Source organism: Eubalaena glacialis, chromosome 16, assembly GCF_028564815.1.
Source record: "Eubalaena glacialis isolate mEubGla1 chromosome 16, mEubGla1.1.hap2.+ XY, whole genome shotgun sequence".
NCBI classification, from domain to species: Eukaryota; Metazoa; Chordata; class Mammalia; order Artiodactyla; family Balaenidae; genus Eubalaena; species Eubalaena glacialis.
Window position 1 is genome coordinate 30200996 of NC_083731.1, and position 72089 is coordinate 30273084.

Consider the following 72089-nt stretch of genomic DNA (forward strand, 5'->3'; position numbering starts at 1 on the left):
ACAGAGACTATCGTAGGCCCGTGATTGAAAGTGTATCACAGAAAAGGATGGGCATGGAAAGACCCCAACTGCAGACATATAGGTGCTGAAACTATTGACTGTTCCTGAAGAGAGAACGCTGTACAATCTTAGGTGAAAAGTACGGAGACCAGGGATATATTAAGAAGGTCTTTGCTTTGAAACGAGAGGATGCACCCCATAATTAGGCAAGGAAGAGATTTTAAAGCTAGGAATTGGGATACTAGAGCAGGCTTGGGAGATCTGAAGGAGGGGTGGGAGTGGGCATGAGACAGGGTCCAGAAAGTGGAGACAAAAACTACTCTAACTAGGTGACCACACCTCAGAGACTCAGTGACTCTGGGGAGGAAGAAGGAATGGCAGGAGATTGTGTTGGTGTTTCACCCGATACTTCTCTCTGCCTTTAAGCAAGAGTGGCTGCTCACCCTCATTGAACAAGCGCTGCCCGAGCTTGTCGCTCTTAAGGGAAGCCGTGGCTATATCTGAGGTTGAGCAATCTGGGTTGGGTGGGGTGGGTGTGGTCAGTGATGCTGGGAGAAAGGAGAGTGTCTAGAGAAACAAGTAGTGATTCTCTACTGGAAAGATGTGAGCACTTCACTAGGATTTGGGTTCAACCTACATGCTCTCGGGTAGCTTACTGCTCCGAAGAAACAGAGTCCAGTTTTTAACTCTGTCCCACCTTCTGGGAAGGGCAGGTTGTGTGGGGTGCACTCAGAGGCCAGCAACCGTCACTTGTAGGAATGCAAAGCTAGTAAAGCTAGTCAAGGGGAGAATTGAAGCAGGATGACACACATGCACACAATTACCAGCGAAGAAAAACAGATGAAGAGCCCTCAGCAGATTGGAGTAGGGTGGCCAGCAGTGGTGGGTGGCACAAGAGGAGTATGCATGGACCATGATATGTGAGGAGGTCATGCAATGAGAGGAAAAGATTCGGAGGGACCACACGAGGAAGAGCAGAGGAGCCTTGAGACTCTGCTGGCTCCTGCCATGTGACCAGTATTGGGGCATGGCGGTCCATCAGTGCCCATGCATTCCCATCCATGTGGCCTGTGCCTGCACTTTATGCAGAGGAGCTACAGCAGCTGTCCTTCTAGTGGATATTTGGTGAGAACTGATGTGATGGGAGAAACTGATGCCCGTTCAGCTCCATCTGAAACCCTCAGTATGGATCTCCCCCTTGTAGTGACCCAGAACACTTACAGGTTAGAATGTCACTCCCAAGCCCCTCCACAGAATACACACAAACCCAGAAATTTAGGCCCTTGACAAACAGGGGGATGTGGGACATGGGAGAGAAAACCCTACTGCCTTTACTTGGTGTGACGGAAGAGAGACAACTTGAGATCCTTTCCCAGAGCTGGGACACGTGGAAACATGGCCGTGTGTACCACCTCTGCTATGTGAGCCACAAAACCACACTTTCTGAAGCCATCTCCCCACCCCATAACTCACATTGCTATTTTTTAAAAATCCCAGTTAATATTCCACTTCAATTTTGATTTCTAAAGAAGACCCAAAATATGGGTGTCACCCAGACTTTTATCATTTGCATGTCTCCTTGACATTATAGCACGCACCATCTCTATAATCTCAATATCAGCAAATGTTATCTAGAAGTGTATAGGTGGTGCTGAAACCATAGCTTTCCGCTCCCATACCCTGGCTTGAACTAGGGTGAGTAAGTAATCTCTAAAAGATCAGATACACTGTTTCTTGAGAGAGCATGTCCTAATTTGAGAGATTCAGAAGTACAGGCAGAAAAAGTCAAAGGTTATTTTGTAATTATCAGCAATTTATGAATGCTTAATACAATACAACATTGGACATAGATTTCTTTGCTGTTTTAAAAGCACTTTCAGGGGCTTCCCTGGTGGCGCAGTGGTTAAGAATCCTCCTGCCAATGCAGGGGACACGGGTTTGAGCCCTGGTCCGGGAAGATGCCACATGCCGCGGAGCAACTAAGCCCATGTGCCACAACTACTGAGCCTGCCCTCTAGAGCCTGTGAGCCACAACTACTGAAGCCTGCGCGCCTAGAGCCCGTGCTCTGCAATAAGAGAAGCCACGGCAATGAGAAGCCCGCGCACCGCAACAAAGAGTAGCCCCTGCTCGCCGCAACTAGAGAAAGCCTGCACGCAGCAACGAGGACCAAAATATAAATAAATAAATAAATAAATAAATAAATAAATAAATAAATAAATAAAAAGCACTTTCATACACAAGCCTAGAAATACATTTGGCCCAACTCTGAGAAATATACATTGAAGATACTACAGTGGGTGGCTCTGCAGTTGTTGAATTTAAGTCCTGTCTTGATCAGGGCCTGTCTCCAGCATAATCTGATATAGAAAGCTAGGTAAGTGGAGGTCTCTTCTGAGTAATTCCACAGAGGGCTCACTTTCTCTGTGTATATTTGAGAGTCTTGTGATTCACTAGGCTGGTAGTGAAAATATCAGGAAAATGCTGTGCTTGGAAAATTCTCTATATCTATACTTCTTTTTGTTGTTTAACTAGATAAAGCAATTAGGCTGCTATCAGAGGTAACTGGCTATCTAATTTCAATTTGTCAACAGTAATCTCTTTTATGGTATATAAACATACACCCAAACATAAATCTGCCAAAAATATTTTAATTGATTTAAAAATTAGCTAATCATTTTAAATTAATATTTTAAAACTAAAAGTCCCCCAAGGGTGACTACAAACTTGCACATTAGATCTTAAGGAGGGTTTTAAACAAAAAATCTCAGTGAGGTCTCAAATCACAAGAGATAATTTTTTAACTCCAAAATTCATCTGGCCTTATAAGCATTTTAAAAAAATAATTGTCTTTTGGGGATTTTCGTATGAGACACTATTATTCCACATTGCATTTTGCTTGTATTTTTAGACACAGTATGGCAGATTTATGAAGTATGAAAGGAACTAAATGTTTTAAAGTTTGCATGGATAGTTTTTTGAGAGGGAAAGGAAGGGAATTTTTAGTTTTAAGATTGTGTTTAGATTTCCCCCAAATGCAGATCCAAGATACTAGGGAAAATTGAACATAACTGGAAACTCAGAGAGTGAGGCCCTGTTAACTTAGTGATAGCTTACTCTCCACAGAGAGATCAACACCTCACTTCCTATGCTAGGGCACATTGGTTGCAAGCAACAGATAACAATTCTTTCCGGCTTAAGTGTATAAGGACTTTGTAGGAAGGATTCTGGAGAGCTTACACATTCCAAGTAATTGCTGAATCCCCAAGCGTCTGGAAGGACAGGATTAGGAAAGTTGGGTGGTCAAAGCCTGCTGGCAGTGATATGACACCTCTTTCTTCTTTCTCAGATAGGCATCCCTCATTGTTAGAAGAATTAAAAAAAAAAGTCCAACCTACTTTCTGTTTATTTTACCCCCATAATTATAATAATAGTATGCTCTATAATTCATGCAGATTATCTGCAAATCTTAATAAGAGTAACTGGAAACCAGTGCAATCAACATTCTATATATACTTACCTCGACACTGGGAATTGCCATATATTTAAGTGTAATGACATAAACTGCTCCCATCTGATTATAGTAGCATAATGAGATGGTTTCTATATCTGACATGCATCTAATTAAAAGAATGTGTCAATGATAGGCATATAGGAAATGATTTAGATAATGAATGATAAACATTGACATTACAAACAACTTTATTTTTATATATTCCCATCTTTTCTCCATTCTATCCAGAGTTCTGTGGTTCTTGTCTTATGTAAAGAACAGTCTTGCACAATATTTGTATTTCTTTTAGGAAAAGTCTCCACAATTTCACTGACTTATAAGCAGAGGTGGGTTTACTTTTAAGCAAATGAAACTTTAGTTTCAGTACCCCTCACTTATCTGGGCTCCTTCTAAGCCCCTGTATCTAACTTTGTATTTTTGTGGAATTTTTTTCTTTAAAAGATAATTCCTCAAATTTTATCACTTTAGGCCCCAGAAAACCTGGCTCTACCCTGCTTTTAGACTTTATGTATGTAACCAACGCAATGTTAGCCTTCCCTCAACCACACCCTGATTCTGTTTTAGGCTGCATCAACCCAAATTTGGAACATAGTACATTCAGTGGTTTTGTCAAGAAATCCAATAAACATCAAGAATTTTTGTTAGTGTATTTTTTTTTGGTAGTATTTACTGAAGATATGGGGCAGAGGAACACGGTGGGAGGATTGAGTAGGAGTGGGAGTCCCATATTATGTAACATAGAGTGCGGTAGGGCTTGAGAGATGTCTCTGTCAAACATCAAAACTGGAGTAGATTCCATCTAGTTACCTATTCATTAAAAATGGTTCACACAGTTATATAATGGAGACAGTTCAATATCATTCCAATATATGCATGGAAATAACCACCTTACCAATAACTAGCAGTGTTCATTATATCTGCAAAATCTCTTTTGCCATGTAAGATAATAATAATCACAAGTGTGATATCTCATCACATTCATAGTACCAATTTTAATTTAATCACACTATGCATTAAACTACAGGCAACTATAGTTGCAAATGGCATGAGAGCATAGCAGCATCACATTGAATAATTAGTCAATTCAATCAGAAAAATAATCAAGATTGAAATTTATATGAGTTGACTAGGAAGTTGTATCAAGATTATCAAAAACACCAAGAAACTTAATGACTAAGGTGAAAAAAAAATCATACTATATACTTATGTTAACTGGACTTCTTTCTTGGCTTTGCCCCTACCGAGACTCTGCTGTTTCTCTGCTCTTGCCTCTGCTTCTCTGTATCCTCTTTCTTCTTTTGAATTTCCCCAGAGGTCTTCAAGCTCCTTTGCCCTCTATTACACAGACAGATCCAGCTCTCTCACTACTCTTACCCCTGGCTTATTGCTCACCCATCACAGGACCTAGAACATACGGCCATGTTTAACAGGTTTCCAATCCTTAGCAAACACTTTAATGAAAATCTTTTACTTGAGTGTGTCCTCTGGTGTCTCAGATCTCACTAAAATGTGCAATGCTTGCACCAAGAGGAATTTTGAGAACTGAAATATTCTTTACCTCCAACTTTTTACATGTATATTTTCACATTTGAACTATATTAAATTGAAGAACTAGGAATTGAATGATTTACTGCCAGATTGCTGTCTTGTCACTTCATGGTGTAAGCTAGCAGTAGTAGTTCATACTAGAGGCTCAATAAACGAATGCCGAATGCTTATCAAATGAGATTGTCATTTTAATAAGAGGTGACATTATTGGTATCTGCTTTTTAGTATGGCTTGATACAGAAGCTGCAGGAAACACACACTGACTGTGCCTTTTCTCCAGGGAGTTTACAGAATCTGTATAGATTGGAAGAACAAAGAAAGGAAAAGAAAACCAAACCAGATTAGTCTATTAATCTACAACTTAAGTGGTTAATAACAGGGGAATTTGAACTAGCTCTTACTATTGACATATGTCTGCCTTCATATCATTTTACAAGCAATGCTTTCTAGCTTTGGAATTTTCACAAAAAGATAGATACCACAGAAAAATAATCTAACTTTTCAGGGGCTTTTTTATATTGCACATGAGAAAATACAGAGACAGATTATGTAAAATGATAAATAGACTTATGACAAAGACAAAAGCTAAGACTTTTTGTTCATTTCAAATATTCTGAAACCTACTGAATACTATCATACAAGGAAAAGCAATTTTCAAAATAGCAACTGAAGAAACAAAATATTTTTATGTTCCCAAAATGGCTTTCTACGTTGTAAGGTTCCTGGCTTGAAATAAATTGTAACTTATATTTCCCTTTTAATTAGTGCCATTTCTCTTCTCAAAGAGGATACATATTTTCTGGTTCCACCAACATGTCCCCTTAGTGTCCTCTGTCACTGTTGTCTCATCCCTAGAGTTGACTGGGGCCAACTCTTGGTTCAGGTTAGTAGGAATGCACTAGTCAGGGATGAAGCCTCTGACTGATGTGCCCTAGGATTCAATGAGTCATGTCTTAGATCGGGTTTTGTCACATAGCTACTTGACGAAGGTGCTATTATTATGCTGCCGGAAATGCTCACTGGGTCTATTGAAGGGATGGATAAAGGGACTAATTTAGTATTTTAGTTGCAATCTTACTATCAGCCGTTTCCTTAAATAAGCTTCCAAGGCTAGTTATCTACTCTTAGTGCCAGTATCATTATTCCAGAGAGATAACATTAACACCAGAATTTTCCATGATTAAGTCATGATTGGGGAACTTTTTTGATTCAGCAGATCTTATATGGCATGAGATTTAATAGAATACAATAGAGATTAAAAGAAAAAATAAACATTCTGCTTTCTTTAACAGGTTTCTATGACACTATTTATTGCAACTCCATCTCCCATTCCTCCTTAACAATTTTAGTCATCATACTTTTTTCTTAGCATAGACAGGAACTGAAAATCAGAACCTAAAATATTTTTAGGGACAGATTGACAGGAACTGGACTTAGTATTAGGAGACATTGTTAGTTTGGGACAATATGTTCCTTTAAAAACTACCCATAGCCTGGGACTTCTGTAGGGCTTCATTTTATAAATTCAAAGTAAATAAAGCAAACATAAGAAGAAATTTTCTTATTTTTTATTTACCTTGTCTTTTTTTCTTGTTATTATAGTAGTTAAAAAAATGACAGCAGCCTCCATTTATCGCTTAACCTATTGATGTAACCATCATCAACCAATGATAGTGGTATCGTTGATTTCCAATTTTCAGGAAAACCGTTCTGCTGGTGGAAGCCCAAATCTATTCATTTATTATTGTGAGTATTCAAGGGAGGAAGATGAGCCCATCGATCCAGCAGTGCACCAGCTGGTAAATATTTAATATTTATTCTCATCACTGAAATTATTTCAAGTTTGAATATTGACAGTCACTGGCATGCATGGTCTGGTGTGGCCTCTGGTACATAACATATCTCCAGCAGGCTACAGTTCACTTCATCTTTGTAGATTAACTTCCTTGCTGTGTAGTAGTTTCACAACATTATTTTCCAGATGGCTGTCCTGAAGTCCAGATTTGAATTTCAGTTAATCTTGATGTCTTTTGGTGGAAGGGTTATGTAAAGGACACTTGATCTCTACTCTTCCTCACCATTTGAATATTGTTCAGACTTTTAACATCCTCAAGTGTACTTGAGAATTATTGACCTTTATAATGACCATAACACCTGTGTCTTCTCGTGCTATTTCTTACCAGAGATACTTTGCTGCACCAAGAGAAAGATGCTGCTTTCAGGTTTTCACCACAGCAAGAACTATTTTGCTACAAGCCACTAAGGTTATTCACATTCTAGTGTTTAAATCTTGGCCTTTATTTTGAGATCCATGGAAGTCTGCCCAGCCTCAGTCTTTGAAGCCACTGTCATCTTCCCAGTCATCATATACCTTCTGGCTCCTTCAAGGGAGCATGAATACCTAGAAGTAGTGGAGACATCTCTCCTGAAAATGCATGTCCTGTTGGACTGGCTCTGGTCCGCTAGAATTTTGACTTCAAGATCAAGGGCTTTTTGTTTCTTGTGTTGATTCTTGCCTTTTACTCTTGGATTTGACACTAAGCTTCTCTCTCTTGGGCCTTTGAACCTCATTTTTTCCCAGTGGTTCTCTATCAGCTAACCCCCTGACCATGAGTATTCACTGCCTCTACAGTTTCCATTAAAACCTAGGGAATCTGATCCTGATCTCAACCAAATACTTAATCATAAACCATGTTGAGTCAGATCAGCAGCCTGTTCAAGAAGAAAAAAATCATATATTGTTTGACTGTTTCTATGTTCTTTACAATAAAAATAAGACTCCTGCTTTCTGGTTAGGGGGTCCAGATGTTCTGTGTTATTATAGCAGTGTTTGTACTTCCATTTTAAAATTGTGAATTAATATTAACTACAGCTTATTCATTAAAAATTACACATTCCATTGGCTTCTCTGTAAAATTATTTGTTTCATCTTTGGGGGAAGCTCATGAAAGTCTGCAAGAAGTAGGGTCTCTAAACAAACTTTTGGCTAGTTATATTTGTGAAATGGATAGAAGATTGGAAAACAGTGTAATAATCTACCTATTATGTGTTTAATTTATCAAGTGCATTTTTTTTTAAAAACATCTTTATTGAAGTATAATTGCTTTACAATGGTGTGTTAGTTTCTGCTTTATAACAAAGTGAATCAGTTATATATATACATATGTTCCCATATCTCTTCCCTCTTGCATCTCCCTCCCTCCCACCCTCCCCATCCCACCCCTCTAGGTGGTCACAAAGCACCGAGCTGATCTCCCTGTGCTATGCGGCTGCTTCCCACTATCTATCTATTGTACATCTGGTAGTGTATATATGTCCATGACACTCTCTCACCCTGTCACATCTCACCCTTCCCCCTCCCCATATCCTCAAGTCCATTCTCTAGTAGGTCTGCGTCTTTATTCCCGTCTTATCAAGTGCATTTTTAAAGAAAAATGACTTTTCCCATGGTTCTAATAAGGGATTATTAAATACTCTAGAAGATAATATTTTGTTAAAAAAGGGGGGAGTGCCCTAGAGGCAGACTGCCTGAGTTTTAAACCTGGCTTTGTGTGATTTTGGACAAGTCACTTAATTTGGGGGGCATTGCTTTCCTCATCTCTAAATGATAACATTTAGAGTGTCAGGAGGATGATGAGATAATGTACGAACTCCTTAGCATGGGTCTTGTTCATAATAAGAACTAAATAAATGTTATTATGATATGTATGTTAGATCAGAGTGCTTTCATCTCAAAGTAACAGAAATTTGACTCAAACTGGCTTAAACACTAAGGAAATTTTCTTTCTCATATGATAGGAAGATCAGTGGTAGGACACTGGTTACTGCCCTGAAGGGGTGGTTGAGTCCATAGCTCAGTGATGTTACAGAGATTCATATTCTTTCCATCTGTGATCTGCAGTTTTTATGTTGGCTTCAAGCATAGATAGTAGCATGGCCATAGTAGTTTCCTTGAAAAAAATCCCGTAGAACAAGGGAAGGTATTCCATATAGCAGCTCTCTTTAAGCAAGGGTACTTTTCTTAGAAACTCTCTAGAAGACATCTTCATACTTTTTTCCTTTGTTCTCAGTTGAGTCATAAGCCTGTTACTGAACTAGTCACTAACAAAGGAAGTGAGATTCCCCTTAGACTAATTAAGTACAACTTCTGGATCTAAAGATGGGGTCAGCTTTCTTTGAGGGAAGAGGTACATTTTCCAAGATTGTGTGAGCAACCTCAATGACATAAGAACTTCTTCAGAGACTGGTGTTAAAAGTATTAAAGAGTGGTTTGTACTCTTGGGAAATGTGTCATATTGACATCACTAAGGGAAAAGCAGCAAGAAATAGGTCTTCCTTACTAACCCTTAGGATGACCTTCAAAATCCCAATTTTTTTTAGAATAAAGAAGTTCAATATGCAATTTTGACATTTGTCACATTTAAAATAGGATAATTAGTAAAATGTTGATTCTTCATCATCAATTTTTCAATTACATAATTCCAATTTAATTTGCCTGAGCATTTCACATTCTTTTGATCTGATCCTTAATAGACCCATGTAAGAAGGCAGAGCAAATATAAGTGTCTTTATTTCACAGATGTAACCAGAGATAGAGAGGTAAAGTGATAGTACTAACATCATTCTCCTGACACTGACCCCAGGCCTTTTCATTATATCATGTACTATGTGTCTATTATTTTCCTTGATGTCCTAATCTCCTTAACTAGAGAATATACTTTTTAAGGTAAGGGGCATAATGAAATAAAATTCATATCTTAAGGTAAGACAAGAAAAACTTAAACATAGAAATTTTTCTCTGCCCAATGGGCCTCCTCCCTCCCCACTAATGTGCATTGTGCATCTGTCTTATGCATTAACCAGACCTCCCCAATGGCAGAAATACCTGCTTAACTGTAAAGATCATTTTTTCTTCTTCTGGCACCAACGATGTAACGCCTTAGAAGATAACATGCCTTTCTCATCCTGTAAGGGGTTACGATGACCCACCACTTGTGTTGTATGTGCAGACATCTTTGGTGAACTTTATATACAAAGCCAATATATCATTTCCCTTAAGGATAGCGATTGGTATGGAACATACTGGACTGCACCTAATGGAAGTTCTTAGCTTAAATATTTACATCTGATGCTATTAATATTACTAGCTATATTACTTGTATTCTGCCTTTTTTACAAGATTATTGTTTCTTGCATTACCAAATTTGTGACTGATAAAAATAATGATGATTAGGTGACTTGAAATGATTACCAAATATACAGTTCTATAAGATCAATGATTGTAATAGTGTAACTCTAGATATGGGAAAAAGCAACAAGAGGGAACCATTTCTTGGACCAGCACAGGCAAGTAAGACAGGCAGTCCAGAGACTTTTGGTTACTGTTAACAGGGCCTGGTCCAGTGATAGCACATTGAGTGGCCTACCAACGAAATCTTTGCCTGACCTGGGGATGTGTTACTAACACATTGGGACAAACTGGTCATGAGATGCCTCCCAAACCTTCATTGAAATTAATACTGAAAGGGAGGGGATTGTAAAATAAAGAGTGTTGCCCATCCGGTTCTCTAAGAATCAAGTCATTAGCCACTGCAGTCACTGACCTACAATATACCCTGAAAGGAATTCAGGGTGAAGATCAGGATAAGGCACTTTGTGCTTTGGGAAAACTCGCAGAACTGGTGCTCAGATAGTTAGATATTTTCAGAAGAAAATTTCATGAACCCAGCTTCTTACATCTTCCCATACTTAGAAAAGCACTAAAACCATTAACTAAGATATCTGTCCTCGTGAATAGCAGTAACCTTCTACCAAGCTGTGTGCTTGATTACACATACTGCTTTGTCAAAATCACATATATACTGGCCTCCCCCCTCACCTCTTTGGAACAGTCTGTAGAACTTTCTGAAAGACTAACTCCCAGATTACAATCCTCAGGTTGGCTCGAATAAAATTCTCTATTTCTTTCTTAGATTAACTATTAATTTTTTGTAGACAGATGTATCTCCTATGTATTTTAATGTCTAGGATTTTAGGATTCAGAAACTGTTTGTTGATTATAAATACTCCCCTGAACTAAGGCAAGATTAAAAATCTTGAGTTTGAGTCTTTCCTTGCCAGTGATATACCTCTGGACAAAGCGATTAATCTCTGCCTGGGTCAGTATTAGAGGGCATTTATTTATATCTAAGTAAACCCATTCTCCTATGAAATAAAAAAGGAAGTTTGGTACTTAATTCCCTCTTATTGACTTTTTGTGGATACTTCATAGAATGTCTCTGAATGTTTTTAAAATTAGACTGCATTTTAAAAACATGAAGCCATTAACATATCTGAAAACCCAAATATTATAAAGTAAGTCAAAGATAGATGTAAACAAAGCCAAAATCCAATCAGACCGAAAGAAGTGAAAAAGAAACAGAAAGCATTCAGCAGAAGCAAACAGAGTTACCAACTTCCAAGCAGGGCTTTTCCAGGAGAGAGGAGAACATTCAATTGGAAATGGCTCAGTCACCTAATAGATGCAGTTCAGGATAAGATAACAGCAGCAGGATCAACAAAATCTACCTCAATTGAGTAGTTTAAGACATCTGAGACCAATCACTTTTGTCATAAATAAATTTATTTTTATTAAATTATGTTATTTTAATCTAAACTTTCTAAATGAATTACATTGTACAGTGTTATGTTTTCTTATGGCTTCCATTTGTGACTGGTGCTCTGGGGATTCCAGTGGAAACACCTGTGTGGGTCCTTTTCCATTCACAGGCTTAGTTGGGAGGATTCCTCCATAAAAGACCCAAAGTATTGAGCCAAAGGATAGAACCTAAACCCGGATGGATAAAGATGTGGCAATGGACCAGCATTTACCTGTTTAGTCTCATTTGAAAAGTAGGCTAATTGTTTTTTTCTATTTGCACCTTGAACTCTTTCTTATTCCAAAATTGTTTTGGTTTTTTTCAATGCTTTGATTACAACCAAAGTCAACAAGGTCATCTGCATGGACAGTTGCTGCAAAGGTTTTTTTTTTTTTTTTTTTTTTTTTGTAAAGCATTTGCCCCCAGAAGAGCTAGGGAGCTGAGCTTTGTAAATGTATTTATTTATTTATTTATTTATGGCTGTGTTGAGTTTTCGTTTCTGTGTGAGGGCTTTCTCTAGTTGCGGCGAGCGGGGGCCACTCTTCATCGCGGTGCGCGGGCCTCTCACTGTCGCGGCCTCTCTTGTTGCGGAGCACAGGCTCCAGACGCGCAGGCTCAGTAGTTGTGGCTCACGGGCCTAGTTGCTTCGCGGCATGTGGGATCTTCCCAGACCAGGGCTCGAACCCGTATCCCCTGCATTGGCAGGAAGATTCTCAACCACCGTACCACCAGGGAAGCCCGCTGCAAAGGTTTTTATAGGTAACAAATATCTTTATTCCATGAGGTGTAGCCTGCACACATTCACAGGAAGAAAAATATTGACATAAAAATATATATTGGCATTCTGTCAGAATATGACACTTAGAAGTAATATGTAATAAAAGTTTAAGAATAAAAATATTTCTTTCCAACTATTATTTAAAATAGACCATTGTTTAAATATAGTATAACGTATATTTTTATGAATGCCATTTGTAAACAAAAAACAAAGTTTATAATGTCTTTTGGTGAATGAAAGAGAGAAGTTTGGGGGCTAAAAAGTGTACTGTTTCAGTTGTAGCACTGGTGCCTCTACTTTTGATTGAAAAAAAAAAGCATTTTTAAAACCAAAAGTAGGCTATTTCTATTGTGGTAAATGTTACATTATTCAACAGCTGTGTATTGAATTCATGGATTATCTAGTTCCTTTATTTTCTCTCCTTTTTTAAAACCTGCCTTCATTTTAGTCACTCCACCAGAGAAAATATAAATTAAAGATTAACAAAGAATGAACTAACAGTGATGGCTAAATTATATTGTTTGAAATACATTTTAGTCACCCATTCTGGCCTTGTCTCCTCATTTGTTAAGGCCACTTCCAACCCTGAGTGTCACTAAATTTTAATGATGTGCTGAATTTCTCGTGTAGCCTCTCAGCTGTTTTGGTCTTGTAAGGCATGGCAACCTATTTTAATTGACAGTGATTCTATCCCAATTAACTGTAAACAATTCTGAAAAATTAATTTTCAGCCAGTACATTTCCATAAAATATTTTTTTCACTCTAGGAGAAACTAAGTTTGAAATCATACTTAAAGTAAGAGAAAAGGTATTTGAAAGTCTTGATGCAATTGCTAATTCCTTCTGGGAAACATATTAGCTGTAGTTTCAGCAACATTTTCTACTATTAATCTTATTGCTAAATTATTAAAGTATTTCTTAGGAAAATGGATTACTTCATGAAACCCGACAAGTTCTCTTGATTTTATATGGTAGGTAAATCTGTAAGCACTAGGTGGTCATTTAGTTACACAAATCCTCGGTGAACACTGCCCTGAAATGTGAAAACTGGGAGATGTAGCTGGAGGAGCCAGTGGATTCCTTTTACAGGTGGAAGGGTGTGAGGAATGCTGTTCGCTTGTGACGGTGTGAATGTGTCCAGGCTGCAATCAGAGGAATGGGCTAAATGACTTTAGAGGTTTCTTCTAGACCGAAGAGCATTTCCTGTAATTAACTGTAATTGCTGTTCAGTATCAGCAATTTCAGTCTCCATATTTAGACCCCTATATGCCCCATTGATTATTTTCGTATGTAACCCAGATATGAAATAAAGCCTCTTATGCTCCTGATGTCTAAATATTGTTTTCTAAAGCCTTGCTAAAATACATGGTTTTGAGAGTTTAGAGCTTGCCTCATGATTTCTGTTAATTTTCAGAACTTTCACTCATATAGTGAAAAGCCTCTATTTTTCTGCCTCTCTTTTATTCCACATCAACCACAGAGTTCCAAATTATTTTCCTGCTTTTTTTCAAAGTAATTTTCACTCCCTCCTTCTCCCCCATTGAACCTTCATACCTAAACTCAGAGATGATTTTCTCTAGGGTAATTAGTCACTTTGGCAAAATAGCAGTTTATCAGACATATGTCATATTTGATTACAATAGCTCTCCTTCCCCAAATATCAGCTGCCAAAGAATTTCTTCCTCTTTCCTTTTACAGCCTCTCTTCCTTTAAAATTATCTCCCAAACATTGCTCCATGGCATAGCAACCCATCTGGAACCGTTTGGAAGTAACCTGCCTCTGTTTATTCCAGAGTCTCTAGTTACATAGGATATGGTCTGGGAAAGTGGGCCCCAAGTAAAATTCCAACACAGTTGGAATTTGTCCAGTTGATGTTGATAAGCCCTGCTATTTCTGCCACGTCTCTGTTAGGGATAAAGATGAAGCTTTAGCTAAAAGGTAGCATATTGAGACAAGTTAGAAATATAGGTGTCCTAAAAATATTTCCATTGCAGTTTTTCCCCCTGCACTTATAATCAAATCCTCATTAAGCCTATGGGACCACCTGGTACTACTACTCTGAATTATAAATTCAGTACAGATAATGCAACCAGCTGGGAATGCTTAAGAAAACTCAAATGAATGCTTTTTAAAGTTTTTAATAAAAACAGGTTTTAATACTCAAATGAAGATCTGTGCAAGATTTGGGTTTAATTGGATGCTGGTCTAAATTGGAATAAACGATAGCTGAATATTCTCTTAGAGCTTAACAAATGCTATTGAATGTCTTCCGATTGTTTTTCTAGCCACAGCTGAGTGTAGTATTTTTTTCCTGAACGTATTTGAGAGTTTGCAAAACTTTGCTTACAATAGGGACTTAAACAATTATAGGTTTGAATTCAGTACGTAGGACTCTGAAGCAATTATGTATTTAAATCTACAGAGTGAAGCCCTGGTGTATGCTTCAGCCATACGGCAAATCTATAAATTTATCTTTCTTTTTATTAAGCTTGCATTTACCTGCATGATACACTCCCTTTTTTCCTTGGAAGGTATCTCTTTTTGTCTTTTTCTGAGATGTGTTTAATCTTCCTTTAATTTTTTTTTTCATTTAATCCAAGGATTAACTTTATTATCTCTTCTCTCTTTTTTCTTACCTAGGAGCTGAAGCATTTTTGTGATGTTCTAAATCTTATAGCACTGAATTGGATATAAATAGAATTCCAAACAAGCCAATGCATAATCTATCACCCCTTTCTGGGGTTGCCAAATATCAAAGAAAGTTTATTCTTTGCTCTCGGGGTTTTTACACATACATATTATTTTCACTTAGGCATTTAAAACACTTTATTAGGTTTTAGTGTTTTCTTGGGCTCTTCTATTTTTATATAAACTGATATGTTGAGTAAGTAGAATATTTTTCTCTTCCTATAGTTCTAGAATTGGACTATTCTGTAGAAATATGTCCCTTTCTGGGGAAAAACATTATAAGTGTGCTTGATTTGGAGTTGCAGGGCCAGCAGCGAATTATTCAACACTAGGCTTTCTTAATAATAGCACCCATCCCCTTATTTTGGAGAAGAGGAGCTGAAACTCATAGAAGAAAAGTGACTCATCTAAGTTACTGGCAGAGTTCCGTGCTCTTTAGGGCACAACCTGCTGCCTCTCATCTAGAAACCCTTCCACATTCATTGAGTTCCTACTGCATGCCAAGACTATATAGGAGACATTTCTTTAATTGAATTTTTTTCAACTTTACCGAGACCTAATTGACATACAACATCATGTACATTTAAGGTGTACAGTGTGATGATTTGATACACGTGTATATTGCAAAATGAATGGTACCACAACAAGGTTAGTTAACACATCCATCACCTCATATCATTACAATATTTTTTTGGTGTGTGGTAAGAACATTTAAGATCTACTCTCTTAGCAACTTTCAAGTATGTAATACAGTACTGTTAACTGTAGTCAACATGCTGAATACTAGATCCCCAGAGTTTATTTATCTTATAACCGGAAATTTGCACCCTTTGACCAACATATTCCTATTCCCCCCACCTCCCAGCCCCTGGCAACCACCATTCTACTCTGTTTCTATGAGTTTGGCTTTTTTTTTTTTTTTTAGGAGTCCACATGTAAATGTATTCAGACAGTATTTGTCTTTATCTGACTTGTTTCACTTAGCATAATGTCCTCAAGGTCCAGCCATGTTGTTGCAAAAGGCAGGATTTCCTTCTTTTTTTATGGCTAAATAATATTATATATTATATTATATATATATTATATATATATATAATATATGTATACATATATAATATATATATATATATAATATATATATAAGCATTTTCTTTATCTATCTATCCGTTGATGGACACTTGGTTTGTTTCCATGTCTTGGTCATTGTGAACTGCAATGAACATGGGGTTGCAGATGTCTTTTTGAGATCCTGATTTCATTTCCTTCAGATATATACCCAGAAATGGGATTGCTGGATCATATGGTAGTTCTATGTTTAGTTTTTAAAAGGAACCTCCATACGGTTTTCCATCATAGCTGTACCACCAACTGTACACTAGGGTTCCCTTTTTTCCACATCCTGGCCAACACTTGTTAGCTCTTGTCTTTTTGATGACTGTTGGAGGAGATTATCAAGAGGTTGTGACCACTGGCTGACCCATGAGCTGGACCAGGGCAATCTGAGGCTCTTCTCCCCTCCCCTGTCCTTGGAATGTATGTTCTGTGGGAGGGTGTGGAGATCTACTCCTCTTGTGGCTGCCTAAGACAAGCTTCATATATAAGTTCCCTTGTTTATTAAACCTGCCGTCTACCAATCTGGAGTGGGCTGCCTCTTACTTTTGTCTCTCCTTGCCCTCAGTTTATGGGGGCCAATTTTGTGAAACCACCAATAATGACTGAGAAGGGCTGGAGCCAGTTCACGGGCCACTCCAAAGTCCACAGCCAGGACGGAGTTGGGTGGGGCGTCTCCTGGGTCCCTTGGTGTATAGTGCCGGTGAAGATACAAAGCCAAATGGGGCTGTAGCCAAGTCCTCAGGATTATGGAGCTGTTTCCATTTCTGCAGCTAAGACCAGAGTTGGCAAGTCAGCTACCAGATAACAAGCCTGTCTTCTCGAAACAGCTCTCCTTGGTCTTGGACTGCACTTTCACTGTCTTCTACCTGGATCCCAAAGCTCCCACAAAGGCACTTTTGTCCATGCAGGTATGCCAAATTATTGTTGTTGAGGGGGGATATGTATGAGGAACATATTCGACCATTTTGCTCAGGATGTTATTTTTATATGGTATATATTTCTCCTTAATCTTTATGGCTTCCCAAACTTCAGAGTATATATACTGAGAGAAGCACATTAACAGTTATGTAAATAAATTTTGTTTAAGAAATTGGACCTAAGCAAACCAAATGAATGACAGAAATAATTCACCTAAAAGAAGGGCACTTGAATACAAAGTAATAGGATTTGTTATTTCATGAGTAATGATTCCAAATAAATGGTTTGACACACGTTTGGTATACATTTTCAGATAAAAAGCCACAACATAAAAATCACAAGAACATAGGCTCTGATATCAGAAAGGCCCAGGTTCAAATCCTAACTCCATCATCTACTGGTTGTTACTCATGGCCAACATGACGTGGGGGAAACCAACATACAAATAGAAGTATGGAATCTGCATAGCATGTGCACTGATTGGGACAAGTCCAGGATGCTATGAAAATGTGGATAAGGGGCCCCAGCAAGGCTGGGGATGTTGAAGAGGTCATACCTGACCTTCTGTGATTGAGAGGCTAATATCAAGGTCTGCAGTGTAATTTGTGAGATGCAGAAAAGCTCTCTTGTTCAAAAATATTTCTCTCCATCATCAGCTGTTACTCTCAATAACATAATGCTGGAATGCCTAAAATTGCCACTGTTGTAATAACTCCTTTGGGATAAATCTTTTCTCTAAAGAACCTCAATAAAATACAAATATGTCCAAAAAGTGGGTTGACATTCAGAACATATCCCCCTGCCCTTTCTTTTCTTCCTTGTTACCTGGAAGCAGGTCATGGCTTTGGGAATACGAACAAGGATAAAAGAGTTGCGGTGAAAAGGCTGGGAGAGAGTTGGTGAAAGGGTGGAGGCCCAGATGTCTGGAACGGCAGTCCTCTGGAGGAAGGAGGGAGTGTGTAGTGGGCACAAGTAGCTATAAGGATAAACTTTGCTGACCCGATTATTTTTCTGAGACCAGCCAATTCCTAAAAGTGGAGACAAATTTTCAGGACAGTGACATTATAAGATACTGACAATTGGAAATCTGAGACTATCACGGAAGCATTTTCCCTTATCTACAGCTTTAGCATCCACATCTTATGTATTAAAAAAATGAGGGGAAAGTCAGCATGTTTACAAATGTGGAAAATGCAGGAAGTAGCTACTATGAGGAATTACCTTTCATATGAATAATATTCTATATATTTGTCAAAGCCTAAATCCAGGGTTGAATGAAAACTAGAATATGAGGCGAAAACTTTGAGAAAAAGTATCTAACCAACCCCAAAGCTGCAGTTTTCAACTTGTATGTCTTGTGACCCTGACTGGGTCCTAGGGAATTCTAGGATTACCATCAGAACTCCTAGTGCAGCAAAGGGCACCTTGGACCACTGTTTTTGGCTCAGCTCTGCTCTTAGGCCTGCATCTTAGCCCTTGGAAAGCCAGATAGCTGAAGGTTTACTTCATTTCTGGCATCCTGTCATTTGCACTTTGAACAAAGTAGATTCTATCATATCTTATCAACCATAACAAATTAGTGATATGAGCAAGGCATGTTTTTGGAGTCATTGTTAATATTTGACTTCACTTTCAAATAGAGGTATGAATGTTTGATATATCTTGGAGCCAAATATCTTTATGTGCTTTACATGTTGAAATTCTATCAATGTCTGAAATCAAATGTACAGTAATAAAAGATGATTAGCAAAGTCATTAGTTTTATATAAAAACAGTGATGAAAACTTTTAAATAATTGAGTAAGGAAACAGATTGGCAGTTACTAAAATATTACAAGTGCCTTAACTCGGAAACTTTAGGAAGGATAGTATATACTTTTAGATATATGGTTCTAGAAGTTTAAATAATGCAAGACAGAGTAAGAGGGAGTAGATAATATAATTTTAAACATTATAGAATCATTTGGGGTATTAACATTCATAAATGTCAACAAAATGACTTGTAAAAATTGCATTTAATTTTTACTTATTTATTTCCATTTAGGGCTTAAATCTTTCAAGAAAAAAATCCTTTCTTCACATTTGTGAGGAAAATTAAGAACAGAAGATCAGTTGTGCCACCCGAAGATTTTCAAAGCAGGAAAATCTTCAAAATAATGTACAACATCCATGAAAATCATCTCTGATCCAGATATAATGAAGGCTATAAAGAATGCAAATAAGCATTTATTAGATGTTATTAGGCTGAGTAGTTATGATAATAACTAAGCATTCTTATGAAAATTGATTAGCTGCAAGTTTATTGATGCTGCAAGTGATGTTGAAATATGCATTTGGCTATTCAGCTTTCTGAAGGCCAAGGGTGAAGCTGACTGGCAATTTCAGGGATGTCTGTGACTGAAATTAAACAACTTTGCATCTTCAAATTTGTAGGAGATAAGGGCTGCCTCGGATACCTCCATATCTCCAGAATTAATAATTAATGAGTCACAGGATACATATGTGTGCCTGCCATGCAGAGTGGCCTTGAACAATTCTGAAGACATAGAACTGTCAGCGGATGTTTTATCCAGCTTAAGAATGTTAAGAGTTAAGGTCACTTATAGGAGGGAAAATAACCTGGCCTAGAGATACAGAGGTGAAAACTCAACCCATTTTGGAGCAGGTGGTCTTCTTTTACATTGCTGCCAGAAAGGAATTCCCAGGTAAAAATCAAGATCTTAACTTACACAATGTGATTGACCATATTCCAAACAAAAATAAATATTTTCTCAGGTTTTTTCCCTTTGCTAGTTCTAGTGGCTAGAAATCAGGTTATCAAAATCTAACCAGGCAATATGTTGGAGATCCTTACTTCTATGATCTCATTGAATCATTTGTTTAAACTGCCCAAGGAAACTCTAAAGTTTGAGATTCCCTGCTGTTGTGGAATGCTCTAATTCCAGGAAGTTTGATGAATGAAACAGGAACAGAGCTAGGTTGTAGTAAATGGGGTATCCATAATATTTTCAATAATACTGCTGATAAAGAAGATAGATCTTTAGTTTAGAACCAAACTATAGATGAGTCTCTAGGACGAGGCTGATATAATAATCCCGGCTCTGTGGCTGTAGCCCTTCTATTGTGCCATCTTGTATGCACGTACATCAGGAGGTCCAACACCACTTGGCTCATTACCAAGGTAGATCAGCGGTTTTTGCGTGAGCCCTATTATTCCCTGGGTATAACCAGCTCCTGGGTCTATGGCCATGACTTCTGACAAATTTTGAAGATGTTGGAGACCATGAATTTTCAAAAGCACCCTTCTTTTTAAGTGTCTGACAAACTTTCAGGGCAGCAGTAGCTCTGGTTGCCAGCCTGGTTTGGAGCAGTGGCTGGGAAGTGCAGGAGGACAGATTTTGTTTTCAGGCCACAGTTAATGGAGTTGAGAATGAGTCAAGAGGCAGCATCCAAGGTGGAAATTGACTGATAGCAAGACTTTCCAGTGGTGTTTTCATCCAAAAGGAATAGTCAGGAGTGGAGGGAGTTGGAGCTGTCCAAGTATGAAGCCATAGGGAAAAGATAAGATGAAAGAAGTTTATTCATTCAAAAAATATTTATTGCATCCTTATGTACAATAAGATATACGAGGCACAGGTTTAGGCATACTAAACCTGTATACCTAGCACATATACATAGATGGCAGATAAGGGTAGGGTAGGGGGTAGAGTAGAGCCTGAAGGAGTCTTTGTGCTGAAGAGTGTAGACCCAGCTGGTCTGCATAGGCCTTCTGAAGCCCTGGGTAGAGCAGCTTGAGATCGAAAGGTCTGAGTGATGGGATACATTTAATCTCTTTAGCATGACTTACAATACCTTTCTTGATCTAACTCTCACTTAACAATTTAGCCTTGACTATTTCTATGCCTGTTTTCAAGACGATCATTCTATCTGTAATGAACTATTTACTCTTTTATGACTCTGCATTCCTCTTTCTTACCTCTGAAACTGTGAACCTGCTCTTCTCTCTGTTCTGAATAATTCTGCTTCCTCCCCTTCCTCCATCTTGGATACTTATTTCCTGGCTAACTGCTACTCATTCATCCTTTCTGGGTCAGATGTCCCTTCCCTTGGGAAGTTGTTGCCAATTCCCAGGCCTAGGTAGTGAGTCTATCCCATGTACTTCCATAGAATCTTGTACTTAACAATTGTCATTATACAATGCACATCGAATTATAATTTCTGGTTGACTTTCTGTGTTGTCCACAAAATTGTAGCCATTGCTACAGGGATTCTGTAATGTTACCATTATTTCTCCAGATACTAGCACAATGACTTAGACATGGTAGGCACTCTGAAGTATTTGTAGAAAGTGTAAGTTTTTGACAATATCTAGGAGAAACAATCTTCAATGCACCAAATGGAGGGCAGAGAAAAGTATTGTTCTGAATCATTTTAAGTTAACCAGGTGAAGTCATTCATTCATTCACTCATTCATGCATTTATTTATTTATTTTTATAGCCAAACTGGGAAGGCATGAAGTTCATTTAGGCAGAACTTGAAGGATTGTTTCAGATGCATCTGGCACACCAGCAATTGCGTTTTCTGAATATGGCTGCATCAATATGTATCCCATCCCATATGCTCTTCAGAGAATATGACATTGACAATACTTTTTTGCCCATTAAAACTAGATGTGTGTTTGCAACTGCCTTGACCAACAGAATGTGGCAGAAGTGATTCTGCGTGACTTTCAAGTCTATGATATAATTAGGCAGTATGATTCCACTTTGCTCTCTTTTTCTCTCTCTTTCAGCTTGCTCGCTTTTAGAACAGAGCCACCATGTTGTGTGGAAGCCCAGGCCACATGATGAGGCTGTGTGTATGCGTCTCCATCCAATAGCCCTAGCTCAAGTCTCAGCTGACAGCTGGAATCTAATGCCAGACTTGTGAGTAAACAAGCCTTCAGATGATTCCAGGTGCCAGCCTTCAGTCTTCTAGCTGAGGCCCCAGACCTAATGGAGTAGACCCCAGTTCCCCCACGGTGCCCTGTATGAATTCTGGCACACAGAAATCATGAGCAATAATAAATGACTATTGTGGTTTTAAGCCACTACACTCTGGAGTGATTATTATGCAGCAGCAGGTTTCAGTACAAGCAGCAGAGTAATTTTCCCCCTCTCCTGCTTGCTGGCTTTTCCCACTGTAGTCAGGACATCCTTCTTCATAAACAAAGTCAATACATGAAGTTTGTATACAAAAAGAGGAAATTGAAATAGAGTTCCAAGAGGAGGATAAAAGGTTAAAATGGTTATTTAAAAAGTGAAGTGATTGAAAATTAACAATTAAAATATTAATATAAATTAAAACTATAAAGATTAAGAATAAAAGTAAAAGAAAAAAATTTAAAACTAAAGTAAAATTTAAAATCAAAGTTAAATTGTAAATCAAGTATACTCCAATAAAAATTTAAAAAAAAATAAAATTAAAAAAATTAATAAAAAAATAAAATCAAAGTTAAGAGTAATATAAATAAAATGAATTAAAAATGTTAAAATGAGAAATCCACTTTTGTTTCAGTGTTCCTTATCCTATGTCTTGTTTCCTCCCTCCTTCCCTCCTTCTCTCCCTCTCTCCCTCTTTCCCTTCCTCCCTTCTTTCCTTCCTCCCTTCCTTTCACAAAGAACCAATTTTCAAGTAAAACCTGTCCTTATAAAAAAGAATTAAACATATGAAGTGATAATCAATTTTACTCACAGCTGACATTCAAATTGAAATTCCAATTAAATATGCATGAATATATATACATACACATATATAAATATTATATATGTATTATGAATATTATATATATATATTTATATATATATATACACACACACATACACATTTTATACTAAGGTCCATCCTTTGTTCAGATTTCCTTGTTTTTTACTGGATGTCCTTTTGTGTTCCAGGATCTCATCCAGGACACCGCACTACATTTAGTTATCATGTCTCCTATTTTCCTCTTGGCTATGACAGTTTCTCATACTTTCCTTGTCTTTGATGTCCTTGAAAGTTCTGAGGAGTGCTGTTCAGGTATTTTGCAGAATATCTCTCAATTGGGTCTGATCTTTTCCTCATGATCAGAGGAAGGAAGTGGGGGAAGACCACAGAAATAAATAATCATTCTCATCGTATCATATCAAAGGTATATCCTATCAACATGATTTCTCCTTGCTGATATTAGTCGATCATCTGGGGGACATAGAGTTTGTCAGGTTTCTCCATGGTAAAGTTACTCTTTTTCCTAGAGTTTCCACACTCTACTCTCTGGAAGGAAGTCACTATGTGTATCCCATATTTAAGGAGAGTTATATTCCACCTCCTTGAGAGAAGTGTATCTACATAAATGTGGAATTCTTATTTGGAATTCTTCTGCACAGATTTGTATTTTCTCCCTCATTTATTTATTATTCAATTATTTATTTATACCAGTATGAATTCAGGTATTTATTTTATACTCTGGGTTATAATCCAATACTACTTTATTTATTTTGTTGCTCAAATTGTTGCATCTTTGGCTATTCCAAGCTCCTTCAGTTGGCTTCAGTGTCCCTTTTACATATACCCATCATTGTGTTTTTACCTTTTTTTTTTAAACAAAACAAAACAAAACAAAAAAACCCACTTCCTTACTTTCTGGAACTACAAGATGCTCCAAGCTCATTTTGTGTATTTTGTGCTCCAGTTCTAGAATTGACCTTTTCTCCAAGGAATCCCAGTTTCTTTTATTGGAGAATGGGTATTAGAAACCATAACTTGGGTGTGAGGTGTGCTTGCTGCTACTGGGGTGTAGTTGCTTTTTGGACCTTTCAGTTGACAGAGCAAGGAAATATATGTGTGTACACTTATCTGTGCATATACGTATATCTGTAAATATTTCCATAATATATCCATCTATATCTATATTAAGCTAAACATCAATTTTTATGGATGGATATATAACTCCAACTCTAATCCATTACCAGGTAGATAATTCTAGCCTCCCCCCACCCCCCTTGCTTGTCTGTAAGCTCCTACTCCAACAGTGAGAGATGGTTCCAACCATCCACCATCCACTTATTTGTTAACTTCCAGTATACTTGTACAGTGGTTTCAGAATTGTTAACCAGAACTCCCATGGGAAATAACTTGTCAACTAGAGTATAGTACTTATATATAATTTTTTTTGCCTTTAGTCTTACAGTCTCCACTCATTTCCAAAGTTACTTAGATTGGCACTTTTTCTTCCATTCCCTTCAGTGAGGTTGTTTCACATATTTGTAATACAGTTAGATTCTTTTGTCACATACTATATTCCATCCTGGTATTCCCTGACCTTCTAAATTTTTAAAAATTTGCATAACGTTTACTCTTTCTGCTGAAAAGCATTATGGATTTTGACAAATGTATAATGTCGTTTAGCTACCATTACAATATCATAAAAAATAGATTCACCACCCTAAAACTCCTCCATGCTTCATGCATATAACACCCTCTGATATAATTGGAAAATATCTACAATACTTGTAACTGTTTTCTTTCGTTCTTTGTATTTCTCCCTCTTTAATTGACCATTTCATAAGATTCCAAGTTATCTTCTCTCTTAATGTATCAATTATATTTCCCTAAAAATGTTTAGTGGTTGTCCTAGAGTTTAAAATATACATTTTAAACCAATCTCAGTCTAGTTTTGAATAACTCTCTACCACATCACATATAGTGCAGGTAACTTATGGCATAATATTCTCAATTCCTCCCTTCCATCCCTCATGATATTGCTATGATTCATTTGACTTATCTATATGCTATAATCACCTGATACAGTGTTACTATATTGTTTAACAAACTGTTATTTTTTAAATAAATTAATAATGAGAAAAAAATTTTAAATATTTTAACTCTATATCTGTCGAGATTCAATCAAAGAAACGGAACCAGTAGGAGATATATATTGAGATTTATTGCAAGGAATTGGCTTAGGCAATTTTGAGGGCTTGCTAGGCAAGTCCAGATTCCACAGAGCAGGCTGTCAGGAAGGGAAGGCTGGAACTCTGGGGCTTCTGAAGCTGAAGCCACTGTCCACACAAGCAATTTCTTTTTTCAGGAAAACTTAAGCTCTCCTCTTAAGAACTTTGAACTGATTGAGTCAGCCCATTCAGATTATCTAGGATAATTTCTCTTACTTAAAGTCAACTTATTAGGTACTTTCATCACATCTACAAGATACTATCACAGCAACACCTAGATTAGTGTTTGACTGAACAACTGAAGACTGTAGCTCAGCCAACTTGATGCATAAAACTGACCATCATGCCTTCATTTATTCCTTCTTTGATACTCTGCCTTCTTAATGTAGATCCACATTTCTGACCAATGTTCTTTTCCTTCTGTCAGTAGGTCTGATGGTGATGAGTTCCATGTTTTGTTTGTCTGAGAACTTCTTAGGAAGTCTTTACTTCTTTTCATTTTTTAAAGATAATTTTACTGTAAATAGAATTCTAGGTTAGTGATTTTTGTTCAGTACTTTACATATTTCATTCTCATACTCGTTCTTGTTCTTCTAGAGCTAATGTGTTTTTTCTCCCTCTGGCTTCTTGGTTTCTTTCAAGATTCTTTCTTGGTCTTTGATTTTCTGCAGTATGAACATGATATGCCTGGGTTTAAGTTTTTTGTTTGTTTGTTTTTTAATCCTGCTTGGTATTCTTTGAGTTCCTGGATCTGTGATTTGGTGTCTATCATTAATTTTGAAAAGTTCTTGGTCATTATTACTTAAAATATTTCTTCTGCTTTATTCTTTCTCTCTTTCCTTCTGGTAGGCTAATTATGTGTACTTATGTCTCTTCATATTGTCTCACAGTTCTTGGATGTTCTTCTCTATTTTACTTTTAATTCTTGTTTTTCTTTAATTTCACTTTGGGAAATTTTTACTGCCCTATATTCAAGCTCATTGATTCTTTCCTTAGCTGTCCAGTCTATGAATGAATCCATCAAAGGTATTCTTCATTTCTGCTAGTGTTTTGATTTGTAGTATTTCCTTTTGATTCTTTCTAATAGTTTCCCTCTGTCTGCTTACCTTACCCATCTATCCTGTCTTGTGGTCTACTTTTTATATTAGAGCTCTTTATGCATATGTCATAGTTATCTTAAATTTTTTTTTGTTTAATCACGTCAACATCTGTGTCATATACTAATCTGCTTTTGTTATTGCTTTGTCTGGCACAAAGTAGGTTTCGACTCTAAGTGGGAAGAGTGAGAAAATGAAAAGTAGAATAAGTAAGTATAACAGAAATCTCTTACTGAAGTACAAAGGTTTAAAAGCATACAGATATATGTTTAGTAAAAAAAAGATAAAAAATGGAAAGAATGGTAACACACTGTAATAGATTGAATAATCACTCCCAAAGATATCTAGATCCTAATCCCTGTTACCTGTGAATATTACTTTACATGATAAAAGAGACTTTTCAGATGGGATTAAATTAAGGATCTTGAGAGGGGAAGCTATCCTGGATTATCTGGGTGGCCCTTAAATGCAATTGCAAGTTTAGGCAATGTGACCACAGAAGGAAGATTTTTGCTTCTGGTTTTGAAGATGAAACATGGGACCAAGAGCTACAATACAAGGAATGCAGCTCTAGAAAATGGGAAAGGCAAGGGAATGGATTTTCCTCTAGAGCACAGTCCTACTAACACTTTGGTTTCATCCTAGTGAACCCATTTTGGACTTCTGGTCTCCAGAATTGTGAGAATAAATATCCTTTTAGGTCACCAAATTTGTGGTACTTTGTGACAGCAGTCATGGGAAACTATGACTGAAGTTTTTAAAAGAGATCTGAGTTGGCTCTGGCTTCCTATAGAATTGAAGAGCCCCACCTGAATGGAAACCCTCTCTGGGGTGGAACCCCTGGTGAGTGGAGAGCCTGAGGCAGAATACTCTAGATATCTCTTCTCTGTCTTTCCTTTACTGTCTAGCAGCTTGAGCTCCTTGCCAGAGCATCTATTTCAAGTGGAATTTACCTGCCAACTAATTAGAGATTTTAGGCAAAAAGGAGTGATTCATGCCTTTTCTGTTATGCAGCTTCAAATTCTCCAATGTCGAGCCTCCTGGCATAGCCACAGAACTAAATACTCAACAAAAATGTAAATAAAATGAAAGTTGTCTTAGATAAATTGGGCAAAAAAATTCTGAATATAAACAAAATTGAAAAGGATACATTTGAAAGGATGACAAAAGTATCAAAGAAGCTGAGAACATGCAAGCATGAATGAAATGCTGTCAGTTATTGAACCCTTTTTAGAAATAAGAAATTAAAACAGAAACGTCTCCAAGTTGACTAAAGACATTTTTGAAATATTTAATTTGTTAAAATAGAAAACTAAAGGAATAGAAAAAAATCTCAGGAAGAGTTATACTGATATAACATAAATAAATTAAATTTTGATAAAAATGGATTTTAGGTAAATATGCCACTAGAGATTAATAAGGAAATGAGTCCACATAGTCCCATATATGGTATGAAGTAATTCTAATGTTTAAAAGACTGCAAATGTCTGTAGCACATATCATTCTAGTAAGTGTAACCCACCAAAGACCCTTATTTTACTCCAGTAACTGACCAAAAAGCCTTCATAAATAATTCATTCTAGAGGATCACCTAAATTCCTTCTATTCCTTCAATCTCAGATCTGCCCCAGTCATACACAATATTGAGATCATCACACACCATCTTTTCAATTCAGTAAATATTCATTGAATATCTACTCTGTGTTAGACACTACTGAAGTTTCTGTCTCCAGGGAGCTCCATTAATTTGAAGTTTTATGGGCAGTAACTTTATTTGCTCTATCATTATCACTGCTAAGTAAATGGGTCAGATTGAGAGGATGAAGCTGTTTTCAAAGGATACGTCTGAATTAGGCTGCTGAAAAAATTTTGCCAATACAGTAGGTTTCTTGTCTATCCACATAATTCTTAGTGGTCAGCATTAGGAGCCATTTCTCATTCTCAAAAGTTTCCTCTCGTGCTGATTGAAAAAATTTAAGGATGACTTAAGCATTATATGAACGTAATGGGGCCATGTCCTCTGCTCTAAATTTTGGCTTTGATATGATAGACATCCCTTATATTTTGCATCCATGCTGTTCTGTCCACATCTACTCTTCCTATTTATTAATTTATTCACTTTTACTACATGAGTTGATTTTTGCTAAAGTTCATGAAACTAGACCAAGATAAAGAGTTTGTGTTATATAAGAAATTTTGTAACAGGGGTGCTTTGGCCTCATATGTTCATTAATTGTAATGGCGTCTGATTTTATTTTATTTTCTTTGGCCTACGTAACTGAAGTTGCACAGCAAGAAAAGCTATAAATCACAGTGTCACAATTGCTGAAGTGACACTATATATGTTCAAATTTGTTGGCCCACTGCCCCTGCAGAACTTCAGTGCCAGGAGTCTGATTGTCTTTGTTCCTGTGGAAATGGTAGGGACATGGCAGGGACATGGCCAAGGCTCCAAGCATTTAACAAGCTCAGGCAGGGGCTCATAGTCAGGTCAGCTTTGTTGCTAGTCCTTTCAGAACCTTGGCCTAGTTAATTGGTCTTTCAGTAACCAGGCCTCAGTGTTACTTCTCCACATTCTTTGTATATCCAGACATTCTGCTTAGGATCCCAGTTCCTCCATGACCAAATTTTCTCTTGTTTCTTGCCAATCTTGTCAGGTCTGAACCCTTCTCTTGTCTCCAAATCCCAGGCATCAGGACTGGATTCCGGTTCTTTGGTGTCAGAACTCTCTGCCTAGTTTCCTCCATCTTTGTGTCCTACCTGGTACCAGAGCCCCCTGAAGTCTCCTCTTTGGAACTATGCTCTGTCTGCTGAGAATCTGCTCTTGGCTGTTCACAGTACTGACTCTTTGAAGCTTTGCTTTTTCCTTACAGAAAGTGATAAGGATCTTTCCTCATTACCTGCTGTCTCCACCCCATTGCCATGGCTGAATCATGACATCAACTGCTATTTCTGTATTTATAAGTAAAAGACAGTGGCAACTTGAAAAAGGTATTTATTTATTGCTTTCTTTAAATTCAGCAAATTATTTTTATGAAATGCATGCTATATCAAATACACCAAGTAGTAAAAAGCAGTGAACAGTCCACCTTTATTTTCATCTGATCTCACTCCTTGAAGAAACTAGAGTTAACAGTCTATCAGGAGTAGTCTTCAAGTATACCTGCCTGTTGGAATTATTGGAGGAGTTTGGAAAATATGCTGATACCTTCCAGCTGGCTCTGTGGGGTGAGGTGGGGGCAGTGGCTGTTTCCCAAGCCAGCATCAGCACCAGCATCCACTGCCTCCTCCCTCAACCCATCCGGCCCCGCTGTAAATGAATCAGAATCTCTGAGGATCAAGCCAAGGAAATGTGTCTACATAGAACCCTTGTAAGGCAGTGCTGGGCACCCTGGGTTTGTAACCTGTCTCTATCCCTTAATATTTTTGTAACGTTAGGAAACATTATGCCTCTATTTTCCCAGCTATAAAATGGTGATATTAACTGCCCCTACCTCTGAGGGTAATTATGAAGATTAAAGGAGTTTATCTGAGACCCTTAGATGAATGTCAGGCATGTTAGCTCTTGTTTGTCTCTCTTAGCTCAGTTTCTTCCTGTTAATGGGGCTTCTTGGAGAAGACTGTCTCGAAGAAGACAGCCTCCATGGTAATTTTTGTGTATTGGGTTGTCTCAAATCTCTCAGAGGTGTGTGTTGGAAAGAATTAAGGATGAGCCTAGATTAAGAATTTAGACTGAGGACATATAAGAAATTTAATTAAATAGACAACTACAATTCATAGAATATTGTATTTCATTTCTTACCACAGACTGGGTCAAAGGGGTTAGAGAACTTTTGATCAGCTCAAAACATTTCCTGTGGACTCACTCCAATACTGTGGACCTGGGTTAAAAATGCATGCTACTTTGGCAGTGCACAACGCATAAAGGCAAGCTCCTCTAAAGAAGCTTGCCTCCACGGAGTACGTACAGGCTTGGGCTTTGATGAATACTGAAAGCAGAAATCAGTCCCTTGAAATGAATTTCTGAAGAAGAGCTTAAGGGTTCAGATCCACTGCTCATATCATTAAAAAAACTTGCTCTCTTAAGGAAACCCTTCTCACTTTAAATCATAGAAATTTTGAACCAGAAGGCACCTTAGAGATCATTCCTTATTCACCTAAAAGAGAAGAACTTGTTGCTAACCAGGTCTTGAGTTTTAATAAGCAAGTTCTGAATAAGCCCCTGGCATTTTCTCAAATGTTCTTGGGCTCTCAGTTTTTCCCTCCCTCAACTGAGCCTTCTGAATGGAATTTTTAAAATATACTGCAAGTTTCTGTTAACTACACTTTGCCAGGTCACTCTGAACAAAGGGACACTTACTAAATGAGAAAATAAAGGAAAACAGTAGAATGTTATTTCTAAGTATTGGTACTGGATCAGCTTGGAAATATGGTTTTTTGTTTTGTTTTGTTTTTGTTTTTGTTTTGTTTTTTCAGCAATGCAGCCTCTGCTATTGTATGTAGGGCTCCACTCCACAGCAAGTTGTGGTCTGTGTTAAGTGATAATGAAAGGTCCATCCTGTCTAGATGATCTGCGTTCCCACCACTTTTTGGATCAGAAAATAACTGTTTACAGTGGAAGAAGTAAGGTACCAGTAAGATAGGATTACTCTGCAGGCTCTCCAACAGAGTAGAGATTATACTCCTAGCTTTTGTTTTTCTCTGTGGTTCAGAAATCTGGAATTTCATCTTTTTAAAAAGTGTTTAAAATTTCACATATGGTGTGAAATATTGGGGGACAGGGGGAAGAAAAGAGAGCAAGCATTTTTAAAATTTCTTATTTCACATGGGACACGGCAAGTTGTAGTTTTCATGTGTTCTCCCATGAAACCTAACTTCCACCACTGACATGAGGTGGGGAAACCTCAAGACAGTGGCGGAAGTTAGGTTTCATGATGTGTTAAAGTTGTAGGGTTAATACTTGGCAAAACTGTCTTGCTCAGCTGGTTCTGACTCCAAACATGTTATGAGTCCCATGCTGCTTGTGAAGATGCAGGATGAATGCAATATTGTTACAAGGGCATTGCCTGTTTAGGTATTTACTTTGCCCTCTCTTCTATGAGCTCCACTGAGAGTAGAAATACTGTCTTCTTCATCTCTACATCTATCACCAAGCAGTATCCCCTGGTACATAGAGGAATGTTCTATGTCTGCAATAATTGGAAGATTGCAATATTAACATATATAATAATTATAGGCCCTATCAGATTTTCACAGACTGGATTTTCAAATCTCTTGATAGAAAATTAAGTAGGACTTAAATGCTGCCCTACCTCAGAACTTAATAGTTGCTAAATAAAATTTAATTTTCTTCTACCCCTTTGTGCAGTCCTGGAGGTGGGACAAGGAAGGGTATCATGAGGAGGAGGTATGGTGAAGTAGGTGATATGCTCTGGATTCTTGAGTATAGTCGGAGGTTTGCTACAGTGGAAATGGTACAACTAGTGCCAAATGGAATCAAATATGCTAATGAAGATTGGTACCATCATTTAAACATCATTTATATCTCTATGAAGAAATTCACTGAATCCTAAATAAGTGATGATAAACTTTTGAACCAACACTGGTCCCTATTTGGTCTGAACTGCATAGGATTCAAATAAGCATTTCAGGTTAAATATGCTGAAATTATCCAAATTTTCTGAGAAAATGCTGAATAATTTTGTCTTTCTACATTTATTATTTAATATTCATAAGGTAATATTTTCATGACACAAGTTTACACAAGAAATATTATCACAATGAATAATGACTAAATAAGGTTTCAGTTGAGATGCATATTATAAGATAATAGACAGGATGATGTTTGAAAACACTACATCTTTTTTGCGGGGGGGTGTGCTACACCGTGCAGCATACAGGATCTTAGTTCCCTGACTAGGGATCGAGCCCGTGTGAGCCCTGCTTTGGGAGTGTGGAGTCTTAATCACTGGACTGCCAGGGAAGTCCCGAAAACACTACATCTTGTGTGAGAAGTAGAGCTGGAGAACTTGCCCTTAGATAATAGCTGCTCTTAAACCCTGGCTTAGAAAACATGTAGAAATTCCTTGCCCAAAGATGTTTATAGTTTCAAAAAAGGCATGAGATAACCACACAAAAGTCTGGGACAAGTAGCAAAGAATCAGCTTCTCCCACAGAAATAACCCAGGCTATGTGTTCCATGGCTCAGGCTGAGATAGGAAGTCTGTAGACATTAGGATCCACCTCAGAGTTTCAGCTGGGAAGATTCAGATCACAGAGAAGCTAGAAAATACGCTGAGGGAAGGTTCTCACTGACACGCCTTTGAAGGGGCAGGATTTCTTCAAAGTATCGTGAGGCTTAAAAAGCCTTTCAAGTGCCCGCTGGAAGGTTGGGACTGATCAAACCCAGATGCAACCAGAGCCCTTAACTTTTTCTCCCCACTTGGTTCTCTAGACAGAATTCTTGGTGCCTTAAGTGTGGGTTGAAGTGGCTAAACGTGGAATCTGGATGATGAGAAAACTATAGTTTTTCTTTTGGGTGATCAAGATGTGGGAAGAAGCTATTGGAGGCATTTAAAACAAAACAAGACAGAACTCCAACGAAAACTCCAAATCAGGAGAAAAAGAAGCAATCACCCTGCTGACCTTGGAGAACCCTTTGAAAACCCACTCAGACTTTGCTATTCCACTTAAAATCTTGTTTCTGCCCTGTCTTGATAGGCTTTGACTCTTTTTTTTTTTTTTTTAATTTATTTAGTTTTGGCTGTGTTGGGTCTTCGTTTCTGTGCGAGGGCTTTCTCTAGTTGCGGCAAGCGGGGGCCACTCTTCATCGCGGTGCGCGGGCCTCTCACTATCGTGGCCTCTCTTGTAGCGGAGCACAGGCTCCAGACGCGCAGGCTCAGTAGCTGTGGCTCACGGGCTTAGTTGCTCCGCGGCATGTGGGATCTTCCCAGACCAGGGCTCGAACCCGTGTCCCCTGCATTAGCAGGCAGATTCTCAACCACTGCGCCACCAGGGAAGCCCAGGCTTTGGCTCTTTTTACTACCTCTTTCATTTCTAGTTTTTGACCAGGTTTCGTAATCTTGATTTCATGATCTCTTATGCTGATACCTTATTTGTGCTAATATCAGTTATTGTTTGTGGGTGGAAAGCAGGAAGTGCTTTGGGCTCCCTAAATTAGTGATTGATTCTAGTTCCAGACTCTAAAGTGAATTCCAGCCACCAGGGGAATGTTTAGAGATGAGAGTGAGGAATTATAGTTTGTAAGAACTGGAGAAACTCCGTGGTGGGAACAGCCAGGGAGAAGGGGTCTTGAGACAAACAAAGAACTTGGAGAGTAGGTTAGGTATATGTATATATATCTCAAAGAGCCTCCTGGTGAGGTGGATGGAACTGGGCAGAAGGGATAGTAGTAGGTTGGAATTTGAAAGAGAATCTAAACACCTTGGGATGTTCAGGAGGGAGGACCGATTTCAATAGTTTGGTCTTCAATGGCTGAAGACAGCCATGACCAAAGAATCTTCTAAGCAGAGATTTCCTCTGCAAGTAATCATCCCTTTTGGATTCTAATTTCTCATCTATACACAATTCATGTATTTTATTCCATATATTCATTTTAAGAGCAACTTAAAATTTCCATCACATCAGCATACATAGCACTGACCACCTTGTAACATGGTAAGTAGATTATGTTTCTCCTCTGCTGTTCTGTCTACTTCTAAGCAATGGGCTGTGTCCCACTTGTCTGTGATGTTCCAGTGCCTGCAACACATTGGGCACTGAAATATTTGTTGAAATATAGTGTTGCATTGGTGTGACTTGTTGTTGAAATTGAGCTATAACCACTGAAAGGAAAAGCAAGACCTTGGATAAAGATAGGGAAGAAGAGAATATGCTGTGATATCTCATATCCCTTCTCCAAAATACAACATGGTTTCACTCACCTTTCTTTACAAACTTCGTGCCTTCTCTTAGACCATAACTGAATAATCTTCTTTTATTTAAGGTATGATTGGAAATATAATCACTGAAGATTGAAATGTAGTAGGGAAAGCTTGACAAGCGCTATAAAGAAAGGTTCAGAAGTATTTTGTATAACAGTTTATCAGACGTGAATGCCAAGTGTTTAGAAATCTGTGGTGCCCTGCAGCTGACAAAAAAGTGTAGTCAATAAATTAAAATCCCAGGGGAAAAAAAGGTCTACAGTAGATAGAGAAGCAAAAGGCAAGTCAGAATTAATGGGACTTCCAGGGGGAGTTGAATTTGGTTAAATGTGCTGATCTGATTCTAATTGGACAATCTCAAGATTTCCTTTATTGGTAAAAATACACATTTTCTAGTAGAATAGAAACATCATGCATCTCTCAGTAATTAATGATAGAGTTGATGGGATCATTGCAGTGATTTCTCTAGTTATTGTGACAAGAGCGTTGATTTTTCATTGGCACTGCTTAAGAATATAATACAGATACTTCCTTCTCTCAGAAACATACAATAGTATTTAAAAATTCCAACCTAATACTGAGGAAAGCATACTTATTTGCATTAAAAATAATTAATTTCAGAGTTTCTTTTAATAGACAATTTCCTTTGTGTATTTAAAGCAGCATTCCTATTGTACAAATTTTCAGAAAGATTTAAGTTCATGCTTGCGGAAATTCAAAAGTTGCTTGCTTCTTATTTAAAAGATTTATATTAGGGGCGTAGAATTATGGAGGAAAGATAACTCAGTAGCTGTGAGATCTTGAGCATCTCTTTTAACTGCTCTGCTTTGATCTAATCTATAAAAGGAAAGAGCTGAGATAGGTATTTCTAAGATAGCTTCCAGTTATCTTTTCTGTAGGTCTATAATTCTGCTATATATACAAGACAAAGTTTCTTAAAAAAGTCTCTTTCATGTCACTGTGCAAATGAATTTCTGTGTGGTAAAAGATAACCTAGCCAAAGAGCAGAAGAGGCTTATCTGATTCTAACACCTTCTCCCCTCTGGTTCCTGTTCCTGTAGCAGTCATGATCTGTGGTGTGATGGGAAGAGAAGAAATCTGTAGAGCTATATCTGAATTCTCCCAGGTTCTTTTGTTCCAACAGAGCAGTTGCAAGTAGCAATCATCTTTTAATGCTTCTTTTCACTCCACTTCCCAACTCAAACATCTTCATTTCTCCTTAAAGAAAAACCACCAACCAACCTCAAGGAAAACTACCCCCCAACAAACCATGAGGATCAACATGTATAACAAAATATTTTTATAATCAACTAACTAAGCAAAGAAAATGATGAAAAATATATGCACTACCGCAGCACCCTGTGTTTCCTTCATTTTTACGCTCGTTATACCTTCATGGCTCTGTGAGGCTAAGGACTGTACTTGTCCTATAAAATGAGTAAGAACATAAATGCCAGAAACTTAGAGGAAAACAGATGGCATTTACATGATGTTCTTGTTTCTCCTCCTTGATTGGAATTCCAAATTAATACTTTTTATTGACCATTTTTACTAGCTAGGCAACATCTTTACTTCTCTATGTTTTTCAGAAAAGGAAATCTACTTTTAGCACAATTTTAGTCCAGCAGGCAGTCTTCTATAATTCATGCAGCTTATCTAAAAACCGAATGTTACTGGATAAAAGGAGAGAATGAATGAATGGTAACATACAATCACTGTTTGGAGTGTCAGGAATGCCAGCCCTCCTTTTTGTTCATCTGCCAAAGCTACTTCTCTTTCTCCAGGATTCTACTCCAAAGGCTTAGCCTCAGGAAGCTGGTTACTTCTTGGTATTTCAAAATGTGTTTTTGCATACTTCCCTCTAGGGATTCAACGTTTTGTTACATTAAGGGATTATCTCACTTCTATTTTAATTTTTCATTTTGCATATCTGTCTCCTACATTTCTCTGAATTTGTAGGGGGATTTGGTATCACAAAAAAGTAGAATGAATAAATAAGAGACCATAAACACATGGAGAAAATGGCTATGGGAAGAAATTAGCAGAAATAATTTATTTCAAGAATGAGTAAGGAAAATGTGCTAAAATAAAAAAGATAGATAAGAGATAGAAAGAAGTCAAAAGGAAATCTAGGAGAGAAGAGTGAGAGAGAAGTTAAGGGAAGAGTTTATATCCGAATATGTGAGATCAACAGGGTCAAATGTCCATTTTGAATCAGTCAACAAGTATTCTAGAAAATACTGTTCTTTTCTAGAAAAGAGTACCTTAATAAAAATCTGTAGTTACAAAATATGTGTTTATTGAAATTAGTGAAACAATGCAAAGGTGTACTTAAAGATTTGCTTTTCTTTCCTTTATTCCCAGTTGTTCCAAATTAATATGCTTGTTGGATGTTATGGTTCCATGATTTTCTCAGTGCTCATACAAATGCATGTACATTTATAGGATCTCATGTACTCTTTCACACAAAAAAATTATCATTCTATACTTCCTCACATGCAAATTAGCAATGCATCTTGGATATCCCTGTAGTGAATACTGATCTGTCTTTTCCTTTCTTTTATTTTCCTTTCTTTTTCTTTTCCGTTTTTTCTTTCCTTTCTTTCCTTTTCTTAATTTAAAATTTTGTTTTACTGTGGTAATAACACAACGTGATATCTGCTCTTTTAACAGATGTTTAAGCGGGCAATACAATATTGTTATCTATAGGCACAATGTTGGACACCAGATCTCAGAACTTGCATTACTGCAACTTTATACCTATAGATTAGCAACCCCCCATTTCCCTCTTCCTTTCTTCTCCTTTTCAAGAGACATATCTACAGAATGGATATTCCACAATCTATTTCACTATTTCTGTATTGATGACATACTTTGTTTCCAGGGTTTTTTCTTTTTCTTTTTTATCTTCACAAAAATAGTTGCAACAATCATCCTTGTATTTATTATCATGCACTGATACTTTTCTTTCTGTAGGATAGAATTTCCAAAGTGAAATTGCTTGTCCAGAAGGTATGTATATTTTGGATGTTGATAGCAATTCCTGGACCTCTTTAACGTTAGCTTACTATAAGGAGCTTGAGCAACTCGTAGTCCCATCAACAAAATATGGGAGCGCCCATTTTCCCATATCTTCATCAGCATCGAATGCCCCAAATCTTATTTTTGCTGATTAGGGTGAAAAATACCACTTCTCTGGATACTAGTGAAGCTAAGCATCTTTTCATGTTTATTGCCAACTGTGTTTCATCGTCTGTGAATTGCTTGTTTGCAGCTTTTGTCTATTTTTCATTTTTTCAAATTAGAGGTATTCTTTTTGCATTTTAGAAGGACTGGCCCTTTGTCACATGAAGTGCAAATGTTTCCCTAGTTTATCCTTTTTATTTTGACTTTGTTTGTAGTGAATTGGCCATATAATATGTTTTAATTTTTTAAAGTCAAAATATGTCTTTCTTTTATTTATGATTTCAGGCAATTACATTTTGCATAGGAAATTTTTCCTCTACCACAGGTTTATGAGAATATCTTTTCTAATTTTTAAAAACTTGAAAAATATTTTTGCACTAAACTTTTATCCATCTGGAATTCATTTTGGCATATGGTATGAGATAGATGATCTAGCTTGTTTTCTTCTAGACAGGTAGCCAATTATGCCAGGATCATGTATTAATAAACCAATTATTTCCCACTGAATTAAAATGTCACTTTTGTGGATTTACTTCTGCCCTCTGTTTTGTTCCACAAATATATTTTTCTATTTCTGTGTCAGTGTTAGAGATTATAGTGACTTTATAGTAAATTTAAATATCTGATAATGAACATATTCTCCTCATCGTTTTTCTTTGTTTATAATTTTCTTTTCTACCATAGACACTTCCTTTATTTATAAACTTTAAAACAATTTGATCCATCCCTCCACCAAAAACAACAAAAGGATCATCAAAATTAGGATTTTGATTGAAATTGCATTAAATTATTAAATTAATATTGGTTGAACAAAATTTTTGGAAGAAGCTCCTACTTTTTATAAGAATTGTTTGGGTATTTGTGCACTCAGTAGACTATTTTTGCTTCCTCTCTTAAATGACTTTATAATGTTAATTCCGCCCACCCCAACACACATCCTTTTTGTTTTTTAATTAGTTGGGACTTTTATTACTATTTTTTTGTTGTTATTTTTTATAACAGCTTTATTGAGATATAATTCAAATACCATACAACCTATCCATTTAAAATGTACACTTCAGTGGATTTTGGAGTTGTAACTTTTATTATGAAGGACATATGCATATAAACATTAAAAAACACCAGTTAGTGAATTATCACAATATCATTGTGGTATCACAAATGGTAACAATCTTTTTAATTTCTGTCACTCTGGTGGGTGTATAGTGATAGTGATTTATGATCTTAGCTTGCATTTCCTTGATTACTATTGAGTTGGACAGTGTTCATGATTTTATTGGCCATTTGGTCATCCTTTTTGGTGAAATTCCTATTCAAAATTATAGCGTTATCTCTTCAATGATGATTTGTAATAGCTCTTTAGTCTATGTATGAACCTTTTGTTGGTTATAATTGTTGCAAATATCTTCTCCACTTCTGTGACTTGCCTAATTACTTGTTTTGTTTTGGGATATTTCAATAGAGTTCTTCATTTCATTTTAACCTAATGTACCAAACTTTTTCTTTAACACTAGGACTTTTTATATTCAGTCAAACTACTTCAAGGTCCTAAAGATATATGAAAACATTTTCATCTAGGAAATTTGTCTGGCATTTCACATTTAGATCTTCAATCCACCTAAAATTGACTCTTCTATATGACATGAGGTAGGGACCTGGTTTCACTTTTTTCCAGTTGGATATCCAATTGACATAGAATGATCTATTGACAGACTCTCTTTCCTCTAGTGCTCTGCAGTGTTATCTTTATCATAAATGAAGTCATCAGATATATGTAAGTTTCTATCTAGACACTTTAATTGGCTGTATTGGTCTATTTTTCTATCCTTGAGGCAATAGCACACTGTTTTAATTACTGCAGCTGTATATCTAGTTGAGTAAATACTCCCACCTTGTTCATCATCTTGGTTATTCTTGATTTTTTGCATTTTAATATGGAGTTTAGATTGCCAGCTTCTATCAAAAGCTGTAGAAATTTGAATCCATAGACAAATTTTGAAACAATTGACATCTTTATAACACTGAGTTTTCCAATTCATGAAAACAATTATAACCATCCATTTATTTAGGTCTTATTTAATTTCTCTTAATAATGTTTTAAAAGTTATTGATTCCTAAGTATTTGATATTTTGATGCTATTTTAAATGCTATTTTTAAAAAAAACTTACAGTTATTTATACTATATAGAAACAAAATTGATTTTTGTATATTGATATTTGTATCCAGAACTTTTGGTAGCATCACATTAATCCTAATAATTCATCTGTTTGTTTACAAAATTTTCTGTGTATTACAATCATCTCATTTTGTGTGACTACTTTAGATAAGGGAGCCAGGGAAAACTTCTATGTAGAAGGAGCAGATAGAAGAAACCTTGCTTCTACGGTTTCAGTCTCTTCTCAAAACAGAAGCCAGAAAGCCTTTAAAAATATATCAGAGCATGCGATATACTTGATTTTATACCTTTTAAATTGATACTTAACATTTATTTTTCCCTCTCCATTTCTCTACTTTCGTTGGCTTACTAAAATTTTCCTTTTATCTGCTTGTCAGTTTGGAAGTTCTATTATACTTTTAAGTTGTGACAAATGTATAAGCCTATATAACCACCACCAAAATAAAGATGTAAAACACTTCCATCACTCCCCCCCCCCCACCAAAGTTTGCATGCTCCTTTGCAGCCAAGCTCCTAATTCCTCACCCAGGCAACCACTAACTTGTTTTCTGTGTTAGTTTTGCATATTCTAACATTTTATATAAATAGACTCCTTAAGTACTCTTTTGATTCTGGTTTATTTTGCTTAACATAATGACTTAGAGATTTAGCTATGCTGTTGCATGTATTTTAATTCATTCCTTATTTATTACTGAGTGGTACCCCATTGTGTAGATATGCCATAGTTTATGCTTTCATCTTTTTTTTTTTAAACATCTTTATTGGAGTATAATTGCTTTACAATGGTGTGTTAGGTCCTGCTTTATAACAAACTGAATTAGCTATACCTATACATATATCCCCATATCTCCTCCCTCTTGTGTCTCCCTCCCACCCACCTTATCCCACCCCTCTAGGTGGTCACAAAACACCGAGCTGGTCTCCCTGTGCTATGCGGCTGCTTCCCACTAGCTATCTATTTTACAACTGGTAGTGTATATATGTCCATGCCACTCTCTCACTTCATCCCAGGTTACCCTTCCCCGTCCCCGTGTCCTCAAGTCCATTCCCTACGTCTGTATCTTTATTCATGTCCTGCCCCTAGGTTCTTCAGAACCATTTTTTTTTTTTTTAGATTCCATATATATATGTTAGCATATGGTATTTGTTTTTCTCTTTCTGACTTAACTTCACTCTATATGAGAGTCTCTAGGTCCATCCACTGCACTACAAATAACTCAATTTCGTTTATTTTTATGGCTGAGTAATATTCCATTGAATATATGTGCCACATCTTCTTTATCCATTCATCTGTTGATGGATATTTAGGTTACTTCCATGTCCTGGCTATTGTAAATAGAGCTGCAATGAACATTGTGGTACATGACAATTTTGAACTGTGGTTTACTCAGGGTATATGCCCAGTAGTGGGATTGCTGGGTCGTATAGTAGTTCTATTTTTAGTTTTTTAAGGAACCTCTATACTGTATTCCATAGTGACTGTATCAGTTTACATTCCCACCAACAGTACAAGAGGTTTCCCTTTTCTCCATACCCTCTCCAGCATTTATTGTTTGTAGATTTTTTGATGATGGCCATTCTGACTGATGTGAGGTGATACCTCACTGTACTTTTGATTTGCATTTCTCTAATGATTAATGATGTTGAGCATACGTTCATGTGTTTGTTGGCAATCTGTATATCTTCTTTGGAGAAATGTCTATTTAGGTCTTCTGCCCATTTTGGGATTGGATTGCTTGTTTTTTTTGATATTGAGCTACATGAGCTGCTTGTAAATTTGGAGATTAATCCATTGTCAGTTGCTTCACTTGAAAATATTTTCTCCCATTCTGAGAGTTGTATTTTCATCTTGTTTATGGTTTCCTTTGTTGTGCAAAAGCTTTTAAGTTTCATTAGGTCCCATTTGTTTATTTTTGTTTTTATTTCCATTTCTCTAGGAGGTGGGTCAAAAAGGATCTGGCTGTGATTTATGTCATAGAGTGTTCTGCCTACGTTTTCCTCTAACACTTTTATGGTGTGTGGCCTTACATTTAGGTCCTTAATCCACTTTGAGTTTATTTTTGCATATGGTGTTTGGTAGTGTTCTAATTTCATTCTTTTACATGTAGCTGTCCAGTATTCCCAGCACCACTTATTGAAGAGGATGTCTTTTCTCCATTGTATATTCTTGCCTCCTTTATCAAAAATAAGGTGACCATATGTGCATGGCTTTATCTCTGGGCTTTCTATCCTGTTCCATTGATCTATATTTCTGTTTTTGTGCCAGTACCATACTGTCTTGATTACTGTAGCTTTTTAGTATAGACTGAAGTCCAGGAGCCTGATTCCTCTGGCTCCGTTTTTCTTTCTCAAGATTGCTTTGGCTATTCGGGGTCTTTTGTGTTTCCATACAAATTGTGAAATTTTTTGTTCTAGTTCTGTGAAAAATGCCACTGGTACTTTCATAGGGATTGCACTGAATCTGTAGATTGCTTTGGGTAGTATAGTCATGTTCACAATCTTGATTCTCCCAATCCAAGAACATGGTCTATCTCCCCATCTGTTTGTATCATCTTTAACTTCTTTCATCAGTGTCTTATAGTTTTCTGCATACAGGTCTTTTGTCTCCTTAGGTAGGTTTGTTCCTAGGTATTTTATTCTTTTTGTTGCGATCGTAAATGGGAGGGTTTCCTTAATTTCTCTTTCAGATTTTTCATCATTAGTGTATAGGAGTGCAAGAGATTTCTGTGCATTAATTTTGTATCCTGCTACTTTACCAAATTCATTGATTAACTCTAGGAGTTTTCTGGTAGCATCTTTAGGATTCTCTATGTATAGTATCATATCATCTGCAAACAATGACAGCTTTACTTCTTCTTTTCTGATTTGGATTCCTTTTTTTTCTTTTTCTTCTCTGATTGCTGTAGCTAAAACTTCCAAAACTATGTTGAATAATAGTGGTGAGAGTGGGCAACCTTGTCTTATTCCTGATCTTAGAGGACAAGGTTTCAGTTTTTCACCACTGAGAACGATGTTGGCTGTGGGTTTGTCATATATGGCCTTTATTACGTTGAGGTAAGTTCCCTCTATGCCTACTTTCTGGAGGGTTTTTATCATAAATCGGTGTTGAATTTTGTCAAAAGCTTTTTCTGCATCTATTGAGATGATCATATGGTTTTTATCCTTCAGCTGGTTGATATGGTGTATCACATTGATTGATTTGGGTATATTGAAGAATCCTTACATTCCTGGGATAAACCCCACTTGATCATGGTGTATGATCCTTTTAGTGTGCTGTTGGATTCTGTTTGCTAGTATTTTCTTGAGGATTTTTGCATCTATGTTCATCAGTGATATTGGCCTGTAGTTTTCCTTCTTTGTGACATCTTTGTCTGGTTTTGGTATCAGGGTGATGGTGGCCTCGTAGAATGAGTTTGGGAGTGTTCCTCCCTCTGCTATATTTTGCAAGAGTTTGAGAAGGATAGGTGTTAGCTCTTCTCTAAATGTTTGATAGAATTCGCCTGTGAAGCCATCTGGTCCTGGGCTTTTGTTTGTTGGAAGATTTTTATTCACAGTCTCAATTTCAGTGCTTGTGATTGGTCTGTTTATATTTTCTATTTCTTCCTGGTTCTGTCTTGGAAGGTTGTGCTTTTCTAAGAATTTGTCCATTTCTTCCAGGTTGTCCATTTTATGGGCATATAGTTGCTTGTAGTAATCTCTCATGATCCTTTGTATTTCTGCAGTGTCAGTTGTTACTTCTCCTTTTTCATTTCTAATTCTATTGATTTGAGTCTTCTCCCTTTTTTTCTTGATGAGTCTGGCTAATGGTTTATCAATTTTGTTTATGTTCTCAAAGAACCAGCTTTTAGTTTTATTGATCTTTGCTATCATTTACCTCATTTCTTTTTCATTTATTTCTGATCTGATCTTTATGGTTTCTTTCCTTCTGCTAACTTTGGGGATCTTTTTGTTCTTCTTTCTCTAATTGCTTTAGGTGTAAGGTTAGGTTGTTTATTTGAGATGTTTCTTGTTTCTTGTGGTAGGACTGTATTGCTATAAACTTCCGTCTTAGAACTGGATTTGCTGCATCCCATAGGTTTTTGGTCGTTGTGTTTTCATTGTCAGTTGTTTCTAGGTATTTTTTGATTTCCTCTTTGATTTCTTCAGTGATCTCTTGGTTATTTAGTAGGGTACTGTTTAGCCTCCATGTGTTTGTACTTTTTACAGATTTGTTCCTGTAATTGATATCTAGTCTCATAGAATTGTGGTCAGAAAAGACACTTGATATGACTTCAGTTTTCTTAAATTTACCAAGGCTTGATTCGTGAAAACAAGATATGATCTATCCTGGAGAATGTTCCACGAGCACTTGAGAGGAAAGTGTATTCTGTTGTTTTGGGATGGAATGTCCTTTAAATATCAATTAAGTCCACCTTGTTTAATGTATCATTTAAAGCTTGTGTTTCCTTATTTAATTTCATTTTGGATGATCTGTCCATTGGTGAAAGTGGGGTGTTAAAGTCCCCTACTATGGTTGTGTTACTGTCGATTTCCCCTTTTATGGCTGTTAGCATTTGCCTTATGTATTGAGGTGCTCCTATGTTGGGTGCATAGATATTTACAATTGTTATATCTTCTTCTTGGATTGCATATCTACAGGATTATATATCTACAGGATTCTTCTTGCATATATATGGGTCTTGTTTTTGTATCCATTAAGCCCCTTTAAAAGCAGCAAGGGAAAAACAACAAATAACATACAAGGGAATCCCCATAAGGTTAATAGCTGATCTTTCAGTAGAAACTCTGCAAGCCAGAAGGGAGTGGCAGGACATATTTAAAGTGATGAAAGGGAAAAACCTACAACCTAGATTACTGTACCCAGCAAGGATCTCATTCAGATTCGACAGAGCAATCAAAAGCTTTACGGACAGGCAAAGGCTAAGAGAATTCAGCACCACCAAAACAGCTCTACAACAAACGCTAAAGGAACTTTTCTAGGCAGGAAACACATGAGAAGGAAAAGACCTACAATAACAAACCAGAAACAATTAAGGAAATGGTAATAGGAACATACGTATCGATAACTACCTTTAATGGATTAAGTGCTCCAACCAAAAGACACAAGGTTACTGAATGGATACAAAAACAAGACCCATATATATGCTGTCTACAAGAGACCCACTTCAGGCCTAGGGACACATACAGACTGAAAGTGAGGGGTGGAAAAAGATATTCCATGCAAATGAAAATCAAAAGAAAGCCAGAGTAGCAATTCTCATATCAGTCAAAATAGACTTTCAAATAAAAACTATTACAAGAGACAAAGAAGGACATTGCATAATGATCAAGGGAGCAATCCAAGAAGAAGATATAACAATTGTAAATATCTATGCACCCAACATAGGAGCACCTCAATACATAAGGCAAATGCTAACAGCCATAAACTGGGAAATCGACAGTAAGACAGTGATAATAAGGGACTTTAACACCCCACTTTCACCAATGGACAGATCATCCAAAGTGAAATTAAATAAGGAAACACAAGCTTTAAATGATACATTAAACAAGATGGACTTAATTGATATTTAAAGGACATTCCATCCCAAAACAACAGAATACACTTTCCTCTCAAGTGCTCATGGAACATTCACCAGGATAGAACATATCTTGGGTCACAAATCAAGCCTTGGTAAATTTAAGAAAACTGAAATCATATCAAGTGTCTTTTCTGACCACAATGCTATGAAACTAGATATCAGTTACAGGAACAAATCTGTAAAAAATACAAACACATGGAGGCTAAACAGTACACTACTAAATAACCAAGAGATCACTGAAGAAATCAAAGAGGAAATCAAAAAATACCTAGAAACAACTGACAATGAAAATACAACGACCCAAAACCTATGGGATGCAACAAAACCAGTTCTAAGAGGGAAGTTTATAACAATATAATCCTACCACAAGAAACAAGAAACATCTCAAATAAACAACCTAACCTTACACCTAAAGCAATTAGAGAAAGAAGAACAAAAAGATCCCCAAAGTTAGCAGAAGGAAAGAAACCATAAAAATCAGATCAGAAATAAATGAAAAAGAAATGAATGAAACGATAGCAAAGATCAATAAAACTAAAAGCTGGTTCTTTGAGAACATAAACAAAATTGATAAACCATTAGCCAGACTCATCAAGAAAAAAAGGGAGACGACTCAAATCAATAGAATTAGAAATGAAAAAGGAGAAGTAACAACTGACACTGCAGAAATACAAAGGATCATGAGAGATTACTACAAGCAACTATATGCCCATAAAATGGACAACCTGGAAGAAATGGACAAATTCTTAGAAAAGCACAACCTTCTGAGACTGAACCAGGAAGAAATAGAAAATATAAACAGACCAATCACAAGCACTGAAATTGAGACTGTGAATAAAAATCTTCCAACAAACAAAAGCCCAGGACCAGATGGCTTCACAGGTGAATTCTATCAAACATTTAGAGAAGAGCTAACACCTATCCTTCTCAAACTCTTGCAAAATATAGCAGAGGGAGGAACACTCCCCAACTCATTCTACGAGGCCACCATCACCCTGATACCAAAACCAGACAAAGATGTCACGAAGAAAGAAAACTACAGGCCAATATCACTGATGAACATAGATGCAAAAATCCTCAAGAAAATACTAGCAAACAGAATCCAACAGCACACTAAAAGGATCATACACCATGATCAAGTGGGTTTATCCCAGGAATGCAAGGATTCTTCAATATACCCAAATCAATCAATGTGATACACCATATCAACCAGCTGAAGGATAAAAACCATATGATCATCTCAATAGATGCAGAAAAAGCTTTTGACAAAATTCAACACCGATTTATGATAAAAACCCTCCAGAAAGTAGGCATAGAGGGAACTTACCTCAACGTAATAAAGGCCATATATGACAAACCCACAGCCAACATCGTTCTCAGTGGTGAAAAACTGAAACTTTTCCCTCTAAGATCAGGAACAAGACAAGGTTGCCCACTCTCACCACTATTATTCAACATAGTTTTGGAAGTTTTAGCTACAGCAATCAGAGAAGAAAAAGAAAAAAAAGGAATCCAAATCAGAAAAGAAGAAGTAAAGCTGTCACTGTTTGCAGATGATATGATACTATACATAGAGAATCCTAAAGATGCTACCAGAAAACTCCTAGAGTTAATCAATGAATTTGGTAAAGTAGCAGGATACAAAATTAATGCACAGAAATCTCTTGCATTCCTATACACTAATGATGAAAATTCTGAAAGAGGAATTAAGGAAACCCTCCCATTTACGATTGCAACAAAAAGAATAAAATACCTAGGAATAAACCTACCTAAGGAGACAAAAGACCTGTATGCAGAAAACTATAAGACACTGATGAAAGAAGTTAAAGATGATACAAACAGATGGGGAGATAGACCATGTTCTTGGATTGGGAGAATCAAGATTGTGAACATGACTATACTACCCAAAGCAATCTACAGATTCAGTGCAATCCCTATGAAGGTACCAGTGGCATTTTTCACAGAACTAGAACAAAAAATTTCACAATTTGTATGGAAACACAAAAGACCCCGAATAGCCAAAGCAATCTTGAGAAAGAAAAACGGAGCCAGAGGAATCAGGCTCCTGGACTTCAGTCTATACTAAAAAGCTACAGTAATCAAGACAGTATGGTACTGGCACAAAAACAGAAATATAGATCAATGGAACAGGATAGAAAGCCCAGAGATACACCCACACACATATGGTCACCTTATTTTTGATAAAGGAGGCAAGAATATACACTGGAGAAAAGACAGCTTCTTCAGTAAGTGGTGCTGGGAAAACTGGACAGCTACATGTAAAAGAAATGAAATTAGAACACTTCCTAACACCATACACAAAAATAAACTCAAAATGGATTTAAGACCTAAATATAAGGCCAGACTCCATAAAACTCTTAGAGGAAAACGTAGGCAGAACACTCTGTGACATAAATTACAGCAGATCATTTTTGACCCACCTCCTAGAGAAATGGAAATAAAAACAAAAATAAACAAATGGGACCTAATGAAACTTAAAAGCTTTTGGACAGCAAAGGAAATCGTAAACAAGACAAAAAGACAACCCTGAGAATGGGAGAAAATATTTGCAAGTGAAGCAACTGACAAAGGAATTTTTAAAAATAATTTTATTTGTTTATTTAGTTATCTATCCATTTATTTATTTATTTTTGACTGCTTTGTGTCTTCGCTTTTGCGCGCGGGCTCTCTCTAGTTGCAGTGAGTGGGGGTTACTCTTCATTGTGGTGCACGGGCTTCTCATTGTGGTGGCTTCTCTTGTTGTGGAGCACGGGCTCTAGGTGCACGGGTTTCAGTAGTTGTGCCATGAGGGCTTCAGTAGTTGTGGCTTGAGGGCTTTAGAGCTTATGCTTAGTAGGTGCGGCGCACAGGCTTAGTTGCTCCACAGCATGTGGGAACTTCCCAGACCAGGCTCGAATCCATGTCCCCTGCATTGGTAGGCAGTTTCTTAACCACTGCGTCACTAGGGAAGCCCAACAAAGGATTAATCTCCAAAATTTACAGCAGCTCATGCAGCTCAATATCAAAAAAAACAAGCAATCCAATCCAAAAATGGGCAGAAAACCTAAATAGACATTTCTCCAAAGAAGATATACAGATTGCCAACAAGCACATGAAAAGTTGCTCAACATCACTAATCATTAGAGAAATGCAAATCAAAACTACAATGAGGTATCACCTCACACCAGTCAGAATGGCCATCATCAAAAAATCTATAACCAATAAATGTTGGAGAGGGTGTGGAGAAAAGCAAACACTCTTGCACTGTTGGTGGGAAAGGAAATTGATACAGCCACTATGGAGAACAGTATGGAGGTTCTTTGAAAAACTAAAAATAGAACTACCATATGACCCAGCAATCCCACTACTGGGCCTATACCCTGAGAAAACCATAATTCAAAAAGAGTCATGCACCCCAATATTCATTGCAGCTCTATTTACAATAGCCAGGACATGGAAGCAACCTAAGTGTCCATAGACAGATGAATGGATAAAGAAGATGTGGCACATATATACAATGGAATATTACTCAGCCATAAAAAGAAATGAAATTGAGTTATTTGTAGTGAGATGGATGGACCTAGAGTCTGTCATACTGAATGAAGTAAGTCAGAAAGAGAAAAACAAATACCATATGCTAACACATATATATGGAATCTAAAAAAAAAAAAAAAAAAAAAAGGGTTCTTAAGAACCTAGGGGCAGGACAAGAATAAAGACATAGAGAATGGACTTGAGGACATGGGGAGAGGGAAGGTTAAGCTGAGATGAAGTGAGAGAGTGGCATGGACATATATATACTACCAAATGTAAAACAGATAGCTAGTGGGAAGCAGTCACATAGCACAGGGAGATCAGCTCGGTTCTTCGTGACCACCTAGAGGGGTGGGATAAGGAGGGTGGGAGGGAGACACAAGAGGGAGGAGATATGGGGATATATGTATATGTATAGCTGATTCACTTTGTTATAATGTAGAAACTAACACAGCATTGTAAAGCAATTATACTCCAGTAAAGATGTTAAAAAGAAGTCAAAAAAAAAAAGTTCTGAAAAATTTGAAAAAAAAGTAATAAAATGAAAAATACAAGAAAGAAAGAAAGAATAGAACATCCAAACCAAAAAATAAATCTACCAATGATAACAAGTGCTAAAAACTATACTAGAAAAAAAAAAAGAAAAAATGGACAGATAGACCCCTAGGACAAATGTAAAAGCAAAGCTATACAGACAAAATCACAGAAAGATGCATACACATACGCACTCACAAAAAGAGAAAAAGGAAAAAAAAATATATATATATATAAAGAGGAAGAGAGCAACCAAATCAATAAACAAATCTACCAGTGATAATAAACTCTAAATACTAAACTAAGATAAACATAAGACCAGAAACAAGTTAGATGCAGAAAGCAAACCCCAAGTCTACAGTTCATCTTAAAGTCCACCGCCTTAATTTTGGGATGATTCGTTGTCTGTTCAGGTATTCCACAGATGCAGGGTACGTCAAGTTGATTGTGGAGATTTAATCAGCTGCTCCTGAGGCTGCTGGGAGGGATTTCCCTTTCTCTTCTTTGTTCGCACAGCTCCCAGGGTTCAGCTTTGGATTTGGACCCGCCTCTGCGTGTAGGTCGCCTGAGGTCGTCTGTTCTTCGCTCAGACAGGACGGGGTTAAAGGAGCAGCTGCTTCGGGGGCTTTGGCTGACTCAGGCCGGGGGGAGGGAGCGGTACGGAGGAGGCGGGGCGAGCCTGCGGCGGCAGAGGCCAGAGGCCGGCGTGACGTTGCAGCAGCCTGAGGCGCCGTGCGTTCTCTCAGGGAAGTTGTCCCTGGATCAGGGGACCCTGGCAGTGGAGGGCTGCACAGGCTCCCAGGAGGGGAGGTTTACAAAGTGACCTGTGCTTGCACACAGGCTTCTTAGTGGCGGCAGCAGCAGCCTTAGCGCCTCATGCCCGTCTCTGGGGTCCGCGCTGATAGCCGCGGCTCGCGCCCGTCTCTGGAGCTCCTTTAAGCGGCGCTCTTAGTCTCCTCCCCTCGTGCACCAGGAAACAGAGGGAAGAAAAAGTCTCTTGCCTCTTCGGCAGGTCCAGACTTTTTCCCAGGCTCCCTCCCGGCTAGCTGTGGCGCAGTAGCCCCCTTCAGGCTGTGTTCACACCGCCAACCCCAGTCCTCTCCCTGGGATCCGGACCTCTGAAGCCCGAGCCTCAGCTCCCAGCCCCCACCGCCCCGGCCGGTGAGCAGACAAGCCTCTCAGGCAGGTGAGTGCTAGTCGGCACCGATCCTCTGTGCGGGAATCTCTCCGCTTTGCCCTCTGCACCCCTGTGGCTGCGCTCTCCTCCGTGGCTCTGAAGCTCCCGCCCTCCCTCCCCCGTCTCTGCCCGCTAAGGGGCTTCCTAGTGTGTGGAAACCTTTCCTCCTTCACAGCTCCCTCCCACTGGTGCAGGTCCCGTCCCTATTCTTTTGTCTCTGTTTTTTCTTTTTTCTTTTGCCCTACCCAGGTACGTGGGGAGTTTCTTGCCTTTTGGGAAGTCTGAGGTCTTCTGCCAGCGTTCAGTAGGTGTTCTGTAGGAGTTGTTCCACATGTAGATGTATTTCTGATGTATTTGTGGGGAGGAAGGTGATCTCCGCCATCTTGACGGTCTCCCTATCCTTTCATCTTTTGATAGAAATTTGGGTTGTTTTATTTTTTGGGCTATTATTAATAAAGCTTCTATGAATATTTATTTCAAGGCTTTTGTAAACACACATTTTCACTTCTTTTTGATAAATATCTGACAGTGCAATTGCTGGGTCAAAACTTTCTCTAATGAATTCTCCAATGGGATTGTACCATTTTACATTGCCATGAATAATGTATAATAGTTCCAGTTGCTCCACATTCACGTCAACAATTGGTACTATCTGTCTTCTTAATGTTAACAATCGTGAGTGGCTTATAATAGTATCTCATTCTTGTTTCAATTAGCTTTTCCCTGATGACTAAAGATATTGATCATCCTTCCATGCACTTATTAGCCATACATATGTTTTTTAGTGTGTGAAGTGTCTGTTTAAATCTTTTGCACACATTGCTTTTTAATTATCTTCTTCTTGAGTTGTATAAATTCTTATATCTTCTGGACATACGTCTTTTGCCAGCTATATGTATTGCAAAAAGTTTTCCAGTCTTGGCTTTCCCACTCTTTGATTTGGCTTTTCCACTTTCTTAGTGGTGTGTTTTGAGGAGCAAGATTTAAATTTTTAAAAACTTCTAATTAATCACTTGCTTAAAAATGGTTCATTTTTGTGTATTCTCTTTATAAAATCTTTGTCTCTCTCAAGGTTTCAGAGGGTTTTGCTCATTTTTTTCTAGTAGTTTTTATAGTTTCAATGTTTATATTTAGGTTTATAATCCGTCTTGAGTTGAGTTTTGTTTGCCATGTGAAGTAAGGGTCAAAGTTCATCTTTTTTTCCACACTGACATCCAGTTATTCATTACCGTTTATTGAAAATACAATTTTTTTCTCCCCAAATTACCTTGGTGACTTTGTTAAAAAAAAAAAACCTCCCCCCAAAACCCCCACTCCCTGAGAAACCTCACCCCAAACGGAGCAGACACATGTAGGTCTATATTTGGATTCTCTATTTTGTTCCATTTTTTTATGTGTCTATTTTTATGCTACTATCACACTGTCTTGACAACTGTAGCTTTATATAGTAAGTTTTAAAGTCAGGTGATTTACATCTTCTAACTTTGTTTTTCATATTTGAAATTGTTTCAGCTATTTTAGGTCCTTTCCATTTTCACATGATTATGCAAATCAATTTGTCAGTTCAAAAAAAGCCTCATGGCATTTTCTTTTTTTTTTTTTTTTTTGAAATTGCATTGAATCTATAGATCAGTTTGGGGAGAATTGATATCTTAACCTTGTATCAATCATTCCATGGACATGGTATATTTCTCCACTTATTTAGGCCTTCATTTGTTTTTTCAGCATTGTTTTGTAATTTTTAGTTTAGAGGTCTTGTACATGTGTTTTAAGCTTATCCTCAGTATTTTACTTTTAAATAATATTCTAAATGGCATTTAAATTAGGGTTAGGGTTAGGGTTAGGGTTAGGGTTCCAATTGTTTATTGGAATATAAACGTTGTTGTTTTATAGAAATATGATTGATTTTTTACATAGCTTATTCTGTAGATTCCTTAGGATTTCCTGTGTACAAAATTATGTCATTTATAAACAAAGAAAGTTTTACTTCTTTCTTTCCAATTGGAATGCCTTTTCTTTTTCTTGACTTATAGCCAGACTGACTAGGACCTCAAATATTATATAGAAAAGGAGAGAGCCGACATCCTTGCCTTGTTCTCACTGTGTCACTTGTAATTCTTTTTTATTCTCTTTTAATTTATAGATATATTTTCTAATTTTCTATAATAAACATTATTTCTTATGTAAAAAATAATTAAAAACAGAAGGAAATGCTGATCTCTGAATATGGGAACTAATGTTTGTAGCTAATAGTGTTGATTTTCAATATTTTAATGAATCAGATACAATCTTAGAGTCCTCTTTCTTGAGATAAAGCATAGATATAACTTTAAAATCTCAGATATTCGTGTTTTGGTTTTGTAGGTTGTAACTATAAGATTAAAATGTATACATATGGCAATGCTGAAGTAGCCTGTTGGCCCTCTCAGGGATATATGTGGTTCACCCCACAATCATTTCAGCCATGGATATTGCTATTGGTCATTAAGAGACTGAAACTTGTAGGATGGCTGGCTCTGCTGGTGGCATTTGTTGCCTCAATATAGATAGTCATAGGCTCAATATCTTTTATTGCAGCCATTTTCCCACTGGATTTTTAAATTTGGGAACTAGAATTCACAGCTAAAAAATGTTTCTCAATATTTAAATTAAACACATAGAATTTTTATTGTGGTAAACACATTGGTTTTACAGCTGTATCCTTTAACAATACCATCCTTAAAGAGGGTGATTCTTGGCATGATTTTGCCTAGGAACCGTCTATGAATGTACAAGTGTTCTCGGTAATGACAGACAACCTCATTGCAAACTGCCTTGCACAAAGGCAGTTTAGGAATCCACTTTGGTTTGCACAAAGTGGATTACTAAAATTGGATTTCCATGCCTAAATTCTTTCTGTTTGTACAACACCTGGTTCTCAAAATCACTTTTGATGCATGGGCTCTTGCCTAAGTTTTCTCAAATTAATTTGGTTGTACATTTATATTTACTTTTGCTTCTCCTTCTACTTCTTGGCATTAGTGGCCTTTCCAGATGCTTTAAGACCTAGGATGAAAGATGTAAGACACAATCTCATACAATGTTAAATTCCCCAGTAAGCCAAGACAAGTTAGTGGGGGAAAAGGATTAACATATTAATATATTTTATTTATTTTATTAATTATTATGTTTAATAATTGCTGCCTGTCTTCCTTAGTCTAGTTATTAATTTTCACTAATCTCATCCTAATTTCATTAAGATCCTGAGTGTTTGCTTACAGAGCTGCCTTATACTTTACATGAAAATTTTTTAAATGGATCTGTTATTTCTGGGAATGATCTATCTACTCTAAATTGATTGCCAGCCCACTGTTTTGAGCACTATCTGTGGCGTCAGGAAGTCTGGGCTTTTGTCCTTGTTCTGCTTCTAACTAATTGTGTGTCCCTGTATAAGACACTTATTCTTTCTGATATTCACTTTCCTCAGTTTGTAGATGACAAGATTGGTCTAGACGGTCCCTGAGATCCTTTGTAGTTCCAATATCTTGGGTTTATAAATTGATTAAATTTCTTCATTGGAAATTTCAGTCTCCAAATGGATTTCGGCAATAGAAGATTATATGCAGTTATTTGATTTCTATGTCAAATTTGTTCTGCATGGGCATATCACACAAATGATGTCAAATGGGTTATTTTAAAGAGTAAAATGTCAGTACATTTATAATATCAGCTAGTATGATAGATGACAAATCATGCATGTGTCATGTCAGTAAAGGAGAAAGACATTCGTACAGTTATATTAAATCACTGCCATCGTATTTATTGTCTACCTAGAGTAAAACAAAAGCTAGTTTGTCACATTACTGATTCCTAGATGGGAATGTTTTGCCATGTGCTTACTGAAACTGCAGAAGAGAAAATTATTTTTCTGGTTTCTGACAAGTCTTTCAATAGTCTTCTGTTGTTTCAAGAAATCATTCCCTTAGAGCCAATAAGTTTCACATCCACAGAAAGCCTAGTCTTGTATTTTAGGACTCTTTTGGAGCAAGTTTTATACAGGCTGAGCCCCTGAGTTGTCACTGGTGCTGCTAGTTTAGCAAGTAGAATTGTCTATAATAGAGAAAAAACTGCTTATAGCCTCCCAGCTTCTCGCCTTTTATATCAGAAGCTTTCTAATTAAATGTTTCTACAGACCCCCGGGGAGTTTGGTTTGCTGGGTACAGGATGCCACAACCAAGGAGAGCTGAAACTTCACCTTCCTTGGTGAAGTTTGGCACCTATTTTGGTGAATGATTGGCACCTATTTTCAACCAGTTCACATTACTCCTTGACTCCCTTTCTATATGACTCCCTTTCTATATTCTGTAGTATTAGAATTTGGAGCACATTAGCAGACAGGGATCACTGCATTATTTATTATTGTCTGACAATAGCTATCATCTATTCAACTCTACTAAGTTCCAGTTACTGTACTATGTACTTCACCATATTCAACATCATTAAACTCTTGCAGCAATTAGAATATTGCCCTTTGAGGCACATGGATGCTAAAAATCAGCAAAGTTAAGTAGTTTGCCCAAGGCCACACAGTAAGAGGAGGAGCTGGAGGATGATCTCAGCTCTGTGACTACAAAGCTTTGTTCTTTCACTGGGTCTTAGGTATGGTGTACAACACAGCATTGTTCGCACGTTCACTCTGAATATCAAAGTCGTTCATAACACTTATTGTATTAGGTTGGTTATAGATTAAGCAGTGAGACCACTGCTTCATCCATCACATTCCTTTTTCCCAGTTATCTGCATCTTTTTTCCCCACTGATATCATATTCTGTTGGAGCTATTTGCATTATGATCTTACTTCCTTCTATTTGGCCCACCTCCTACAAATAAAGCCACAGCCATTCTTAATAATGGCATAGACATGCAGTATAAGGCCTTTAAATAAGCTTACTCTTATTCCCAGCTGTGACTTCTGTTATTAAAAATTTTAGCTTCTGATCCTTAGTCATAGTTACGGAATCATAAAATAAGAAAAAACTTTTGAAATTATGGGAAAGTAACCCTTCACTTAACAGAAGAGGAAATAAGTTCCCCAAAAGGTTGAATATTGCTCAATATATTTATGGAGCTTGGGGAAGATTTTTAGTTGCTTAAATTGTTGAAAGAAAAAAGAACACTCCCATTACTATGGTTAGGTCTACATAGTGATATATAATCCAATTAATTTTGTCCTTAACTCTTTCAACTTCTTGGATATCCTGTAAACAATAGTGTATAAAATGGTTTTAAAATGATTTTTCCCCAAATCATCTTATCATGACCTATTTTCTGATTCCTAAAAATGTTCCTAATGCTTGGCTACTTCATATTTTATTATATCATTTGTACAATAAGGGCATCTTTGTTTAAGACAGAATCTGTTTCACTTGACCAAGTTTAGTGGGGTTTACAGAGCTTCATTTAGGGGGTCTCAACACCAAAATTAAAAAAAAATGCTGTCAGTAGATAAAAATACTAATTAAAAAAACCCAGTTATCCCATATGAAGAAAGAATTGGATGATGCAAGCATGTATTTTGTAAGGAATTAAGAATGAACTCCCAGGGTAGAAGACATACATAATATTTTATTGAAGACTCTTGGATTCTGTTCCTTGATTTGGTCAGGTTGGTCATTCTTGCCTTTTGAGCAGATGTTCTGCCATATACACACTTCTGTTGAACTAAAAGAAAGCTGTCTTGCATGGTCTCATGTAAATAATTCACTCAGTGTGTCATGCATCCACTCTGGAGAGAGCTAGCCATTTACTTACTTCCCACGTGAAACAACTTAGTTTCCATGGTTCACCATTATAAACCCACAGCATCCCTAAAGTCCTTCGTCTCGTCTGGTGCAATTGCCTAGTTAGACACTATGAGTCAGCTACTCCAATGAGGCTGTCATACAGGGCAATCCTACGATACATCTTTTGCATATTTTATTTTTCATTTTTCAAAACAATTTCCGACTCTCTTTCAAACTTTCCTCAGACTCTTACACACCCTCCTTCCTCACTCTTAGCTGATGACTTTGTCTCATATTTCACTATTGAAATCATATCATAATTTTCCTTAATTTTTTAACATCTTGTCTCCACCAGTTTTCTCCCTCTGACTCTTGCATCTTCTGTGATTTTCCACTGTATAATTTCCATTAATAGCTAATGAAATTTCCCTTCTATCTTAAATATCCTTTCTTCAAAAAGAAGAAAAACTCATTTCTCTGTGGTTATAGCCCCATTTCTCTGCTCCCCTTTGGAACAAAATTTCTTCAAAATAGTTTATCTTTTTTCCCACGTGATATTTATATTCTCCCCTCAACCAACTCTAATTTGGCTTCTATCCCCTCAACTAAGCTGGAGTGGCTCCTGTCAAAATCATGAAATGACATCTGGGTTGCCAATACAATGCTTATTTATTTGTTTGTTTTAATTTTTATTGGAGTATAGTTGATTTACAATGTTGTGTTAGTTTCAGGTGTACAGCAAAGTGAATCAGCCATACGTATACATATATCTGCTCTTTTTTTAGATTCTTTTCCCATATAGGCCATTACAGAGTATTGAGTAGAGTTTACTTCTCTGTTTTTTATCTTTGTTGACCTCTCAACAGCATTCAGCATTAGAATGTTCCTGGGACCCTTCTCCTCTCTCTATATTCTCCCTTGATAATTTCATCCAGTCCATTAAAAAAAAAAAAGCAAAACAAAAAAATGTATAGGCCGATGACTCCCAGCCCTGTATCTTGAGTCCTGATATTTCCCCATAATTCTAGATTCATATATCCAGTGCCTACTGGAACTCTCCACATAGAAGTCTAGTTGATACTTTAAACTTAACATAGCCAAACAGAATTTTTAATTCTAGGCACCCCAGAACTCCACTGATTTTTTTTTTTTTTTAGTCTTTCTCATGCTGATAAATGGTGTCACTATCCCTTCAGTTGCTCAAGTAAAGAAACTGGGAGTTATCCCTAAGTTTATATTTATCCCACCTGCTGCATCCACTTTCCTAGTAAGTTTTGTTGATTATATCTCAGATACATTGACCCCATTCATTTGTTTTAATTTCCACCTTTACCCTCCTAGTCCAATCTTCCATAATTGTCATTTGACCTACTATATAAGCGCCCTCTTGGTCTCTTTGTTTCTACTTTTACCTGGGCTGGTAAACTGTCTTTTTGTTCTCTGATCTCTTGTTCAGCTCTGTGCCTCAGAGAACTAAATTTCCCAGCCTCCCTTGCCCTCTGGTTTCTGAATAGATTGGGCCAATAGAAGGAATTGGTGGAAGACTGCTTTTTGTGATGTCTCTTACACATTTTTCTCTGTGGCTTCAGCTCCTGCCAGATAGTTCCACCTAACTCTACTGGAAAGCCTTTCCATGCTACTGTCAGTTGGATGACTGCAGCATCTGGACCCTGCTCATACTACCTCTTTCCTTGGTTCCTTCACTCCCTGAAGTAGCAGTGGCTATGGTGAATCTCACATTGCTTCATCATACCCTGTTTGAATTCTTAGCTTTTCTATCAGCTGTGTACCCAGTTCCTAGTACTAAATGTCCTCTGTTTAAAAGACCCTAAGTGATTTTTAAAGCATTTCTTTATTTAACATTAATTAATATACTCCTACACAGTGTAATTTCCACACAGCAGCCAGAGAAATAGTTTCAAAAATGTAACTTAGATCCTGTCACCTCTCCCTTCCCAAACTCATTTAAGTCTTTCCAAAAACTTCTTATCACAATGAGAATGAAATTTAAACTTCCTATACTGGCTGACAAAGTCTACCATGATCTGGTTCCAGTTTGTGACTCTTAGCTCATTTATACCACTTTACCTTTCACTCATTATACTCCAGCCATGCTGGCCTTTGTTCTATTCTTTGTATAAGCCAAGTTGTTCTGGCTTCAGGAATTTTGCCCAAAATCATCCCTTTACCTGGAATGCTCTTCTCTCTGATCCTCATGCTGTGCTCCTTCCCATCATTCAGATCTCAGTTTTAACATCAACTCTTCAGTCAAGACTTTTATGATTCCAATTGTAAAGTGTGATTCTTCTTTACTCTCTCACATAAATCTATGTTAATTCTTTGTGTATCATTTGTTAATATGTAGTCATTTTTATTCCTCTGTCAATTTTCTGATTTATTCAAGCATTCATTTTGTCTCTATCTTCTAGGCAGAACAATGTTTGGTACATACAAGTCATCAATAAATATTTGAATAGATGTATGAATGAATGAAAATCAGACTTCTGGTTAGGCAAGGGTTACATGGATAAGCACTAGAATCCCTAAATTAAGTAGTTAAATAATCACTTAGTGTTTAGAAGGTAAATTGAAAAATGTTGCTAAAGTGCTAAGTACTGTGTATAAAAGAAGACTGTAGCCTAATATAAAAGAAGGTAAAATACTAGAGTCAAGTTCACTACTCTATGTCTGCAGGCCAAGCCACAAATATACTCTGACACTCTTCATAACTGAGAGGAAAGAGATTAAAAAGAGTGACTGTATGTTTCATCTGCCTGGGACTTCAACTTCTGGTAAAGGCTGATGAGGTAATTCAGTATAACTCTAATATTGAAAATAGCTTTAAAAGGTGGAAAAAATAAACTAAAAAAACCTGCTAGAAAGCATTGGTGAGCTAGTAAGGCAGTAAAAAATTACAGAAGCAAGATCTGGGAAAAAAAAATGAGGTCCAGAGAAGTAAGCCCAGCATTTGGGTCAGTTTTTCTCTAAGGATATCTGCTGATTCTGAAAGAGGTAGCAGAGAGGTTGAAAAATACAGCAGGGCTTTTGACAGCTACATAAGACCAAGGGTACAAAATCACAGTAAGGATGAACAAGAAGTAGACTGAAAATCTATTTACATCCAGAATGTATAAATAACTCTCACAAATCAATAAGCTAAAGACAGGCAATGAAATAGAAGCCAGAAGTCTTGACCAAGCACTTCCCAAAGAGGATGTACAAATGGCCAATAACATGGAAAGTGCTCAACTGCTTTGGCAATAAGTCAAATGTAAAGTAAAACCACAATGAATACCATTAGACAACCATCAGAAAGGATATAATAAAGTGTTGGTGAGGATGTGGAGCAACCAGAATGCCCATATAATTGGTGAGGCTGTAAATTAATACAACAAACCTTGGGACAAAGTTTGGCATTATCTTCCAAAGTTGCCACTCCAACAGAAATGCATGTGCTTGTGCACCAAGAGACATATACAAGAATATTTATACCAATATATTTGTTACTTCTAATGTTTCTTCTGCTCCTTTCTCTCTTTCTTCTCTTTCTAGTATTCCAATTATGTATATATTATACTTTTCTATATTGCCCCACTGTTCCTGCATACTCTATTCTTTTTTTCTTTTCTTTCACTGGTCCTATCCAGTGCAGTGATGAACACATTGAAACAATCCTTCATTTCTGTTACAGCAGTTGTGGCTTATAGCATTTCCTTTGATTCTTTTAGAGTTTCCACCCCTTTACTTACATTATCTATCTGTCCTTGCATGTTGCCTACTTATTCTAACAGAAAAAGGATAGAGTCCTTAACATGTAGTTATTTTAAATTCCCTATCTGATAATTTTAACATCTATGTCATACCTAGGTCTCGATGGCTTTGTCTCTTCAGATTGTTTTTTATCTTTGCTTTTCATATGCCCTGTAATTTTTTGTAGAAAGCTGGACATGTTGTATCAGGTAATAGGAACTAAGGTAAATGGATATGTCATGTGAAAATTTATGTTAGTCTGGCTAGGAGTTGGGCTGTGTTTAATGTTTGCTGTAGCTATAGGCGCTAGAGGCTTCAAATTCCTCCAATGTCCTTGTTTTTGTTTCCCTTCTTGACTTTGGGATTTCCTAATTAATCCTTCTCAAAAAGAGACTGTGTCTTGAAGCTTTTCCAACTGTAATCCACTGTTTTATACTAGAGCCCTGTTGGTGTGGTGATAAGATGTGGCAAAGGGGAAGAACTTTATAATCTTCTGATTAAATCTCAGATTATTAATGGGCTATAGAGTAAGTATGGTAGGCAGAACTTCTTTTATGGGTCTTCAGCATTATACACCTCTTAATCCCTGGAACCTGTGAATGTGATGAGCTACATTTCCTTGACTGTGTTATGTTATATGGTATATCAGTTTGCTAGGACCACTGTAACAAAGCACCACAAATTAGATGGCTTAAAACAACAAAAATGTATTGCCTCACAGTTCAAGGAGCAGATATCTGAAATCAAGGTATTGTCAGGACCATGCTCGCTCTGAGACTCTGGATAGAATACTTCCTTGCCTCTTCCTAGCTTCTGATGGGGGTGGATAATCCTTGGTGTTCACTTACATTTGCCTCAGTCAGTCTCTACCTTTGTCTTTACATGACATTTTCCCCATGTGTCTTCATATCATTTTCCTTCTCTGCCAGTCTCTATGTCTAAATTTCCCCTTTTTATAAAGATACCATTATATTGGATGAGGGTCCACCTTAATGACCTCATTTTTACTTGATTACCTCTTTAAAGACCCTATTTCCAAATAAAGTCACATTGTGGGGTCCTGGGGGTAGGACTTGAACATATCTTTTTGGGGGGATACAATTGAACCCATAACATAAGGCATAGCTGACCTTAGAAAAGGGAGAGTATCTAGGTGGGCCTAATATAATCACATGAGCCTTTAAAAGCAGAGAAATTTCTCTGCCTGGTGGCAGAACAAGAATTGAGAGAGATCTGAAGCATGAGTAGGATTTGATGTGTCGTTGCTGGCTTGAAGATGGAGAGGGCCATGAATTAAGGAATGTGGGCACCCTCTGGATCTGTGGGTGGACTCTGGTTGGTAGTCACCAAGGAAAGGAGTCTCAGACATAGAGCTGCAAGGACATGAGAGTTCTGCCAGCAACCTGAATGGTTTTGAAAGTGGATTCTTCTCCTGAGCCTTCAGATAAGAGTCAGTCAACATCTTGATTTTGGCCCCATGAAAACTTAGCTGAGTCCACCTAGACTTCTGACCTACAGAACTACGAAATAAATGGGTATTGTTTTAAGTCACTAAATTTATGGTAATTTTTATATAGCAGTAAAAAAAACCTAGCACAGTACAGAGTGCTATGAACTCATCTCTAGAGTTTATGCTAAGAGAGCCACACTGGGATCTAGAACAATTCTTAAATAACAGTTAATTTCCCCTTCCCTACAAGAGCTGCTGACAATCAGATTTGGGGGACAGACTGTGTCTAGCAGGGGAAACAGACCCCGGAAGTTTCTGGAAGTTAAGGGACAATTCAAGAATTTGCTGTGCTGTTAAAGGGCAGCTGAAGCCACCATTGAGCCCTGCTAAAGGGGCTTCCTGGGAGTGCCAGAATAAATATATCGACAGCAGCCATCCCTGTAAGCAATGGAGACGTTTTAATTGGAAACTTCTGGTCTTTTATATCAGCGTTCCTAGAAATACGGAATTGCCACAGATTAGTTAATCGTGGCCCCAGACAAGCAGGTTGGAATTAGGACAAAATTTAAGAGTCAGTGGGGGAACTCAAGGAACAAATAGGAACAAGAGAAGTCCTATCACATGAATGGGGCACACATGGTAGGGCTCAGACATAAGCTGGCAGCTTGAGAGCAAAGAGATCTTCAAGGGCTCACGTGGGACAAACTGGATAACATCCACAGGGCAGCCAGACTAGGGGTGGGACTAAAGCTCCTGTACATGGCAGGGCTTGCTGATTAACTGAGGGGCTGGGTTGAGCAAGCAGCATGGAAATCTTCAACCCTCATCCTTGGGCAGGAGCTTGGGCATGTGGGAGCTGACCTGATATGGTTAGAGACCCAGAAATCCTGATGAAATCTATAAATGCAGAATCCTTGGATTGAAACTGATATTCATATTCTCAGCTTCTCAGGGTATTATTTGGGCTTGGAAAAGGAATACATACATGCCTATTTCCTCAGATCCTCTAATTTCTATATCACTATTTTCCCTGGACGATGTATTTTTATCCTTTACTTAATAAGAAGAATCCAGTGTAACTGTTTCAACAGAAAGTGAAAGTTATATGCTCTATTGTGAAATAGAATTTGGCTTTTTGTTTATATCTGGTTTAAAATTATGCACCAGTAACTTATGAAGTCAACATAATGTGAAGGAAACAACCTCTTAAGAACTGCTTGGTCTCAGCTTCTGTAATTCTTCTTTCCCCTCGGCTGGTGTAATTGGTCCCCTCAGCACAGTAAGCCTGATCCCAGCACCTGGACATAGCCTGACCATGGCCAAATTAGGTTTAAGGGCTGATGATTCAGCCTCAAGTAACTTGTTTCTGCTCAGCTGGCCTTGCCCTTGGTCCCCAGAATCTGCTCCGAGACTCTGCACCACCTCACCTCAGTAGACCAGTTCTGGTTCTGAGTGGCCCCAACCAGCTGCAATCATTCAAACCTAGCCTCTCTGCAATGCTTCTGTGTGTCTTCCCCTGGCCAGGCTGCAGTGACTGATACCTACTCTGAACCTCCTTGGTACCTGATAACCTGTAGTTATTCAACGCTTAGCATAAACTGCCTTGTTAAGGTATTTATGTTTTTGTTTAACCTGAACTCATTGACATTTTAGAGCTATGAGTGCTCTAAGCAAGAATTTATTCTAATCTCCCCATTTTCAGAATATGAATCTGGCCAAGATTAAGTATTAGGCTAAAATCATATCGAGGAAGGGCCAAGGCTAGAATTATATGAAAGAACACTCCTTGTCTTCTGTTATTTTTGTTGTACAATCAAGGCATATTTTATTTTGTATTCTCAATGGGGTATCAGCCCCTCAGTGATCAAGGACCTATCTTTGTTTTCTCTACATTTATAGTAGATAAAACATATTGATGTCATTAATGAGAAAGCTTACTGATAGGTATCCTAGTCATCTTCCATGGCTATTTATAGGTCATAATGATTATGGCTGCCTTTATTTATATCATGAAGATTAACATCAGTTACATAGTTTTTTTTCCTTTATGGACTTCATGAAGATATTGTCCAAATTTTAGCATCTCTATAAGTCAAATAGGAACGAATCCTGTAGTAAAATTCAATATAGGTAATGAGTTTGACAGAGGAATAGCTTTAGCCAAAATACATTTCTTTAAAAGATAGGAGAAACACTTAAAATATTATATATTAGTCCATTTTATCAACTTCTCTTTCATTGAGAACACAGGCATACTTGAACTAGGAAGGTTAATATAAGTACTAGAGATTTGATGATGGGATGGAATTTTTTGTTATGATATATATTGACTATGAAGCTTTTTGATGCCACATTTATGGTTGAATATGATACATCATAACAATGCACACGTAAAATGTTTTCTTAATATCTCATTAATGTAAAACATATATTGCTATTTGCTGTAGTCTGGTAATAAGTCCTAATAATAAATTTAGTCAGAAATCTGGATTTAGTTGGCATACTTCAAATTGCTGGTGTTTCTTGATTCGAAAGGTTATTTCCAGGCTATCATCGTTAAGATAAAAAAGTAACAAATTTGACATGTGTATTTATTTAAAGGAATTTGAGTTACTTGTGTATGAATTGAACACTTTTCTGGTAAGTTATTAGTGTCTCTTCTGCATCAAGGAACAGAATTTCACTCGGCAGTCCTCTTTTCCCTCTTACCTTTTTAAAATGATTGTTGTGTGACAGCTTACTGTAGGAAACATTAAGCAGTTGTTCAATATTCTTTGCTGAATTTGGCAACAGACATTCCAGTGTTAAAGTATTTATTTGTGAGATTTCTACTGACTCATCAGCTGGGTCATGGAATGAAAGACAATAAAAAATGGCAGTAAACACTAACCCAAAAGTGACGCTTAGATCAACCCTGGTAGTTGATGGAGAATAGGATATGGTTTATGAAGTGTCCTTCAAAGTTCTTGGTGTGTCTAATTGTGGAGTTAGGAGTCACAGGCTTGAAGAGCAAGGAGGAAACTCTACACATGCGTGTCAACTAGTCAGACAACTGGTGAGCAGCAGTCAGGATGACTACCCTCCCCCCACCCCCGCAACAAAATCACATCAGTTGGCAAGTTTGCCAGTGATCCTGGGCAGCAGGGTGTTTTCTATTGATGCTCAATCTAATCTAAACCAATGCTAGTTTTTAATTTTCTGGAATTGGCTTAATCAGCATTTTAAAGTCAATTTATCCGTAGAATTAAACATCCTGCAGTGAGGCACAGCAGTCTCTTAGAAGGTAGATGACCCTTTCAGGTCTGTGGCCAGTACACATAGCCAGAATCAGGTTTGCATATCCCCAAACCAGGATATGCAGGCAGCAGCTGGGGTTACCCCTCACCAGGGCAACCATGGGGCAGCTTCTCCTTAAGACCACACAGGGCTTGGTGTCACATGCAGCATAATTCTGGGGAAATAAAACCTGAAACATAAACATTTTTGGAAAATAGTCCATAACCATATATAATGAGCCACAGAAGAACAGGAATTTCTTTCTAAGGAGGACACACGTTCTTAAGGTTTTCTTTTTTTAGTCCAGTAATTAGGTTGCCCATATGAGAAATCCATTGTAATTTGCAAATTTAATAGTCATAAAATGATAGAAAATGTCAAGTTATGAACAAACTCTACTGTTCTAGATAACAAGAGAAATGTATGGGTTGAAAGTGATGTGTCTAAAGGAAGTTGTATGCTTGAGATCTTTACTAGGGATCCTCCCAGACTCCTGGTTTTGCTCTCCCTTGGCAGAATTGACTGCTGGGATTTTTCTTGGATGTAGTTTTCCTACCACTGGAAGTCCTCCTTCCCATCCTTAATACCTGTGCAGTCAGGTGAATGTTCACTTCTGCTCCTCACTGTTGATGAAAAATACCCTTTACAAGGGGAGCCCACTGTGGGACTAAGGTTCTTTGATAGAGTGATTGGCGGAGCATGATGCAGATAACTTGGCAAACCATAACTTACAGCACCTAACATACCTGCTGGCTCTATGCTGGTAATGATTTGGTCAGTTGGTAACTTGCTTGTGAAAATCCTGGTTGTTTTGTTTTCCAAATGTGACTCATTAATTTACTTGTAAGTTAAAAATCGTTTCCTGTTACCTTAGTTTCTCTTGCTTCCAAAAAAAAAAAGAAAAGAAAAGAAAAGGAACAAAACAAAAAATTCCAACCAAACCGTACTCAAAAGCTTCTATTGAACAGGCCAAAATATTCTACGATGCTAATTAAAATAATTGGTAACAGGTGGCTAGTTAAGGTTCACCAGCTGTAACCATGAAGACAAAGAGAACTTTCATGGTCAAGGTCGGGGCCTTCAACATACTTTTGATGTGAATGGAAGCCTTTGTAAGGATAAGGAATAAGAATACAACGAAATACTGTATCAGCAGAATGCTGTCAAATGCTAGGAGAACTAAAACATAATAGTCATTTTTCAATTTACAAAAGCATTCTTTATAATAAATTCTTACTTTATTTCCCACTTTTTACTCATAGATGTAAGGATTTATATAATTAGAAGAACCATTTTCTTTACTAATCATGAGAAGATTGATGGCCAGAGTTAAGGCAAAATTATTTGGGGACGTATAATTTGTTCTTACTTAAAGGAATGATATGTGTTGTTTAGATTAGTTGTTCTGTAATATTTCTTTGAAAAGAGTGATTAATTTATTAATAAATTTATTTTAAAACAACATTTACTTCTTGAAACCATGTTAGGGACAATGAGGCTAAGCATTAAACTTGATAAATACTTAATTAACCAAGGTATACAATTGCAGAGTTGGCAGAAATAAAAATAGACCTTAAGTAAATCAGAAAGGAAAGTGTTGACTCCATGTTTTAAAGAAAGTCAGCGTAGGAGTGCCCATAAGGACTTTCGTGGAGTTTTCCAGTACTTGACTTTGGTTTCCATGTTACTAGTATTTATACTGTAACTCTCCATGAATTTCATATTCTTTTCTCCTACTCTTTGTATTGTTGTAGGGGGGGAATCAAAAGGAAAAGTGCCTGTACTCATCTTTCTGTTACTTAAGATGTTGCCCTATTTGCCCCTTCAATTTATTGCCATGCTTCTTCAAAGATTATTTTATTGTGCTATATATGTTTTGCTCTCTGATTCCTTGGAATCTTATAATAATAAATTGTAGCAGCAAACATTCCCATAAAGCTTGCATCAGGCAGTGGTCTCAGTGCTTTAAATACGTTAACTCATGTGATTTTCATGTCCACTCTCTGAAGTAGGTGCTGTCCTTATCTCCATTTAATAGATGTGGAAGCTGAGGCAGAGAGAGAATAAATAACCTGCCCAACATCACAGAGCGAGCAAAAGATGCAGCTAGGATGCAAACCCGGGCAGTCCCACTCCAGAGTTACCCAGGCTGCCTCCCACTCAAGGTTTACATGATCTCTTAATTACCATATCAAATGACTTTTCTTTAGTTCTCCTGTTGCTTGGCATCTTGATAGTACTCGACACTGGTAATCTTCCTCTTTCAATCCTCCCTTGGATTCTGTGGCCATGAAGTCTTCTGGTTCTCCTAGTTATCTGCTTTCTTCCTTTTTTGTGGATTTTATTATAGTGTTTACTTTTTTTGTGTGGTCTATATTCATACACTTACCAAGGCAGTATCCTCATTCTTCTTGTTTATTTTCCCACTCTACTACCCTTCCTCTGGAAATCTCTTCATCTATCACCACTTTGTTTTGATGATTCTCATGTATTATTTCCATGCCCAATCTCTGCCTGAAATATATGCTACATCTCTCTCTTCTGGAACGTTTCATAGGTACTCTAAAGACAACAGGTCCCAAAATTCATCTCCAATATCCCCTTCTCTCCCTTCACCCTGTGTCTGCATCTCAGTTCACTTAATGGCACCGCTATCCTTCCATCCATCTAAATTAGGCACCATCAGAATTATCCTCAAAAGCTCTCTTCCCCTGACATTTTGGGTAGAGTTAGTCATAAAGAATTTTAGACAGAAAGAACAATTTCAGGAAAGGATAGCGATATGAATGTTCTTGGCATGTTAGGGGAATGGTGAGTAGCATAGAGGGTCAAAGGAAGAAAGGATAAACCTGGGAAAGAAATGATTAAAAGAGGTTGATTGAGTATAGTTTGTTGACCTTCGAACAGAAATGTTCTGTGAGGCCAAAGTGTATCACTGATTGACTGACTCTTCATCAATAGGCTTCTCTTCTTTAGGGTAACCTGGCCTTGGTGAAGATACTGAGGTCAGATCTGATCTTCATCCCTGCAGATCCAGGACCTTGGCATTACCAGTATTTCTAGAGACCAAGAGACTCTCAGAAATGGACTGACAGCAACCAAAGCACCATCAGCCTGTCATGGCGACTAGAAGAAGAAATTAAGCCTGGGAAAGGGGAACATCCCTTTCCAGTGCTTATGTCCCCCACTCAGGGCGCTACCCCAATCATCAAGCCCCTTGGGAAGCCAATCCAGTCATCAAAGCACCTTGTGAGCCTGGAGAGGGAGTAAGGATAGAAAGTAGCCGGGAAGCAGGGAGGGTGGTTTCTCCTCCATCCCTCTACTCTGAGAATTGATGAGTTACTAGTGAGTAGCACCGCTATAGCACCTCTCCTGCACTATTCCAAGCACAGCTGCCAAAGGTTACTTCTGCGAATTCTATTCCATTTCCTCACTCCGTTCATCTTCTTTCAAGCACACATGCTTAGGTAGGAAAGCTAGAGGCAAGGAGATAATTCCTTAGGATATGGAAAGTGCTCTATCTTTTTTACTATAAGATCAAGTCTTTACTCAGGTTAAGGGGGTGGGATTTAGGCAAATAAATGATGTTTTAGTGAGTCAGAATAAGCAAGTATTTGATCGTGAACAGAGAATCTATAATCCTCCATTAGGGCAGTGACCTGGCCTTTGTGGGTGCCTCTAGCTGATGTCAGACTTAACAGAAGGGCAGTCTTGGGGGGAGCTGTGTCTAAGGAGTTGAAGGAGGGGGAAAGAAGCTCAAAGGAAAGATCCTTGCTTACTAGCTTTGTGACATTCTGTTTAGACACTTAGATACTAGGGCGGATTTGGGAGTTTCCTGAGGTTTTCTAATTTAAGACATTTTATTTTGATAAAGCCAGAGTAAGAAAGTGTATTCTCTAAAAATGCTCAATAAATTATCAGTTCCTTTGTACTTCTTTTAGGAGCCTGGCTTGTTTGAAAATTGAATGAGTCTCCTCCCACCCTCACCAAACAAACATAAAAGGTAGAACATCGTAGTAGTCTGGTCACCTCTGAGTCGTTCTCATTCCCCTTGAGTGTTCTAGGGGCTCACATCATGAAGGTCCAAGATAGATCATACCTCTGCGATGGGAGATACTTTTTTTAAGATTTTTTTTTTTTTGGATGTGGACCATTTTTAAAGTCTTTATTGAATTTGTTACAATACTGCTTCTGTTTTATGTTTTGGTTTTCTGGCCATGAGGCATGTGGGATCTTAGCTCCCCAACCAGGGATGGAACCCACACCCCATGCATTGGAAGGCAAAGTCTTAACCACTGGACTGCCAGGGAAGTCCCTGTTGGGAGATATTTTGATATAATTATTTCTTTGCTTTAGTCTTCTTCATTTTGGTTTCCTCACTGTGGTTACTTTACACTTAGTCTGTTTTATAAATTAACAGTTGGCAATTTGTCAATGAAAAGAAACCATAAACTGCTAAAGAAAGTGGGGGGGAGGAAATAGAACTAGTGAAACATAGAAATCTGAACATATGGTCACCATATTTCCTGCATGAAACATCAGTACACACGGTCTGACCAGTGTGTGTCTATCTAGGGACAATAACACCAAATATATTATACCATGAGTATTCCTGCAACTTGGCTTTTATGTTTTCTACAAACCTTAGAATAAGGGACCTATATGGGCGCCTACCACTGCCAGCTGCAGAGGGCACAAGTGGATCCCTGGAGAGGGTCCATTTAAACCCTTCAGCTCTTGTTCTCAAGGCGATATTGACAGAGAAGGGAAATTCATTCCCCCATTCCCGTGACAGCATCAGCAGGCTTCAAGTAGCAAAATCTCTTACCAAAGTTCCAGTGTTTGATAACACTGGCTTTTCTAATGTAAAAACTCCAGGAAAGCGTTCATAAGGTTACTAAGAGCACAAAACTGCATATCCTATTAACTTTACTGTGCACTAAGAAGTTGATTAAAGTCAGGCTTGATTCTTTACTGCATCACTGTGCTCTTTCTATATGAAAGAGATTCATGCAGAGCTGTACACTTAAAAGGACATGTGTGCTTTTCTACAAGCAGATTTCCTCTTAACAATAGGTTCATAGCCCCTTTCATGCTTTTATGTATTTGTGTACCTTTTTGTGTTCCAGTGGTTGGAAACATTTTTGTAAAAATAAAAAAAGATCTCTGTAAAGAGCAATCCGGTAAAAGCACTCTTTCTCTATTTCAGCATGACGACTTCAACTTTTATCCTGTCCGTATTGGATAAGACTAGAGTGATACTGAATGATTAAGAATTGTGTATACATATAGTTTAGCCACATGCTTACATTTTTACTCTTTTTATTTGAAGACGTTACAAGCTGTTAAAACACATAAAAACAGAGAATACTGTGGAGATGGGAAGATTAGGCTTTGTGAATATGAAATAAAATATTCCTTGGTATGTCTTCTCTTAAACTATCATCTGAAGTTCATTCCTGGGGGGAATATTTTGGCTTTGATGTTTTAATAGGTCTGGAAGTCATTTTGCAAGTGCCAGCTTCCTCATTCTTTCTTCTTGATTCTATACCCTCCTCCAAAGTCATAACACTGATAGAAATTAAAAGACAATGTTGGTCCGTGGGGAGGGAAAAGACCTCTCCCACCCTTTGATCCTGTCCTTCATTCCCCAATATTCCTCAATAGGGGAGCTAGCATCCCATTTCTGCCACTTGAACTTACTATAAGGCAAAGAGGAACATTAGTAATAAGACATAAGTTGTCCCAAGCTAAAGCCAGAAATTAAAAAGGACATACTGGTCTTCAGGGTGAGAATTCATTTTACTTTTAACTCAGGAAAGCCCCTGAGAACTATTATAATAGGGAGAAAAGATTCAATTCCCACACCACAAGATGTTCCTGATTTTAGCCAAGAAATTTCACATGCTCCCTGTTCCTTCTCCCTCTGCCCATGTTCCCAAATTTCTGCACCATAGAAATTCTTGCTGAGGTTTGGACCTCCAATGTCAAATACAACCCCAAGCTGCATTTACTGCCAGAAAATAAATTGGTAGGTTGTAGTGTTCCTACTTCATTTATTACAAAGTGGATAGACTTGGGAGCCTTGTTTTGTTAAGTATCAATGTCTGGGCTCATCTCAGAGAAGCTCTCTTTACTGCACTCTGACAGCTGTGCTCAAAGGTAAGCAATTGTCCCTTCCTTATGAAGAGCTTCCAAAATGCCTCACTTATGTGTCATCATATATTGTACTGTCTTTAGATGTTCTTCATAAAAATATTAGGACACAGAATCCCTTGGTCTTATTTCTATTTTACCACCCTTTGTGTTGCACCCTCACGAAGTTCTCAGTGTAAAAATGAGTCTTCTCATTGATTTAGAGGGTGGACTTATACATACAAAGAACTTAGAGAATCTTGGCTGTGATGGTTAATTTTATGTGTCAACTTGCCTTGGCTAAGGGATAAACCCAGCTAGGTGGTAAAACATTATTTCTGGAGTATCTATGCAGGCATTTTAGGAAGAGATTAACATTTGAATCAGTAGACTGAGTAAAGTAGATGGCCCTCCCCAGTGCAGGGGGGCATCATTCAATTCACTGAGTGTCTGAGTAGAACAGAAAGGCAGAGGAAGGGCGAATTTGCTCTCTGCTATAGCTGGGACCTCCATCCTCTTCTGCCTTTAGACATTGGTCTTCTGGTTCTCAGGTCTTCAGACTCAGACTAGGACTTACACCATTGGCTCCCCTGGTTCTCAGGCCTTCAAGTTTGAATTGGAACTATACCACTGGCTTTCCTGAATCTCCAACTTGCAGATGGCAGGCATGTCTTGGGACTTCTCAGCCTCTATAATTGCATGAGCCAAGGACTCATAATAAATCCTATAAATATATATATATATATATATGTATATGTATATACATATATATATATCCATCCCATTAGTTCTGCATTTCAGGAGAACCCTAACTACTAATACATTTGCTAAATGTCACCATGCAAGTTCATCATGCAAGTTCAAATTAGTCATGTGACTAAAGACCTGAATCAGCCTGTGTAGGACAGTAGTTGTGCTCTGTGGTGACCTAAATGGGAAGGAAATCTAAAAAAAGAGTGGATATATGTATACATATAACTGATTCACTTTGCTGTACAGCAGAAACTAACACAACATTGTAAAGCAACTATACTCCAATAAAAATTTAAAAAATAAAAGGGCTCTGGAGTCAGGCTGCTAGAGTGTGAATCTTGGCTTTGCTGTTCACATTACCTGTGCCTATTGGGGAAGTTATCTGACAGCTCTTTGTTTCAAATTTCTCAGCTGTAAACTGGGAGTAGGACTAGTGCTTACCTAATAAGACTGTTTGTAAACATCTGTAGGGGAGCAAAGCTTGCAACCCCTAAATGCCTCCTTGGCATGCGGATTATTTGGAGTGGAAAAAATTCAAGGCCCAGGAAGAAACTTTGACCTTTCCCATAG